This window comes from Lactuca serriola, chromosome 5 (genome assembly GCF_051521515.1).
Source record: "Lactuca serriola cultivar US96UC23 chromosome 5, Lser_US96UC23_V15, whole genome shotgun sequence".
NCBI classification, from domain to species: domain Eukaryota; kingdom Viridiplantae; phylum Streptophyta; class Magnoliopsida; order Asterales; family Asteraceae; genus Lactuca; species Lactuca serriola.
In genome coordinates, this window is record NC_136412.1 from 245666743 (window position 1) to 245738831 (window position 72089).

The 72089-nt window shown below is 37.2% G+C and overlaps 2 protein-coding genes and 1 non-coding gene across 3 annotated transcripts; all 3 read right to left on the minus strand.

Annotated features, from left to right (window-relative positions):
* Nucleotides 1-27529: 27529 nt before the first annotated feature.
* On the minus strand, nt 27530-30518 carry LOC145053907 (uncharacterized). The gene is made up of 2 exons (XM_079002025.1): nt 30377-30518; nt 27530-29812 (listed from the first exon to the last, which is right to left on the minus strand). The coding sequence occupies exon 2, from the start codon at nt 29621-29623 to the stop codon at nt 28058-28060; it is 1566 nt and encodes a 521-aa protein (XP_078858151.1). The 5' UTR covers nt 29624-29812; nt 30377-30518; the 3' UTR covers nt 27530-28057.
* Nucleotides 30519-38809: 8291 nt separating this feature from the next.
* LOC145055818 (U6 spliceosomal RNA) lies at nt 38810-38912 on the minus strand. Its single transcript, XR_013685370.1, has one exon. It is a non-coding gene; the product is annotated as a U6 spliceosomal RNA (small nuclear RNA).
* Nucleotides 38913-63127: 24215 nt separating this feature from the next.
* LOC145053908 (DEAD-box ATP-dependent RNA helicase 10-like) lies at nt 63128-67083 on the minus strand. Its single transcript, XM_079002026.1, has 12 exons — nt 66908-67083; nt 66668-66811; nt 66423-66567; nt 66271-66340; nt 65881-65943; nt 65686-65760; nt 65480-65599; nt 64421-64462; nt 64110-64331; nt 63886-64023; nt 63589-63789; nt 63128-63498 (listed from the first exon to the last, which is right to left on the minus strand). The coding sequence occupies exons 2-12, from the start codon at nt 66801-66803 to the stop codon at nt 63370-63372; spliced, it is 1341 nt and encodes a 446-aa protein (XP_078858152.1). The 5' UTR covers nt 66804-66811; nt 66908-67083; the 3' UTR covers nt 63128-63369.
* Nucleotides 67084-72089: the final 5006 nt, after the last annotated feature.

The following is a 72089-nucleotide window of genomic DNA, read 5'->3' on the forward strand; positions in this document are numbered from 1 at the left end:
GAAATCTGTTAAATGACAAACACAGTTATAAAATACATATATATGATTAAATAACATGTTTGTTTCTACTTGTATCCCCCCCCATTAAGCATTTAAAATCATTTAAAATATTGATTAGGGGTATGAACTCACCTGTAGTTGGGGATTGGGATGAACTGAACGGTATAGGATGGCTAGGTGTCAAGCGAGGACTTGTACACACACTACGATCCTAATGAACATATAATCACACATATAGGCACTCAATTAGACTCAAATCACTAAGTGATGATGTTAAGACATCCTAGACATAACAAACACTTTACATAAGTGTTTTAAGCCTTAAGGATTGCATCTAAGCTATTGTGGGACAAGGTATTTGTGTTTAGGGTTCCAAAGGACCCTATATGAGAGTTTACTCCCCACATACCATTACCCATGGAGTTTACGGTTGTAAACTCTTGAGTTTACGGCCGTAAACTCCCAACCATGGGGGTTTGGTGTGTTTTGAAGTCCCAAATGATTCCTAGAATTATTCTATCTTGGTGGTTAAATTCTTGAAAGGGTTTAAGGTCTAGAAACACTCCATTTAGGAGTTTACAGCCCTAAGGCCATTCCCCTTAGAGTTTACGGCCGTAAACTCTAAGTATGGTGTGTTTTTGATGCTTTTAAGTCTCTTGCACTTGTGGTATAGGTTCTAGACTTTTATTCCAAGCATATGAGGGCATTAGGCACACTTTGGTGCCCCTTTTAGGAGTTTACGGCCCAAGAACCATGTCTTGGCTGTAAACTCACTTTGTTAAGTGATTTTGATGTGGTTTGGTCCCTCCATTAAGTGGGTAACAATTTCTTGTAAAGGTCTAGGGTTTAGGTGTCATAAAAACACCCCTTTTGTCCATTTCAATGGAGTTTACGGCCTAAGATACATTTGGGCCGTAAACTCTCATTTGTTTGTGTTCTTTGATGTGTTTAATGCCCTAGATTTAATGGGAACAAGACTAGGTAATTGTCTAAGGCTTTAGGAGCCTTAAAAGTACCATTTAGTGTTTGAAATTGGAGTTTACGGCCTATGATAATATTGGGCCGTAAACTCCCAAACTTGGGTGGATTTTTGGTTGTTTTCTTGTCCCTAACATGCATACATACGAGTCTAAGGCTTTAGCATAACACAAGGGTCGGTTTTGGCTTCGTTTCGGGAGTTTACCGCCCAAGAACACCTTGGGGAGTAAACTCCTAGATCTAATGATTTAGCCATCTAAATCATGTTATAAGCATCTCTAAGCATTCTAACACTACTAGAAAGAGTTACTCACGTTTTGGTATAAAAACCCGAAGATCCGTCAGAGAGAAAATGGCTTTTCTCTAGTTGGAAATGTGAATAATGAATAATTTGGTTCAGAAATCTATTTATAGTCCTGAAATATTTTTGGCAGAAAAATATTTTTATTCCTGTAATGATCTCTAATATAATAGAGTGTCTGAATAATAGTGTTGCACAAAACCCTAGTGCACCCACTCTCCTGATATTTCCTGAAGTATAAACCCTGAATTACTCAAACTTACGCGAAAAGTCTAAAAATTAACTGTGACTGCTATAACTTCTATTGAAGTGATATAGTTTGTACATAATGGAAATTTCGGATTGTCACATCATCCCCCTGTTAAAGGGAATTTTGTCCCGAAATTTGAATTTAGGCAAGGAAGTATGTACGAATGATCGAGTCGTGAGGAGGAAAAACTTCCAAACCGATTGGTTCTAGCGCTCCTAAGTGAAATCGGGTTCTCGGTTGGTATCCCAACGAACCTTCACTAACGGGCGACGGCGTTGCTTCGTCCGCTTGACCACTCGGTCGAGGGTCACTACGGTTCTAATACGAAGGCAAGGATCTCATAAATCTCGATCTCGTCGAGAGGGATTACGAAAGTCCTAATTGAAGGATATTGTTTCAAGTTCGAGACGTGAAGGGGAAAATGTACGTTACTGAGTTCGCGGGGTAGGTCTAGTTTGTGAAATGCAGGACCGATTCTGGTAAGAATCTTAGAGGTCCTAACTATATCGGATTTTTAGCTTTCCACGCTTCACGAAGCGTATTAAGCCGTTCCCAGAGTGAGGTTTCCTAAAGAATTTGGTCTCTCACTTGGAATTCCAAATGTTCTTCCTCTCGTTTACTTCCCAATCAAGGGCCATCCCTTGTTGGGTCAAAGTCGAAAGGGTTCCTGAAGTTTACGGGGAGTTCCGAATGGACTATGATTGTAAGTCTGTAAGACCTAGAATTTGGCAAATTTTTCGTCGGTGACTATGGTGCCGACAAATTCCCAACGGTTTTGGATAATTTGACAGAATACTCAAGAATTCCCACAACACTAAAAGTGTGTCTCAGGAATTTTGACTCTAAATTCCAAAACTCTTGTTCAGAGAACTTTGTGGAAAGTATCTCCAAGGGTAACGTTTCTATGGGTTCTTTCTTACTACGAGGGTGGATAAGTAGTCATTATATGGAGAAATGACGAACTGATCCCAGTAAGAAGGCGTACTCCACTCATTTAGCTCATGAATACTATGGACGTATTGATCCTATCCGAGGGGTATCACTACGGACTCGAAGTGTCCGCATCGAGTTTGGAAGGTAGTCTTTAGGACATCCTTCCCTAACATTCGAACTGGTGATATTCGGATCTCAGGTCCATTTCTGAAGTAATTCTTTCCCTGTGGTTGTTCAATCAGTTCGTTTATACGAGGTAGAGACAACAATTCCTAACGGAAGTCTTAATGAAGTCTCCGGTCGTTGAGGTACATAAAATGCACTCCATCGACTTCTGGTAAGAATAAGACCAGAGCTCTCAAGGTTGAGAAGCCTGGTCTTCTAATTCTATTGTTGAGTAGTTCGTTGTGTTGTCTGGGCTGTTCTTGTATCTTCCGTAGGTGTTTAGACTGAGGGCGATCTTATAAGAGTCGTACTGGTTCTAAGTTTGTTCTCATGCCAAATGCAATTACTCGTAGTCTCGGGCAGTCTCCGTCCTGAAGTTCATACTAGAATTCATACCTGGTTCAATGATCACAATTTCGTGTATACGAGTCATATATAATTAAGACTGAAAAGGTAGTCGAATAACTGATTCTTCCTTAACCTCACGTCCCATCGAGGGAAAAGAAGTTAAAGTGGAATCATCAATTCTAAACCTGTAGAACATTGATTATATATCACTCCCATGTATACGTTCTTCAGTGATAGATCAACCGTATGAAGCCTGGAATTGAACTTGACGTACTGCATGAGCAATACTGTGGGGATTCCTTCGGGAAGGAAATGAACTAATAGGTACTTCATGCACGAGTACTTCAGAGTTCTGATATGACGGCTTCGCTAAAAGACGTTTACTGAGAAAGAGATGTACTTATGAAGCTGGTATTGCGAGGATCGAATGGAATCGAGTCATATCATAATGTCGAAATCATACAGAAACTTAAAGACATTAGATTTGAACATAAAACGTTTACAGACAAAACAACTGTGCAACCATGAACAGAGTTACAGTACTTTTAGATTTACTACAAGATTGTTGCTGCGAACAAGGTATACTACAAAAGACAAGTATACGCAGCACGAGCATCCCTAAACGGGCGGGATCTCACAAAAGATAAGACTCTAGTTGCACTAGTTTTGGATAGTTTATAAGTCTGTTACAACGAAACGCCTAAATTTACATTAACGTGGGTCCGGAGTAGACTCTCCTGCGGCGGTGGTTGGTAGTAGACTTTCGTATGGGCCAACAATTGCTGCCCCTGGGTAGTTCCTTTTGTAGTGACCTACTTTGCCACACCCGTAGCAAGCCTGGTTCCCACTGGTGTTCGGCACTTGAGCGTCTTGAGCTATTGGAGTCTTGCAGTAACGGGCTGTATGCCCCTTCCTGTTGCAGTGTGAGCACTGCATCTCCTTACAAGGTCCATAGTGGTGAAAACTGCATTTAATGCATTTTGGGAGAATTACAGCATAAATTTTGGCTGGTTTGGGGACCATTGGGACGCCCGAAGGGATGGTAGTTGGAGGTGCTGATGTCGTGGCTGTGAAGGTTGTTACTGGTGGTTGTTTCCTGTTCACCCTTCGAAGCGACTTGTTCTTCCTTTTGGCCAAAAACTTCTGGTTGTTACTCTTGGCCTCGGCACTCGGGGTACCGTGGTAGTTTGTTGGTCGTTGCGGGGCTAGATTGTTACTTGGATTGGAATGATTGATAGCGATCTTGCTAACACTTGCGTTGTTAGCGTTCAGGTGGGTTAGAATAGCTGACACGACAGCTGAGACTGCAGCTTGAAAGGTAGCTGCATCAATTTGAAGAGTTGGTGTTGGGTTGATGGGATGATCGTTTTTCTTGGGATTCATGATTCTGTTACACCGAAAGAAAAATGAATTTGTGAGCGAAAATGGTTGAATCTAAACGTAGTTCTATCGCTCATGTAAAGAATAGAAGTATGTTCTCTAAGGTTCGACCTACATCCCTATGATGCAGTCCTAGTATGGAATGGAAGTATGTTCACGAAGGTTTGACCTACATCCCTATGATGCAGTCCTAGCAAAGATCGAGAGTAAGTTCATGCAATGGTCTCAAGATGTTTGTCGTTCTAGCCGAGGTATCGGTGGTTGGCGAATAACGTGATCCAACCATTGAAAGAGACTTGGAGATGTCTCCGGAGTTAAATTGCTATAGTTCAATGACTTGACTATAGCATGTTTCAAATAGACTCTAATGAAAGTATGATAAGAGTATTCGAATAAAGAACGACACAGAAGTTAGCCGACTGTCAATATCTTTGATATTCATGACGTACAAGTTCGGGAAAATGACCTTATAAAAAGGTCTTACATCATATTCAGAGGAGATAGTCCCTGACAGTAAAAGACCTAACTAAAGTACTTATATTACAAGATAGTTTCATAGAAAATGCCACATCGGGCATAGACAGGAACACGATTCCTTTCTAACAACGAATATAACGTAACACGTCCACTACTGGCGACGGTCATCCCTCTGGTGAACTCTCAGTTCAGCCAGTTGGCGTTCCACATCAAGTAGGTGTCTTTCATACACCCTCTGGCGTACCCGAAGTTCCATGACTTCAGCTCGTGATTCAGCCAGTGCTTGCAGCAGGGTTTCATGGTCTCTCTCAGACCTCTCACGAGCATGCTCAAGGCGACTGGTGCGAAGCATATGCATTCCTCCATTTGTATCAACTTCTGTGATACGTTGTAGAGTTGTCCTGCCCTGAATTTCGTTTCGGGCAACTCTTCGGATCAGAATTGGCATGATCCTGTCTGCTGAGCCCCCATTGCTCAGGTCATAGAAGCTTCGGTCACCATTAAATGGCATGGGCTGATCTTGTCCTTGGCTCCATGTTTCCAAACATTCCACCCACTCAGGCGTCGGGCCATGAAAAGCCGGACGAGGGTTAGGAATCGGAAAGGGAGCTGCCTGGGGTAGGTTCTCAATCTCGGGTTCGGAGATGGCATCGTCTGAAAGGTCGTCAGCATGGTGATCATTCAGAGGGATTGGATGATCATCATCTGGTTCTTCTCCAAACCATCCAGCAATTACTTCGTTCGGAAGGAACAGGTTGTCGTGGGGATGGAATCCAGCCATGTTATCTACGCGAGAAAAGGGATGTAAGAAATAGCTAAAATAGACGAACTAACTTAGATAATTACAGTAAGACCAAATACCCATATGGTATTTCTTTATGGTGGTGTTGGTAAGTTTTTAGACTTGTTGCCATATCACAACCATTCTTAGGCATATGCTAATCACTCCTCGGACCAGCATAGTTGATCAGGCTATGCCATTCCCAAGACTGACTATATATCCCCAGGCTTACTTGTGATATTCAACAATCGTAATATTTTTGTTCTTGTCATTGTAACACTGATTTTAGTATGAATGCAGGCACGTATACTTACTTAAATATTTTATTATTTAGAAGTATAACTCTTAGACAGAGTGTTTTTAATCCCGATGTATTTATAGTTAGTATATCTTTTATGGGTTGATATACTATATTCACTATAAACAATGCTCTGATACCAATCTGTCGCACCCCAAAACCACGAACGGTCGAAACGTTCAGGGGTGGAGGACGTCATGTACAGTATCACAACAGTGTAATATAATAAACAAGCAACAACATCATCCATTGCATTATAAGTAAAGTTTCAATACATGTGTTCTTTCATTGTAGTAAGACACCAAAAATATACAATCAAAATAAAAGACGAAACTTGTCTGCTCCGTCTTCTCAAAACCTGGCCTCCGTACCTGTCTACTGATGACCTGAGAATACAAGTTATTTTGAAAGCGAGTATCAGCTTTAAAGCTGGTGAATTCATAAGTATATAAGTGTCATTGCCTTTATTTTGTGAAAATCTGTTATGAAGGCCATGTAAAACGTTAAATGAAAATGTTGATGTACGTATGAAAAACCCTAGAAAATCCCTTATTTTCTATCAGTTTGAGATGTAGTCTTCTACCAAGACCCGAATGTTTTGTTTGTAAAATGATAGTTTTTCCTTCTTTTGACTACTACATACAGTAACTAGTCTAACTCATCGCTTATGTGAATATATCACAAAATAAAGTAAATAGGAAAATATAACCATGAAAGTATTACTCTTGGGTTACCCGGGGATAACACAACATCACTGACGCGAAAGATATAACCTAATGAACATCCGAAGATTGTTCAATTTAACCTCTGTGGCGAACAGTAGATTCCAGGAATGGTTAGTCCCGTAACTAACTTTACATCGATGTAGTCGAAGTAAATAACCTAATGAACATCTAAAGATTGTTCAATTAACCTCTGTAGCGAACGGTAGGTTCCAGGAATGGTTAGTCCCATAACTGTCTCCTAATATATGTAATAACAACCCAATGAACATCCTAAGATTGTCCAATTAACCTCTGTGGCAAACAGTAGGTTCCAGGAATGGTTAGTCCCGTAACTGGCTCTACCTTGCTATAAGCGAAATAGATAACCTAATGAACATCCGAAGATTGTCCAATTAACCTCTGTAGCAAACAATAGGTTCCAGGAATGGTTAGTCCCGTAACTGTCTCCTAATATATGTAATAACAACCCAATGAACATCCTAAGATTGTCCAATTAACCTCTGTGGCGAACAGTAGGTTCCAGGAATGGTTAGTCCCGTAACTGACTCTACCTTGCTATAAGCGAAATAGATAACCTAATGAACATCCGAAGATTGTCCAATTAACCTCTGTAGCGAACAATAGGTTCCAGGAATGGTTAGTCCCGTAACTGTCTCCTAATATATGTAATAACAACCCAATGAACATCCTAAGATTGTCCAATTAACCTCTGTGGCGAACAGTAGGTTCCAGGAATGGTTAGTCCCGTAACTGACTCTACCTTGCTATAAGCGAAATAGATAACCTAATGAACATCCGAAGATTGTCCAATTAACCTCTGTAGCGAACAATAGGTTCCAGGAATGGTTAGTCCCGTAACTGGCTCCCGTTGAACTGGGATGGGCAGGACGATTTACTGAAGGTACTAATAATTCATCCTAATGAACCGAGGTTCAGATATTCATGTAAGTATACACAGGTCGATGTATCTACGTAAAGGTATTCATGTAATGTGTTCATGTAAGCGTGTTCATGTATCATGTAAGCATATGTAAAGGTACTCATGTATCAGGTAATGTACTAGTAAAGACTCATGAATGAACTGACTCTTGTGTGATTCCTTGTAATAGAAGTAATGTTTGATATCTTCAAATTATCCCTATGATAATTTACTATAATATAACTGATTGATCATGTAGGTTTGTACACTCTTACTACTCAAGGGTGTGGGAAATTAAATGAAAGATGTAAACTATAACATCAATACATATATAAGAATATAAGTGTATATGCATAGTTTAGTTCAAGAATGAAAAATGGTTTTTGTAAGACATCTTATGAGTTTTGAACAATAATTAACAATGACTTGATGTCATTTTAATAAACATTTGGTAACAATGTGCTTTTAAGATGTAAAACCCTTTCATGCATCACATTTTGTAGCATGTGAAATCTGTTAAATGACAAACACAGTTATAAAATACATATATGTGATTAAATAACATGTTTGTTTCTACTTGTATCCCCCCCCCCCAATTAAGCATTTAAAATCATTTAAAATATTGATTAGGGGTATGAACTCACCTGTAGTTGGGGATTGGGATGAACTGAACGGTATAGGATGGCTAGGTGTCAAGCGAGGACTTGTACACACACTACGATCCTAATGAACATATAATCACACATATAGGCACTCAATTAGACTCAAATCACTAAGTGATGATGTTAAGACATCCTAGACATAACAAACACTTTACATAAGTTTTTTAAGCCTTAAGGATTGCATCTAAGCTATTGTGGGACAAGGTATTTGTGTTTAGGGTTCCAAAGGACCCTATATGAGAGTTTACTCCCCACATACCATTACCCATGGAGTTTACGGTTGTAAACTCTTGAGTTTACGGCCGTAAACTCCCAACCATGGGGGTTTGGTGTGTTTTGAAGTCCCAAATGATTCCTAGAATTATTCTATCTTGGTGGTTAAATTCTTGAAAGGGTTTAAGGTCTAGAAACACTCCATTTAGGAGTTTACAGCCCTAAGGCCATTCCCCTTAGAGTTTACGGTCGTAAACTCTAAGTATGGTGTGTTTTTGATGCTTTTAAGTCTCTTGCACTTGTGGTATAGGTTCTAGACTTTTATTCCAAGCATATGAGGGCATTAGGCACACTTTGGTGCCCCTTTTAGGAGTTTACGGCCCAAGAACCATGTCTTGGCCGTAAACTCACTTTGTTAAGTGATTTTGATGTGGTTTGGTCCCTCCATTAAGTGGGTAACAATTTCTTGTAAAGGTCTAGGGTTTAGGTGTCATAAAAACACCCCTTTTGTCCATTTCAATGGAGTTTACGGCCTAAGATACATTTGGGCCGTAAACTCTCATTTGTTTGTGTTCTTTGATGTGTTTAATGCCCTAGATTTAATGGGAACAAGACTAGGTAATTGTCTAAGGCTTTAGGAGCCTTAAAAGTACCATTTAGTGTTTGAAATTGGAGTTTACGGCCTATGATAATCTTGGGCCGTAAACTCCCAAACTTGGGTGGATTTTTGGTTGTTTTCTTGTCCCTAACATGCATACATACGAGTCTAAGGCTTTAGCATAACACATGGGTCGGTTTTGGCTTCGTTTCGGGAGTTTACCGCCCAAGAACACCTTGGGGAGTAAACTCCTAGATCTAATGATTTAGCCATCTAAATCATGTTATAAGCATCTCTAAGCATTCTAACACTACTAGAAAGAGTTACTCACGTTTTGGTATAAAAACCCGAAGATCCGTCAGAGAGAAAATGACTTTTCTCTAGTTGGAAATGTGAATAATGAATAATTTGGTTCAGAAATCTATTTATAGTCCTGAAATATTTTTGGCAGAAAAATATTTTTATTCCTGTAATGATCTCTAATATAATAGAGTGTTGGAATAACAGTGTTGCACAAAACCCTAGTGCACCCACTCTCCTGATATTTCCTGAAGTGTAACCCCTGAATTACTCAAACTTACGCGAAAAGTCTGAAAATTAACTGTGACTGCTATAACTTCTATTGAAGTTATATAGTTTGTACATAATGGAAATTTCGGATTGTCACATCTATGTGTAAGCTGAAAGTAACTATGCACTCACCTGAAAGGTGGTGACTCAGTACTCGGACAGCGCTTTGATTCTCTCAAAACGATTTCCTTCGATAAAACCTAGTATCAATACCATTAGGGTTTAGTCTAACGATAACTGTGACAAATTAATAGCTTAGCTATTATTTTTATTATATAAGTGTTAAATAACACTCAATATAACTCATAAAAACTGCCCAAATAATTATTTTAAGGACCTAATAACATTCCTATAATTATTTGAAAGCTATATTAAAAATTGCGTAAGCGTAGCTCACTTATAGCGGATTTAACGAAAACTGGAACTTTATTTGGAGCAGCGTTTCGAAGCCGAAAGACTTTTTTTCTCAGGACTCCGGGAGCCTCAGGGCTACCATAGGGTGCTAGGGGTTTTTATCTAGGGCTTAGGGATGGTTTGGGGTCTTAGAGAGAGAAAGAGATTTGGTGTGAAAATGTGTGAAAAGCTCGGACCCTTCGCATGCCTTTTATAGGCGCCTGACTTCGGACTACGCTGGGCGTAGTCTTCGGTTACGCTGGGCGTAACTCCGGATAGGGTTGCCAGCTCGCACCAGCTGGCTCGCACTTCGGACTCGGATGGATAAGAACCGAGGTACGCGGGGCATACTGCGAAGGTGGCGTGTCACTCATCCGAAGCGGGTACCGAGTCAGCGATGGAGGGTCTAGATTGTGCCACGTCATCGCATCTAGCAACAGCTTCGCAAATTCAAGTTTAATCTTTAAAAATTCGTAACTTTCGCATACGAGCTCCGTTTTCGACGTTCTTTATATCCACGCGAAGGTGGGAACGTACTCTACAACTTTCGTTTAGACTTCGTCGGCTAATTTTGACTCGATTTTAAATTTTATATTATTAACAGGCCGGGACAGGATTGGTCCGTTAAATCCTCATATCTTCTTCATCCGACGTCCGTTTTTGCCCATCTTTTTCTCGTTACGCTACTCTTATCGAGATATTAGATTCTTGTTTAGGTCGTGTCGGCTAAAAATCACTCGATCTATCATTCGAATTTCGGGCTGTACACCGCTAATCTGAAACTTCGAAAATCATAACTTCTTCATACGAAGTCAGATTTGGGCGTTCTTTTTATCGATGTTCTTAGTTTAACATACTCTATGACTTTCGTTTAAATTGCTTAGGCTAAATCTTGCTCTATTGTAAATTCACTATTTACGGTTCCCGGTTCCGTCGCGAAACTTCGACGGGTCATAACTTCTTCGTTATAACTCGGATTTTGGCGTTCTTTATATGTACGGAAACCTTGTGACATATACTAAAACTTAGTTCAAATTATTTATTCTAAATAATATTTTGTCGAAAATTCGTTTTCGACACTTATTGCCTCTGAATTGACGAGCCCAGATCTACGGGCGTTACATTAGTGGCCCACGGAATGATCGAGGACGAGACCGAGGGAGATCAGGGGGGAGCACACGACGTTGGACCTGAAGTGGAACACGAAGAATATGTGATAATTGATTTTAAATATGATGAGTCTAACTACGAATTAGACGAAGAGAAGGGCGTAGAGGAGGCACGTAGTGAATCCCACCTGTCAAAAGCCTTGTCAGATTTCTGCACAGTTCAAAGGGTTGATACAAGCTGAGCTGGCTAAACTCCTTATACGTCAGCTCGACGATTGAGTGTCGTCGTCATCTCTTCCGATGGGACTTGCTCTACTACTTGCTATTATAGGATCTACAGTATGTAGAACCAGTCGTACCTCCTACTAGTATTGTGTTTCTAAGGATATTATGTCGTAATACTGTCGGATCTACAGTATGCAGAAATTCTATATGTTTTAATATCAGGTTTCGCTTATGTGCACAAACAAACATAAACACACCATAGGGATATAGATTGAAACATTGTGAACCATATGACAAAACGCGAAATTTACAGAGCACCACTGGAAATGGCCGTTGTTACTTACAGTCCTGCTTATCATCATGTAGTAGAAGATGCCATTCCATAGAAATAACGAGCACACCCGTGAAGCACCACTCTTGCAAATGGACCTTACTACATTCCAAGTTGCTGTCACTGCTGCCGTAACTGCTGCTATGGCACAACTCAATGCAAACAACACCAATAGAGGAGGAAATAGCTTCGACAACACCAGTCGAAGTAACGACCACGGAAACCAACAAGTGATCGCATATCAAGGCACTCCAAACCCCAAGCTTAAGAGCAGTAAGTGAGTGTCGGGGAATAACAGAAAAGGACAACCAACTCAAGGGCCCTCGAAGAAACAACATGTTATTACTGTCAATGCTGCCATGAAAACTACTACACCAACACTAGGGAGAACATATGTTGGAAGTCTTCCAAAATGCAACAAATGCAGTTTCCATCATCATGGCGAATGAAGGGAGATGCATTGTACCAGTTGCAATCGAAAGGGTCACACCGCAAAATATTGCAGGACCTATCCGCCCCAGAACCAGCAGCAAGGAAACAACAACAACAACAACCACAACAACAACAACAACAACAACACCAACAACAGCAACAACAATGCAGGACCAAGCCACACCTGTTATGGATGTGGAAAGACTGGGCATTTCCGTCGAAACTGCCCCAACAACAACAACCCTGGGAATGGAGGAACAAGAAGAGTGCTGACCATGGGTCAGGGAGAAGCAGTTCAAGATCCCGTTGTTGTCACCGGTATGTTTCTCCTAAACCACACTTATGCATGCATCCTATTTGATACTGGAGCAGAACGAAGCTTTGTGAGTAATAGGTTCAAACACTTGTTAAAACAACAACCCCAGAAGCTCAATGAAACCTTTACGGTGGAAATGGCTAATGGGAAAACAGAATCCACTGGGGAAATCTACATCGGATGTACCCTAACCTTGAACCAACACGTCTTTCAGATAAGCTTAATGCTTGTTTCCATTAGGAGTTTTGATGTGATTATCGACATGGACTGGTTAAGCCCCCACCATGCTGAAATTATGTGTCACGAGAAGGCCGTTTGCCTTCACCTCCCAAATCGCGAAACCCTAATTATATATGGAGAAAAACCTAGCAAGAACCTCCGTCTTATCTCGTGTATTAAGGCACAAAATTATCTATGAAAGAAGGACTTGACCTTTCTGGCTCATATTGTGGGTAAGTCCAAAGAAGAGGTCAATATTCGGGACATCCCAGTGGCTTGCGAGTTTCCGGATGTCTTTCCTGAAGTTCTTCCGTGGATACCCCCAGAAAGACAAGTCGAGTTCCGAATTGATCTTGTACCAGGAGCTACACCCATCGCCAAATCGCCTTACAGATTGGCTCCTGCAGAGATGCAAGAGTTGTCCAGCCAACTCAGCGAACTTCTGGACAAAGGATTCATCCGACCCAGCTTCTCACCTTGGGGAACTCCAGTTCTCTTTGTTAAAAAGAAAGACGGTTCCTTTAGGATGTGTATTGACTACAGGGAACTAAATAAGCTCACTATCAAAAATCGCTATCCACTTCCGCGAATCGACGATCTATTTGACCAACTCCAAGGTGCAAGCTACTTCTCTAAGATAGATCTGCGATCCGAATACCACCAACTCAAGGTCCGGGAAGAGGATATCCCCAAAACCGCTTTCCAAACTCGTTATGGACATTATGAATTTGTCGTAATGCCCTTCGATCTAACGAATGCCCCTGCCGCATTCATGGACCTAATGAATCAAAACTGCCGACCATTTCTTGACAACTTTGTCATCGTTTTCATCGACGACATTCTAGTTTATTCTCGAAGCGAAGAGGAGCATGGCCAACATCACCGGAAAATCTTGGAAACCCTGCGAACCGAAAAGCTATATGCAAAATTCTCTAAATGTGATTTCTGGCTCCGCAGTGTGAACTTCTTGGGTCATGTCGTTAGTCATGAAGGGATACATGTGGACCCTTCTAAGGTCAAAGCCATTGAAGGATGGGCGATCCCAACGACACCCACATAAATTCGTCAATTTCTACGTCTTGCAGGCTATTACAGGAGTTTCATTCAGAACTTCTCCAAAACAGCCAAGCCACTTACCTCGCTTACGCAAAAGGGTGCACCCTTTGAATGGACGGATAAGCAAGAAGTTGCATTCCGAAATCTGAAGCAAGCACTCTGCAGTGCACCGGTACTATCACTACCAGAGGGAACAGAGGACTTCGTAGTCTACTATGATGCGTTAAATCAAGGTTTAGGCTGTGTTCTTATGCAACATGGGAAGGTGATAGCTTATGCGTCCCGAAAACTAAAGACACATGAGGTGAATTATACAACCCATGATCTTGAATTGGGAGTTGTGGTCTTCGCCTTGAAGATTTGGAGGCACTACATTTATGGTACAAAGTGCACCATTTTCACTGACCACAAGAGTATCCAACACATTTTAAATCAAAAAGATTTGAACATGAGGCAACGAAGATGGGTTGAGCTGCTAAACGACTAAGAGTGCGAAATCAAGTACCACCCAGGTAAGGCTAACGTGGTAGTTGATGCCTTGAGTAGGAAAGAATACTCAAACCGTCGTGTGAAAACTCTCTCCATAACCATTCAATCCCACCTGACCTCGCAAATCAGAGCAGCCCAGTTCGATGCCATGAAGGCAGAAAACAAAACAAACGAAGCATTACGTGGAACGGAAAAGAATTTCGAAACGAAGGAAGACGGAACATATTATTTCATGAAACACATTTGGATCCCTAAACTTGAGGGATTCAGAGAAGTAGTCATGAATGAAGCCCACAAGACATGATACTCCATCCATCCAGGTTCTGATAAATTGTACTTGGATATCAAGCAACATAATTGGTGGCCTAACATGAAGGCGGAAATTGCCACTTACGCTAGCAAGTGCCTCACGTGTGCTAAAGTAAAGGTGGAATATCAGACGCCCTCGGGATTACTACAACAACCAATAATTCCCGAGTGGAAATGGGAAAGGATTACTATGGACTTTGTGACCAAATTACCCAAGTCAACAGATGGATTGGACACCATATGGGTAATAGTCGACATATTGACGAAATCCACCCATTTCCTGCCAATAAAAGAATCCTACAAGATGGAGAGGTTGACCAAGATATACATCAAAGAAGTGGTGAGACTTCATGGAGTGCCAATATCTATCATCTTCAACCGAGATAGTAGATTCACTTTGCATTTTTGGCAATCACTTCAAAAGGCTATGGGAACACATCTAGACATGAGCACTGCTTATCATCCACAAACCGATGGTCAAAGTGAGCGAACCATTCAAACCCTTGAAGACATGCTTCGCGCGTGTGTGATAGACTTTGGAATGTCATGGGATACCCACTTGCCTTAAATCAAATTCTTGTACAACAACAGTTATCACTCAAGCGTCAAAGTTGCTCTCTTCGAGGCGTTGTATGGGCGTAAATGTAGATCGTCGATATGTTGGGCTGAAATAGGACCAGCTAGCAAGAGGACAGACACCAGGCAATGCGTTAACGGGACCAGAAATCATACACGAAACGATCGAGAAGATAATTCAAATCATAGCCTGACTGCAAGCATCACGTGACCGACAGAAGAGCTACGCTGATAAACGGAGAAAGCCCTTGGAATTTCAAGTCGGGGATCAGGTGTTGTTAAAAGTCTCTCCCTAGAAAGGGGTGATTCCTTTTAGGAAACAGGGAAAACTAAACCCACGATACATTGGACCCTTCGAGATTCTTGCCCGAATCGGTCCAGTGGCTTATAGACTGCAGTTACCTGCCGAGCTCAGCAGTGTGCACCCCGAGTTCCATGTTTCCAATTTGAAAAAGTGTTTATCCGACGAAACCCTCGTCATTCCACTTGAAGAAATCGAAATCAACGAGAATCTCCTGTTCGTTGAAGAACCAGTCGAAATCATGGACAGGGAGGTGAAGCGTACTAAGCAAAGTCGCATTCCGATTGTGAAAGTCCGGTGGAACGCGAAGCCTGGACCAGAATTCACATGGGAACGCGAAGACCAGATGAAGCAAAAGTACCCTCACCTATTCTCGCATCCTTCAATCTAGCTTTAAAAATAATTTCAGGACGAAATTCCCTCTAACGGGGGGATGATGTCACGACTAGAAATTTTATGCTTTGTAACAACAACAATGATAACAATGTGAACAAAAACTATGAAAGCATGTATGATGCTTATTCAATAACAACCAAAGTTTCATCACATCCTCTATACAGACACTTCAAATAGCCAAATAAAGATTTGGAAACATTATAAATTCTGGTTTAAGTCCATTTAGGACTAGGATTTCCTTATTGGGCCTAATGGGCCAATATGTTTCCAATTTGACTATTTTGGGCTTAAAACTCTTATATAGGCTCTAATTGGACCCACTTTCATGAAACATAACATTTTGGGCCTTATAAGCCTAAAATAGACTAGTTTATCTCTAATGGGCCTTATTGGGCCATAACAAATTTAATTACCCCTAATAGGCCATAAAACTCATACTTTGATTTATATTAAGCCGTGAAACATCTCCAAGGACCAATTGGGCCGAAAATCATCAAAATGGGCCCATGTTATGGACTGAAGCACCAAAGGCCCAAATTCTTTTTCTTTCTCCCCGCTTCTCGGCCCAAGAGGAAAACAAATATATATATATATATATATACTAGAAATTCATGAAATAAGGAGGATTAGCCACCTCCTTATTACACCATGGACTTCCAAGCAACAACACATGTCTCCATGCAACCATCCTCTCACTCCTCTCTCTTCTCATTTCTTCTTCTTAATTCTCGTCCAAAGGAAAAACACACACACAATTCACTTAAGAATCTCTCAAGAGCTTACAACAACTTCTTCATTTCTCCATCAAAATTTTCGAGATCTAAGGCATTTCAAGGAGGTTATTCCACAAAAATCATCATCTTAGGTAAGTTGATGCTTGGATCCAAAATCTAGACTCTTTGTTTTATCAAAAATCTCTTCTTAACTCATATAAACTCATGATCATCATCCTAGAAACCTCTAAGATCGCTTGCTAGGGCCGAAAATAGCATCAAACTCTTCCATCTCTTCTTCAAATTGAAATAAACAAGCAAAGGTGAGTTCATACCCCTCTGTTTTCGGTTTTCATATGTTTTATGGGGGAGAATACAAGTCAAATGTGTAGATCTATGTGTATTTGTGTGTTATGTGTGTTTTCTTGTGTTTATGTGGTAAATATGTGCCAAAAATGAAAGATATTTTGAGATATATAGTTCATGAGGGTAAAATATGTGATCTAGGATGTATTACACATAACTAGTTAACAAAATCTACCATATAAGGGTTAAAATAAACAAGTTACAACATAAGACTAAAAGAGTCAAAACAGTAAAAATAAATGTTTTTATGAATATCATACTCTTTTAAGGGCTAGAAATGTAATTTGTAGCTTAATGGGCCAAATTTTGGGCTTTTCGGCCCAATGAGCCAAAACTTGCAAAAAATACAACTTTCAAGGGATTGAAATGGCAACTTCTCAAAATAGGGGGTAAAAGGGTGAATAAAACTAATTCAGGGGTTAAAATGATGTATTTTCCAAACAAGGATAAAAAATGTAAACTTTTTTGGATTTTGGGCCAAAATTGTAAAAATTGCGAAAAGTTTGGGCTTAAACTGAAAAACTCTTTACTGGAGGGGCTGAAACTTCCAAAGAGTAAATTTCGAACCAAAAACATCATTTAAACAAGTCTAGGGGTCAAAAATGTCAAGAAAATGGTTTAAGGGCCTAAAATGTCTTTTTTAAAATAAGGGACTAAAATTGTTATTTTTATTAAATAAGGGCTAAAAAGGGTCAAACCCAATATTTTGAACCAATTATTTTATTATTAAGATATTTGAGTAAAAAAATACCAAACTACAACTCATGAAAATGGAAAGATGAATATACGTATAATTCCAAATATCGTTATAAATAACCGACCGGCCTCGTATCGGTACGAAAATTAACAATCACTCAATCAAGCTTTTCAACAATTATACTATACCTAAAACAAGTAAACATTCAAATCTTTGGGCTGGAAAGTCTCAAAACATGCTTATTGGGCCTTCGTGACCCATTAACATAACTTTTGAGCCAACGATAAAAATATATGTTATTGGTCCTCCTGTGACCCAATTACATGTTTAAGGGACCCTCGATGGCTTTTAGGTGCTATTGGGACTCAGTGGCCCATTAGCATTGCTAGTAAGGTCCAAATAAATCATATGCAAGCTAGACCAACGCGTCCGTCGCATACTCGACAGCCTTAAATAACAAACGTGATTAGTAGGATCTCGTGGTCCTCTTCTTCTCGTCTGTTAGGCTTACCATAAATTCAAGTAAACAAATACAGGTCGATAATCAATAGTAATCAAATTCATTAGGATTTAGTGAGTAATAACGGGCGGCACCAATGTAACCCCCGTGTTTCTAGGCTAGGCATTAATATTGACATAATGGTCTAGGTTAACCTTTGTAACTCATTTAGAAGAAATGAAAAGGAATTATGTGAATTTTATGTGAATTATGTGTTTTATGCTTAATTATTAGGGTTTAATTAATTAAAAATAAAAATAAGCGTCAAAATTAAAGTGTGAGATAAGCCCGATATCTTTACATAAAGTTGTAGTGGTCGAAACAAGGATTTTAGGGATATAAAGAATGCCGAAATCCGAGTTATAACGAAGAAGTTATGACCTGTCGAAGTTTCGCGACAAAACCGACACGATGCCGAATGTCGTAAAAAGTGAGTTTTTGATAAACTACTTTTTAGCCTTAGTAATCTAAACGAAAGTCGTAGTGTTCGTTAAACCGAGAAGTTCGATAAAAAGAACGCCCAAATCTGACTTCGGATGAGGAAGTTATGATTTTTCGAAGTTTCAGCTTAGCAGTAGACAGCTAAAAACTCGAATTTTAGATCGAGCGATTTTAGCCGACACAACCTAAACGAGAATTGAAGGTCTCGTCATTAGTAGCACAACGGTAAAAAGTCTGACGAAAACGGACGTCGGATGAAGAAGTTATGAATTTTTAACGGATTTCCTGTCCCGGTCTGTTAAAAATAATAATATAAAAATTAAAGTCAAAATTAGCCAACGAAGTCTAAACGGAAGTTGTAGAGCGTAATTTTAGCTACGCGTGCAGATAAATAACGTCAAAAACGGAGCTTGTATGCGAAAGTTATGGATTTTAGAAGTTTTTGCACAAAAATCAAGAAAATTCGCATAGTCACGCTTTTGCCACGTGTCCTCGCCTCGCATATGCCACGTGGCGAAATCTGCTGAGTCACCCTCGCATGAATAGTAGCCACGTGATCCTCGCATGCAACCCACGTGATCTGACCCGCATGTCGTTTGCTGATTGGACCGAGGGTGCGGTCCAATGATCTTCCGATGCCTCGCTTCTGACTCATCATCTGAGCCTCGCTGGCCCAATCCGAAGGCGCTGGGTGCCCTTCGCGTGTCCGAAGCTCGCACCCGCCACCTGTCCTCGCTCCGCGGATGCCACCTGCCCTCGCTGACTCTTCCTTCTCGGCCGAACCCTCGCAGCTCTCCCCTATAAATAGTGGCCTTGCGAGATCTCCGGCTACTTTTGGAAAATGGCCATTTTTCACCCCTTTTTCAATATTTTAGCCATTTTCGCTTCCCCCAATGCCCCGAGATCATTTCCAACGCCCGGAACACGTTCCGGAGTGCCCGAAGGCCCGGAAAATTTATCTTTTCGGTTTTAAAGCCCGACCTTTCGTAGAGCCCAGTTTCTTAATAAAACTCTCGATTTTATTAAAAATCATCGTTTTAGGAAACGAATTGTTGCCCGATTATCATCAAATCAAGTGAGTGTATATTCACTTTCAATTTACACATAGATATGAAGTATTTACCTTAAAATACGTGTTACGTGTAAATATATTAATTGTTTATTTGAGGTGACTGTTGTGTTGATATTCTATACAAGTTTTAAACTGTATATATATATATATTTATATATATATATATATATATATATATATATATATATATATATATATATATATATATATTTATCTACAAATATGTTGGGTAGAATATGGGTAGATAGTTGGTGTGTGATAAAATAAAGTGATGAGAGGTATCGATGTTTAAGATGATCTAGTCATCTAACAGAGTATAGACAATGGCCACAGACTATTTTAGATAGTCCATTGGAACGTTAGTAGACTTGTAATCGGTACGTATGTTTGAACTATATGTTCATAAAGTGTTCTTGAACTATATGTTCCTTAGGTGTTTTTGAACTATGTGTTCATCCGTTAATTCTTCTTTTTGACACTATTACGTGTCGGGGTACGGGAGCGTACGGGAGTACTTTATTAGTATTTTCCCTATGCTTTTATTTTGAAGAGATTTGGAGTCTTCGTTTTTTTGTGAAGTGATCGGACGAGCTTCATGAGTCAGTGTTTTCCTTTCCGATGCCGGATAGGGGTGAGTCTGGGGGTTCAGACCACAGCCTAGGCATTAGTCAGTGTTTTCCTTTCCATTGCCGGATAGGGTGCGTCTGGGGGTTATATACCTCACGATATTCAGACCACAACCAAGGCAAAGTTCGATGCTGGATAGGGTGTGTCTGGGGGTTATATACCTCACGATATTCAGACCACAGCCTAGGCAAAGTTCGATGTTGGATAGGGTGCGTCTGGGGGTTATATACCCCACGATATTCAGACCACAGCCTAGGCATTGATAACTACCCCTGACTTAATTGTCTTGTGGTTCTTTCTTTTACGAACAAAGGTTCGTAGTTAAACTTAGTCCATTCATTCAATATCTTTATCGATCCTTGTTTGCTGCTAAAGGATTTCTAAAGTAGTTTCGTAGTTAGTTGTTCATATCGATCCTTTAGGCTAGATCTAGTAAGATCACTGTATAAAGTTAGTATGTGGGGATCAATGTTGTTAGTTCCTGTTAAGTAAACCTTGGTGATGATGTGACTTCGTTCCTATTAGGTAAACCCTAGCGACTATGAGACGTAGTGCCTATTGGATAAATCTTGGCGACGATGTGACTTCGTGCTTATTTGACATAAATTGTTGTAAGAAAACAATGTTGTCACCCCTAATGAAAATCCTTAGGCTAGGTCCCTTGTGATAGTTGTTTTAGGGACGTAAGTTGAGGATAACGGGAATGGGTAGTTGGGGTAATTTGGTTGACTGATTGATGTTTAAACATAATAAATTTATGTATTGTGGGTTGAAAACCCTATATGCTCACCAGGCTTCCAAGCCTGACCCACTCAGCTTTTTATGATTACAGGTAGTGGACCTCGAGCATAGTCGGATGATGATGATGAGTGATTTTGGATTATAGGCCATTAGTTATAAATAACTGTTGTAAGGCTTATAATGTCTTGTTTATGCTTTTGATCTGTATTGAAACATGACATCCCGAGGTTTTGTTATGAAATAAAAATATATATTTCTTAAAGCAAGGTTTTGATAAACTTTTATCATATTTTGTTTTGGGGACCAATTCCGCAACATCTTTTATAAAAATTTCTCTGATTTGATTTTAAAAAGCATAAATTAAATCGGTCTTTTCTGGCCGAGAAGTTAGGGGATGTCACAGCTGGTATCAAAGCATTAGTTTAAGCGAACTAAGAAATTGTAGGATTTCTAGACTTAAACTTAGAATGCTAAGTGATGATTGTGAGATGAGTGTCTACCATAATTTAGACATGAGCACTAGTTTATTTTAGGAAGGATGCCTAAAATGCTTCTATGTGCTAAATGTTTTGTGTTATAGCTATAATGATGCTATTATTTGTTCGGATCTATGGTCTGTTGCCGACCGGATCTAGAAACCTTATGTGTAGGATTCTAAGCGTACAACTACGATATTAGAACTAGCATATAAACGTTTCGGAGTGATAAGAAGATTTATATGTCTATCACAAATAAGGCTTTCTTATCTTAAATTCTCGTCTGGTACACCGAACGTCTGCTTGGGTGTACAAAACGTTATGGTGGAGACTCGTAGAGAATTGAGTAAATGGAGGAAATGAAAGGCTTATGATAGTGAATGACACCTATCAGAAGATATCGTAAGAGTGGTATCTTGACTTTAGAATATGTCTAATAAAATAACGAAACGTTTAGAGGGGTACGTTACGTCTGAAGTACACCTTCGATTGGCAGGATGATGGAACGATTGGTGTAATTCTTGAAGTTGTCCCATTGTCTGGAATTTCCATCACCAACGAAGTTGAAGTAGAACTGATGATTGAAGATACTCGTGGAAGAAGTCCTAGTAGAGTCTAGGAAAATTCTATGGTTAATTAGACACATTCGTATGTGTTAAATTGTTTTGTGATTTTAGAACTTGGGGACTGCGAGACAGTACTTGGGACGAGTATGAGTAGGTGTGAAAAGTGCCATCATCCGATAAGGGGCAAATCCATGAGTCTGGATCTGGAGATGGTCGGTGCTCACCAATGGCCTCGTACAGCATCTGAAAGCTATGAATCTGTTCATCAGTTATAGGGGTTGATAGCTAATAGCATAGGAACTATTGGAATAATTAATATCAGAAAAACTTATATTTGAAGCAATAAGTTTTGAATGAATACTAAAAGCAAATGTGAAGAGTTCTCCAGTTTCGATGATGGTAATCAAACAAAAGATTATTTATCGTTATTCCTTGTGAGCTTGTAATCTTGGCTATTTTGTTTGTACACTGAGACCTTATGAAGCAATATATGTAGACTTGTTTGTAAGTTGGTTCCAAGAAGTTGAACCAGATATAAAAGTTGCCATCATTTCCAAGAAGGCATATAAAGAGGCCGTTTCTCAAATTCCTACTTCTTCTGATAAGGATGAGGAGAAGAAAAATTTTAATGTTGAAATTACCCCTATCATTGAGGAGGCTAAACCAACTTCACTGTCGTCTCCAGAAACATCTGCTTCAAGTATAATATACTATTTTTTAATGGCAGTACCTGTATAGAAGCATTGTGAGTCCACACATAAAACTAATTTTCAAGTTTAACTTGGTGAAATATATTTCTTTCCACGGGTTCAATTTGGGAAGTTATACATGGGTAGATTATGAAAAGGAACTTGAGAATATTGAGCACGTCTAACTGTGTATCAACCTTTTATAGTTACTAACTTTGTATTCATGTTGTAACATTGATTTTTAAAACTTTATATTTATTTATTATAACAATCAACTTCTAAATCTTTCTGTTATGGCATTGTTTGACTATGAATGTCAAAGAGAAATCTTTAGTTTAAATAATAAAAATGGTGTTTTGACTAAACAACATATCGCTACTAATCCATGCCATTAACTTTCTTCTAAGCAATTAACATATAAAATTAATGTGTAAATGATTTTTTCAATTGGCAAAGTAGGCAAAGAAAAACTTAAATTATTTTGTTTTTAGTAATTTTTATATCTATTTGACATTGACATTAGTCCCCTTCCATTTATACAAGAGTTTTAAATTACCTTTTTTATTTAATAGGTTTTCATTTATACTATTATTAATAAGCTATATCAACTTATAATTCATTAGAAACATATAGATAAAATTTTGCTTAAATATGTTTATTGTCAGTGAGTTGCAAAGATACAAAGATACAAATAGGCATTATTTTGTTTAAATGAGAAAACGCCCAAATCACACGCTTAATTGGTTCGGTGCTCGCTTAATTGGTTTGGCGGGTTCACGTTATGCGGTTATATTTTGGTTTTCGATTTTGTTTTTAGGTTAAGTATTTTGTTAATTAATTTGTTGGGAAACTATGATTTCATTTAAGATAATTTTATTTTTAACTAAAACAAGTTATTTATATTTTTTACCACAAATATCAATTTGCTTATATTTTTAAATGAAAATAGAAAGGTATAATTATTTTGAATCCAAAACAGACAATACTTATAACATTGCAATTGATATTTAAATATTCGTAATTTATGTTATTTAGAATATCACATGTATCCGAAAGAAAATTAATCGTCGTAAAACTTCACCAAAATTAATATTCACTGTCCGCAATAAAGAAACGAATGGTCGAAGCGTGTTAATAAACAAATCACCACTATAAAACTAAAACTATTCGCCGAATGGTGTTTTTTTTTTTTTTTGAAGTATGACATGTTATCGAAATCAAAACCAATTTTTATATAAAACAAAATTTTTATCTACCTACCGAAAAGAAACAATCAAATTATCATTTTAACCATATTAAAATATGATTTGTTGTTATAACATGTTTACGAATGGAATTAATTGTTGAAAAAATCTATTCACCGCCGCCACATTGCGCGGGTAAACGACTAGTGTATATATATATATATATATATATATATATATATATATATATATATATATAGCTTTTTTTTCCTTGAATCTCATGCATTTGAAATTCCCATGACTTTTCAATTTCTTTCTAATAATAATTATAATTGGTTAATAAGGTTAAATAAAGATTAAATCTAAAGTGTAATCATATATAAACTAATTTCAATATTAAAATAATATTTTTTACTTCTACTTAGTGTTAATATATTGTTGGATATAAACCATTATCATTTTAAAGATACAATTTTAGAACAATTTATATAAAATACTTAAATTATAATTGTCCCGGTCTTTTGTAAAGTTCACATTTTTAATTTTTTAAAGACAGAAAAAGGAAGGTCATTGGCTGAAGCTCCAAGGTCAAGCATAACCGTTGAAAAAAATAAGATTCCCTAATTTACAAGGAACTGAGAAAATCCCTGGATCCTTGCACTTTGGAGGCAAATCTTTTTGCAAAATAGCAAAAATATTTTCGCCAACTTTGACAATTTCAACTTTTTCTTAGAAATAAATTTTTTTTTCAGAAACTTGGCATATCAAGGGATGTGTTTGATAACATCTAAAAGTAGAAGATTTACCTCAACATTGCGAAAAATTTCCACAATGTCCTCATCCTCTCTTTCGCGCTTCGTACTCTTCAGTCTTGATGGGAATGGAGATAAGGGCTTGCATACTTTCAGATTTGACTGGACTGGATTTGGAGTTTCTTTTTCTTTCAGCTCTTCAGATTCTTCTTTAACTGAAACCTCTTCATATTCTTCCTCAACTTTTTAGGCTCTTTAAAATCTTCTTCTTCCACCAGAACTTCTTCATATTCTTCTTCAGCTTATTTTTTGATTCGGATAAGCTTAGGCCTCCATAAATTTTCCCACTTCTCGATGAAATAGCTCTCACATTGTGCTTCGGATTGTTTTCTATCTGCCCCGCTAACTTTCCTTGAGATTCCAGACGACCCACAGAGTGGCAAGCTGAGATACTTGTTGTTCTAGATTCTTGATATTAGCTTTATTTTCTATATGGAATGCTTGGGTGGTCGTAGCAAGACTTCACAATATCTTCTAAGGCCATGTTGGAACTACTGGGTTGTTGATGTGAGTTCTAATTCTAAAAATCCAGACTCTGAAAATTCTGTTGATTCAGATTCTGAAAGTTGGGCTGGTAATTTGGTTGTTGTTGAAAACCCGGAGGATATTGAAATCATTGCCTTGGCTGAAAATTATTATTCTGATAAAAATTAGGAGGCTGATTAAAGTTTTTATGTTGCTGATATCCTCCGACAGCTTTAAATGGAGCAACATCCTCTTGCAGTATTGGACACATATATGTTGGATGTACAGTCTTCAAGCAGATTCCACATGGTTTCTTTGCAGCTATTTTTTCCTTTGTCAAGAGCAGAATAGCCTTTTCCAGTTTAGATATAGGAGACTCCAAATGAGCATTACTGACTTCCTTGACTCACCTTGTTTGATCCAAATATCACTCGTCTTTATTTTCAGAATGTTTTGACTCAATCGCCAACTTTTCGATCAGCTCTCGGATTTCGGTTGGTTTCATGTCTCCTAAGGAACCACCACTGGAATCATTTATTAGGTGTCTTTCCATGGGTGTCAGACCTTCACAAAAACAATTTTAGAGCTGATAATCGTTGATCCCATGTTGTGGACACCAAACTAGAAGCTTCTTGAATCTTTCCAAGAATGTAAAGCTTCTTTTTTTCCTTCTTTGATAGTAAGGATTTCTCTTTTGGGACTTGAAACTCGCGTTTCTGGAAAATATTTCTCTAAGAACAGCTTCGCAAGTTCTGTCCAAGTGGCAATTGAACCGGATGGGAGTTCATACAACCATTCCCTTGCTGAATCTTAGGGATGAGATTTAGAATCGAAAAACCGGACCAGAACCGGAACCGTTAGAACCGGAATATGTAAAACCGTTAGATGGTTTAAAATTTAATAATTGTTAAATTAAGCACAAAATTAATATAAGGGTTGTTTTAAGTGTTGAGGTAAAATACATGGGGTTTTTCTAGGGTTTTCCCTTTAAAAAAACAAAAAGATAGATTAACTGAATTTTTGAAACTTTTACTTATAAACAATATTGGCATTACGTAATCAAAATAGAGATTAGATTACAGTTCGAAAGCAATTTGGCCAGCGAGGAAAGGGCCCGACAATCATACCACCCCGCGGTCGAAAAAGCGTGTTCCCTTCAGATAAGACGCACCGAAGGCCATCCTCAGTCTTCTTCGTTTTCGATGAAAAATAAAGAAAATATCGATCTCCAAAAGCCTTTTTCATCCCCCGCCGCATCTCCTTCCCTTCGTCGAACCTTTCCTTTAATGGTTGGGGGAAGCATTCCCTTATCTGAACTTGGCGGGCATTCTTTTCAGCCCGATTCAAATACAAATAGGAGGTGGGTTTGTTTGGTTTGACCATAGGCTCAAACATTATTTAAAGGGTCCTAGCTACACCATGAGTTCAATAAAAAAATATGGAAAGGAAAGCAATAGGGATGACAAAAGGAGAGGCCTTTCCTACACTGACATAAAAGATAATCTATTTAGTTACTATGCTCGCAATTAAATGATTTTCTCATATCATTATAAGGGGTGGCAAATCGGGTCATCATGTCCCGTTTTTGTCTGATAAGACACGACACAACAAAATTTTATGTAACATGAACACGACACAACACGATGTCATGTTTTTTTAACTAACATGAAAACAAACCGAATAAAAAACGACAAACCACGACATGACATGACAAAAATAACATGAAATAACAATTCATTTATTTAATTAATATTTAATCATACTTAACACGAAAAACACAACAGGCAATTGTTAAATCGTGTCAATTTTGTGTCGAATTTTGAACATAAACACGACACGACGTCGTGTTTCAGTTTCGTCCCAATTTTATTTCATGTGGTTTAATTTTGTCGTATCGTGTCATCAGTTGTCATCCATAATCATTAATCATTACATATCAGATGTTACTTAAGATTTTTCGTTTGCTTCAAGTAAACCAAAATCTAGATAGGGTAAGTTCACTAAAGTTACATCTTCGAAAAGAAAAACAAAACTTATTCACAAAAGTTTTTTGAGGGTATAATAATAAACTAGGTGTGAGACTCATATATTACATGAGTTTATTTAAAATATATATATATATATATATATATATATATATATATATATATATATATGAAATTTTAACAATTTAAAAAGTTTGAATTTATAAGAAAAATGAGAAAAATTTTGAATTATTAAAATTAATGAGGCTTTAATGTATTGAATACATTACATATATAAAATTCAAAAAATCTATAAAATATCATGTGTCCAAATGAATAAGAAAATAACATGTGGCAAAAAGTTTTTTATTTATTAGAGAGAATAACATCAAATGTTTTAACTTAACTAGATGAGATTAGTGTTATAACCTAGCCAAGTTGACTCTTATACTACTTGAAATCTAACATCAAATTCAACTATTCGAAGGTGTTATATATTTTCCCTTTTTATAATACAAAATTATTTTTATACAGATTTTTATTTTGTGAACCAAAACAATTACAAAGGGAGAAATAATTAAAAGCAAGAAAAAGATAGACCAACAGATCATAAGCCCCGTTCAGTTAGTCACAAACGACCATGTGAATGACTGTAACTATTCGGCCAAATCAACTTCGGGCATTCAGAATCCATTAGGCTCCACACTTGTCTCAGCCCGTTTGAATCATTTCTGATACTAACCGGATTCAGTTCGCTCCGAAGCATAACCCGTTTCCGGATCCGCATCTCTGCGATAAAAGGCCCGGGGACTTTCCTGAACCCGAATCCAAATACTTGAATCCATGGCCCAATCACATCGTCTGTTGGTCTTTGATATTTGAAACTACATAAAACAAACTTATAAGCCGTTTAACAGCTTCCTCTTATTCCGATGTGGGAAATCAAAACTTTATACACAAAAAAAAAGAAGCCAAAACTGTAATAAAAATCAACTTCAATCAGACCCATCAATAACAGCGTCCTTCAAGCTCCCCCCAAGCAACGACAACAAACTACCACCATGGACCCTACCCTCAGGAACCATAACACCATTAGCATCACCTTCCTTATGGTTTGGAGTAAATGACGAAAACGCCCATGTCTTCATAGACGAAGGTACAAGCACTTGAGGCGGAATGAGTTGTCGTCTTTTCGCAGGCCTTTCTAACCAACCGATAGAACTGGATACAACACTGACACCCGACAATGAGTTATTGTCAGATGCAGATGCAGACTGGGCCACCACCCCATGAAAGAGTCGTGGCCCAATACCTCCCTCACTTTCTTGTACCATAGTCCCATGTGCCATACATAAACCACCTTTCCCTCTAGCAAACTTCTCACACTTCCCCTCTCCTCCTCCTCCTACCCACCCGCACCGCCTCCCTCCGCCATGGCCTTTACAGAAATCCGTGCTACCTTGGGCGCACTTGGTGCAATTTTCAAATTTGCACCGCTTCCCGCCGCCATGTGTCACACAACAATGAGTCCGGCCACGCGCACTCTTGGTGCACCCCACCACCACGCACCGCTTTCCACCACCGTGCATCACACAAAAATTGGTTCCTCCGTGCACGCTTTTAGGGCAAATCCCGCCGCCTTCATACAAACATCTTTTTCCTCCACCGTGGGATTTACAAAGTTGAGTACTACCTTCAGCACCGGTGGTACAACCGGAAAACACACACCGCTTCCCGCCGCCATGAGCTTTGCAGTAATTAGTGCTTCCCTGAGCTCCCTTGGTGCACCCTTGGAACCAACACCGCCTGCCGCCGCCATGTGAGATACACAACCCCGGTTGTAATTCGGCGCTCCGGGAACAACCTTCCACCACACACCTCTTTCCGCCACCATGTTTGATGCAGAAGTCCCACTTCCCCCTAGCGGCGTTGCTGCACCCCGTTGGGTGGCGGCACCGCCTCCGGCCGCCATGCGGTATGAAAGATTCTGTTTGACCTGATGCTGTTCCTGTTGAGTAGCCTGAGACAACCGATGATTCAGATGGACAACCATGATCGGATTTTTCTCCATGTTCAGAAAGTTCAAATCTTTGGAGTAAGGTTTTGCTTGTAGTACTACTTATTCTTGGAGCTAGAAGAAGCGATGGAATATAGCCACCTGACTTTTTTGCTGATGTGGCACCCTCGTCAAAAACGGAAATTCCGAAACCATTATTAGCTTCGAAAGATCCACTGTAATGATTAGAAAATCGATTCAGATGACTCTTTGAAGCATTAGAATTGTAAGAAAGAGAAAGTTCCAGAACTGAATCTTCATCGGCTTGTTTTTTGTTTCGGTTGATTCCAGAAGAACAAGTAGTTGGTGTAGGCCCTAATCCGAGGACCAATGTGGAGCCATGTTTGGGTGTACTCTTCGTATGTTGTTCTCTAGAGTTTACAAAGCTAATGTTACTTCTTGAAGCCAAACGTAAGGTGGTATCACCATAATCATAATTCTTACTTAAGTCATCATTACAAACAAAGGCTGCATTGAGATCGATCTTCAGGTTATTGTAAACCATTTTTCTGAAGGGAGTTTGGGTAAGTAGTAAGAAAATCGATTACTATTTACAACTATAAGCATCTATAGATCAAAATAAACAGAACATGATAACTTTCCACCAAACTAGTGAAGCTACATCCTCCACTCACAAAGCCAGATGTATCTCTCCTATCCATTTGTGTACAAGGAAGTTTGCTCTATCATTCACCTGGAAATAAAAGAAAAGATTCTTTAATATCAAGAAGAACAAGAATCAAAAGTCACAAGACATAGAATCTTCTGTACATGTTATGGATTTGAGCTGTTAGGGAATGATAATCCATGGAAAAAGGGGATGATTCATTTCCATTTACATGCAAATTAAGACCTGAAGTCTAGTGTCAAACTCACCACTGAATAGCATAAAAGTTTTAAACTAAAAAGAAACAGCAACTAAAGTTATAAAAGTATAAAAGATATATCGAACTGATTTTTTCCCCATTACAATCCAAAATCTAAGTTCCATTGCCCCAGATGATATATACGTAAGTTAAAATATATCTCGATCCCATTAACGATTAGAACAGCAACTAACTTCTAGAAATCGACTTCAAATGACAACATAATTATAGAAACAGTATAACAAAAGCATATGAAATCCTGTAAAAAGATGCAAAATCAAGAATCAAGTAATTGCGAAAGCAGCATGTCTTATATCATCGTCTATTGAACTTTTATTAGAAAGAGAGCAATAGAAAATTAGAAATTAACAATAGGTAGTCAAAGAATATACCTCAAATTTTGAGAAATATTAGTCAAGATTAGAACATCTGAGAAGTCATTAAGGAAAACAGAATCCACCGAAGAACGTCAATTGACAGGTATAGAGAGAGCTGATTAGCGATGGGGAAACGGGAAGATGAAGTTTCGAACAAGTGGAATCTTAAATAGGTACCGAAGGGGCGAAGGGTAGAAGTGGCGAACGGGAAAAAAGGAGAGGAATCTTTTTTATAAGGAAATTGTATTTTCGACCCTTGTACTTTCCAAAAAGTGTTAATATAGTCCTTGCAAACCTAAACAGAAGGTTGTACGATTCGGTTCATTCGGTTTGGGACCGAATAGTCGAATACGGATAATCTCGTTAGGTTAGGATTAGGTTAGCTTTCCGTTTATAGATTAATTGTTTTGCAACACAATTTTGTGTTTAATTTTCTTTTTATCTTTATTTTTTGGGTTCAACCACGAATCCAATATGACATTTACAACTTTAAAAAGGAGAAGTGGTCCAAAATAAATCTGACGAATAGACAGAATATAAATGCATATTTTAAAACATTATGAGATATATTTTTCGTACACCTCTTAAAATGTTATAAAATACAAGTAGTAATTTGTGAATGAAAAACATTTGCTCTACAACAATATATTTTAGTTTCCTACAAAATTTAATTTATAATACATTAACTCATTTGGTCTTAATCTTTAGATGGACTAAGGGCATGTTTGTTTACATCTTATTTTGGGCTCTTAATCTGAATTTTATCACTTACCGATTCAGATTTCTAATCCCATCTGAAATTAAAAAAGACGCCCTAATCCTTTTGTGTTCGGCTCCTTCAATCGCTTGGCTTCCATCGACATCTCCAGCCATCGATAGATCTTCCTCCCTATCGTCATCTCCTGCCGCCGTCTCAACCCACCCTACCGCCCCATCGCAGCCGTCTCAGCCTCGCCATTAACGACTCCAGCAGCAGCAACATCATCAGGTTCGTTTTATTCTCTTTTCTCCTCCTTTTTTCTCGTTTTTTTTTTATGTTGCTTCAAATCAGATGCGTTTTCTTCTCATTTTCTCGTTTTCTTCTTGCTTTTCTTCTATTCCCTCCCTATCGCCATCGTTTTTTTCTGATGTTTTTTTTCTCGTTTTTTCCCCTGTTGTTCTTCAAAATCTGCTATTGTCTTTTGTATGTGAAATTTATAATTGGAAATACCTTCATTGAATTCTAAAATTATGTTGATTGTTGAAATATGAGACTTGATTTCTAGTTGCTGAATTGTGATTTATTTGTGCTGTTATGTGAAATATGTAATGCTGAGATATGTTGTTCATTTGTTGAAAACTTGAAATATGTTGCTGATTTGTGATTGGTTTGTGCTGTTATGTGCTAATTATGTGTTGATTTTGGCTGTTTATGGGTAGATTTTTGCTGTTAGATGCTAATTATGTGCTAATTTTTGTTGATTATGCATTAATACTTGTTGTTAAGTGCTGAATTATATTGTTATATGCTGATTTGTACAATTATGTGCTGATTTGTATTGTTATATGATGATTTGTTATTGAAATGATACTAGACATGTCACAAAAGAAGCCTAGGATTAGTTGGAAGGTAGAAGCTATTGAAAAAGCTTTTTTGGAAGCATGTTTGGAAGAATTTACAGTTAATGGTAGGGAATGGGGTAGTTTGAAAGCACTCGCTTGGAGGATTGTAGCAGAAAAATTAGCAAAAGAACATAATTTCTTTGTGGACCAAAAGCAAATGAAGAATCGCTACGATTACTTAAAGTCAAAGTTTTCAGCTTGGTTGAAGTTAAAAAACAAAACCGAGAATGTTTATAATCCCGTAACCAACACCTTTAATCTTTCAGAAGAAGAATGGCAACTAGAAATGAAGGTATTTTGCATTTTTATAATAAAAAATTATTATTAGGCTTTAATAATCTAATATAATAATTTTCAAGCAGTCGAACAAACATGTTGAAAGTTTGAGAAGAGCGTCACTACCCTTCCCCGACCTTTGTAAACAATTGTTTGAAGGCGCGACTGCGACAGGCATTCATAGTTGGGGACCAACTTCTACCCTTCCCCGTCCTACTCAAGAGTCAAGCCACTATAGTTTGCATGACTTTGATGACATCGATTGCACTCAACAAGAAACTGTAGGTCTCAGTGACGAGTCATCCACTCAATCAAAAAAACAAAAGACTACAGATACGAAGAAAAATTCACTCATGTGTATAGATAAATATTACCTTTGCGATGCTGCATACACCAACACTCGTGGATTTATGACTCCTTACTGCAACACAAGGTATTGGTTAGCTGATTTTCGACGACGACATGCATTAACTAAGGAAGAAAAATTCAATAATGCACATGCGCAACTCATAAATGTTATTGAACGTGCTTATGGTGTTTTGAAGGCGAGATTCCCAATCCTAAAGCGAATGGCTCCTTTTCCTTTTTCCAGTGCAAAAAGATATAGTCATTGCTTGTTTTGCAGTCCACAATTTCATAAGGAAATGCGATATTCATGATGAGTTATTTATGGCATTCGAGGAGAACAATGGTCAAGCACAAGGGGGAGAGAATAATGGCCAAAACGTAGACGATATGGAATGGGGTTCACAAGACAATAAATACATGGATAATTTGCGTGACCAGATTGTGAATCAATTGGGATAAAATTTAAATTTGTAGGATTTTATTTTGATTTTAGTATGATTTTGTGGATTTAAAAATATTTATGTTTGATTTGGATTTGTGTTTAATTTTGATTTATGCTAAAAAAAATTTGGATTTTATATGGTGTTTATATTTTTTAATATGTATTTAAGAAATTTATTAGGTTATTTTCTAAACAAACACATGAATTCAATAAAAAATAAAACAGAATGGTAAAATGGTCATTTTAATAATTCAGCACAGCAATTCAGATGTCCCAACCAAACAGCATGTTAAACATTCAGCTCTTAAAATTTCAGACCCTCTTAGAAATTCAAACATCTTAAAAATCTAACTCTTAAAAATTCAGATCATTTCAAACAGCCCCTAAAACATTCACTTAAGAGTCTAGTTATCTTAGATTACCATGAATGAAATCATTCGGCCAAAATAAATGGTTCAAATGGAAAATATTTACCCATAACGTTTTAAGATTCAGATAATATCCGGAAAAAAAAATTAATAAGGCATTTCGAAAAATTATCTTTATCTTACTTTTCTACTTTGGAACTAAAACAACCGACTAAAACCGATGGATTTACTATGTAAGCCGAACCGAATAACATGAAACCGATTAAATTAAATTCTATTTAGTTTTGTTACAGTCAATATGAAATTATTAAAAAACAAAATAAATAGAAATCGATTAAAACAACCAAATAACACCCCTACTACTAGGGATGAGCGTAGGTGGATACATGCCCTAATTATCTGGAACCAAAATTGAAACCGACGGTTCCTAAAATATTGGAACCGGAAGTCCGGAACCGCAGGTAGCGGTTCCAACACCGGGTACCCGGTTCGTTAAATTTGTTGAATTTTTAAAACTTATAAAAGTATATATATTGTAAACTTACAAGAAAGTTATCAATGATATCACTAAGTAATAAACTCCATTGATTTCATGTATCTTAAATTCATCTTTCGATATAAAAAATTCAAACACTTAAAGTCCATAGCTAAACGAATATTTCTATGAGTTTGAATTTAACTTGAACTTAATAATACATTATGTCTACTATCTACAAATTTCATTTTGAACCTGGATAGTTTAAATTCAAAGTGAAAATTACACATGGACATTTAAAGGTTCAAAACAAATTACTCAAAATTCAAGATTTCATGATACTTGTATAAAGTATGTGATTATGATATATATATATATATATATATATATATGTGTGTGTGTGTGTGTGTTTGTGTGTGTATCGGTTCTGGTGGGTAACCAGCATGTAACAGTTCCATAAAAATGAGAACCGGAACTGAAACCGCTTTAAGCGATTCCGAGTCTAGAACTGACGGTTCGAGGCAGTTCCGATTCAGAAAACAGGTAATATGTTCTGTTGCTCATCCATATATGTTAGTAGTGCATAGGGGATTTATTTGTCTTTGTATTATATAAAAAGGGTATTGTCTCTAGTCTTACACTAAATATGAGAAGATAAATCTTAAAGTGTACATACTAAGAAGGTGTTGTCTATATTTGAGCCTCGGACCTCTCTTATATAATTTTGCATTCTTACCACCACTAGGACACTCATTTGATGACGTCTTTGTACTAAAATATGGGACTTATGATAGTTAAAGAGAATAAAAACAATGTTCTTTTGTATGTTAATCGAGTATACACATTTTCTTGAATATATATATATATATATATATATATATATATATATATATATATATATATATATATAGGAGTAGGATCAAATGAGAACACCTAAAAGGTTGAGAACGCGAGAACAGATCTAGACCATCTAAATATTCAAATCTAAGGCTATTATCAGACGGACCATTTATGTACATTCTGAAAATTATTGGTATTAAAGTGTAACTTTAAATGGTGAAAAGGGTATAATAGTAATTGAATGTTTATTTAATTTTTGTAACTTCTCACACATTGATATCTTTCCTTTTAATTTGTCGTCTCTCTCTCTATACCTAGGGCACGCTTCGTCGCCTCCCTCATCTATACACCACCAGAACATCTAAAAATGTGAAACAGATGAGAGAGTACACAAGGATTCAGAGTGAGATCAAGAAGGAGGAGGGGGAAGCAGCGGTGATGGAGTTATGTTGGCGGCGAACAGTGGCAGACCCCAGCGATGACTTTCGTTCTTTATCGTCTCGATGCAGGTATGTGAGCAAGAGAAAAAATGGCGAGACTCACTTCCTCTTCTTTTCTGATTCGAATCGCAACCCTTTTTCTTCAGAATCAAGTTTTTCTTTTTCATTCCCGTCTCTCACCCCGTCTTAATCTTGGTTGCAGGTAGAAATCGAAGAACAGGGAAAAGACAGGAAACTAGGAATTCTTCCTTTTCTCTGCGCGATTTACGTATTATAGTAGAGTGCTGGCTTGGTGGTGGTCGAAAGTGGCGTTTTACAAGTGTCTTAATCTTGGTTGCAGGTAGAAGTCCACCTCTTCTCTTGATTTGAGGCTTACAATGTTATATATTGTTCGAATATGTACATGTGCAGTCTTTTTTTCTTGCAAAATTAATGGGAAAACCAAATGTTATGTTGATTTGAACCTCTTCTGTTGTTTATTTTATTGTATGCACCAAAGCTTCGCAATTCTTTTGCTTGAAAATGTTTCTCAGGTATGGTACTTTACTCATTTAAATTGGCTAATAGGGGAAGAAGATAAGTTATGCACATAAGGTGCTCGATGAAATGCCCGAATTCAGAAAAATGGAACTTGAATGCTTGCAGTTGTAATCTTATATGAATATAATGTTAGATGTCTCATTTTGCAGTTAATCATCAATGAATACTCCATGACGCTGGTCCGACAGGAGCAAGGCAAGCAACCACAACCAGTATATTTATGTGTGAATTTATGTTTGAATGACTATATTTATTTATGAATAACAGGATATTCATTTGTGAATATCAGTGTATTTATGTGTGAATGACTATATAATTATACATAATTGTTTCATTAACATTTTTGCAGATACAATGAATAAACATGCATATAGTGGGAGGTGGAAGATTTACCAAATGAAACACCGACACCAATACCTCTTTTGGAAGGAGAAAAAAATGTGTTTTATTCATTTATGATTGTAATTGTAGCACTAGTTTTCGTGTCAAAAAAATATATATTGTAACTTATTCATTTACTATTATAATTATATTCTTATATGAATAGTAATGTGTTTTATTTATTTATATATGAGTACCATTTTAGTTGATTTTATAATCTTTTTTTCGGGTTTTATTCATTTATGATTTTACAAGTGTATTCATAAATACAACTAAGTTAATTCACTTATAATTTACAATTTTATTCATTTTTAAATGTAATGTATAAATCATTATTTATGAAGATATTTTTTTTTAAATAAATGAGGTAAACCGATAAATTATTCATTATCAAATGTTGTTAGTAAAAATAAAAATATAAAACAAATAAACGTTTTTTTAATTCATGTTAAATGATATTTTTATTAATTTATTAATTAAAAGGAAGATTTTAAGTATTCTTAATAAATGGGGAAAAAATTTCCCATGATTTTTGGAATTGATTAATTACTTTCCATTTATCCATATTTAATTAAATTGTAAAATGTCTCTAATACCCTTATAAAATAGTTGGTCCACAACTGTTATCGCGTTCTCAACCTATCAGGTGTTCTCATTTGATCATTTCCCTATATATATATATATATATATATATATATATATATATATATATATATATATATATATATATATATATATATATATATATATAAAGGTTTAGGTTCTATGGAAAACAAAAAAACATTAAAAATACATAAAAAAAATACGTAGAGATCACAAAACTTTTTTTTTTTATTTTTTTTATAAAAAATCGTAGGTTTTTAAACAAATTCGCTGATTTTTTTTTTGAAAAAAAAAATATTTTTTTAAATTGATTTTTTATTTTTTTCAGCAAATTTATTAAAAAACCTGCGATTTTTTTTATAAAAAAATTAAAAACAAAGTTTTTTAATCTCTAAGTATTTTTTTAAGCATTTTTATGATTTTTAGGGTTTTTTTGTTTTCCAAATAACCTTTCCATATATATATATATATATATATATATATATATATATATATATATATATATATATATATATATATATATATATATAATCTAGTTTACTTGTTTTTGCAAAAAAAATTGAACGGCCAGTATAATCCGCTGCTATGGTAACACCTAGTTTTATCTATTTTCCGGACGATAGTTAAACCATCAACCATAGAAAGACGTCAACATCCGATCCGATATCGTTGGGATAAGGGTTGCAATTTAGTTATATGGTTAACAAATCTTCCAACCGAAAAATCATCAATCAATATTTATAGTTTGGTTACTACTTTAGTTAATTAACCATTTTAATTGGAAAATACCAATAAGTTTTCATTAATTTTGCGAAGTTCCAAAATAAAGAAGTTTGGAAGAAAAGTTTAAAATAAATATAATGATATTTGAAATTTTATATTATTGTTTTAAAATTGATTTAATAAAAATAGACAACTAAATCCAAAAATGTTTGCTACTTCAATAATCTTCCAACTTTAAACCTTTTTATCGAGCTAATATTGCAAATTGATACGGGGTATCATTTATCATTAGTGGATTAGCCATTTAGTGTTGCTAGATGACATAACTAGTAAATTTAATTTTCTATCGATTTTCTAAACAATGTCATGAACCTTGGCCCGAAAATCAAGATGTATTTTTTGGTTTTGGATATTTTGAACGTCCTAAACAAACAAAGAAAATACAAATATTTTGTTAACAAGATTAAAACATAATTTTTTGAAGGGATAATGACTTAGGAGGGTAATAAGGTTTACAGTTTGTCCGTATTAGGTCACTAAGGTTTTTTTTTGTGCGTATTAGATCAATATGGTTGTTATTACCGTTTTGAAATAGTCATTTTACCGGTTTTAACCGGTAAAAGGACTATTTCTAAACGGTAATAACAACCATAGTGGTCTAATACGCACAAAAAAAACATTAGTGACCTAATACGGACAAATTGGAAACTTTATTACCCCCCTAAGTCATTCACCTTAATTATTTATAAAACATGCTTACTAATCAATGTGACTGATTTGTTTGACTGAAAATAGTTGCTTCCATTTAAATTTATCTCACAACCCTTCCAGAACTTCTAAGTCCAAAAACTCATATGATTGATGATCTTCATTACATAAATATGCAACATTTTATCAATAACTTCTTTTTTGTCATTTAAATGTTTACATGAACACATCCATGTGTACAAAAACAATCTCACTTTGATACCTCCCATCAATGTCTACATTTGATAACGAATGGAAATGTAAAACCAATGCATATGATGTCTATTATCAATTATTTATAAAAAGCAAAGTCACAACATGAACTAAGAAACTGAAGTTTCAAAATGAATAAAAAAAATCAGCACATAAACAAACACATACAGACTATATACAACACATAAACAGAAGTTTATAAAGCATGAAACTTAATGACAGGAAAAGTAAAAAAACTTAAAAGAGACTTTATAGAAAAAAAAAAAGATCACCCTTACTTGCCACAAATGGTTAAAGACATCAACAAGAAGATCAATCTGACCATAGAATCCACATGTTGTTTGATCATGACTTCAGTAGATGAACTACTGAAACGTAAGAGTTGCAATTAAATTCTATTAGCATTTGAAAAGGGAATTAGGGTTCCAGAGAAGGCGACGAAGGGTTAAAAAAATTTTTGGACCATTCTCGATTTGTGTGTGTCATCCTTGCGTAGGGGCCATGCTAATATTCTCTGTATCGTTCCAATTTTATCGGATGTCCCCAAAGCGACGACTATAGATGAAGAGCTTCGCCATATAGAGGAGTAGCAGGTTATATGGGACGACACGAGTTATAAACGAAGTAGTTTACTGTTGATGGTCATATATTCTCAATGTCTTTAAAATTAGGGTTAATGATTTAGGAGGGTAATAAGGTTTCCAGTTTGTCCGTATTAGGTCACTAAGGTTTTTTTTTTTTTTTTTTTTTTTTTTTGCATATTAGACCAATATAGTTGCTATTACCGTTTAGAAATAGTCATTTTTACCGGTTAAAACCGGTAAAAGGACTATTTCTAAAAGGTAATAGCAACCATATTGGTCTAATATGCACATAAAAAAAAAACCCTTAGTGACCTAATACGGACAAACTGAAAACCTTATTACCCTCCTAAGTCATTATCCCTTTTTTGAAACACATACTTGATTATACAATAGTTAAACCAATTAACATAGGTCATTTTTCTCATATATATTTATATTATTTGTTAAATTATATGTAGAACCCAGAACTTTACCCCTTCCATCCTATGAAGCTATTGCATTTGAAAATAAATAAATATGTCGACAAAGACATCTATTATAAAATATAATCTTCAACAAAAGTAAGAGGTAGAAGATAAAGATTCCTAAATCTAAGAGGACCAATTAAATATTTCAATTCCAACATTTAACTTTTTTGGGTGCGTGTGTTATGTGTGCATAACACACTACACTCAATGGTGTGTACGAACTACCTAAAATACCCATGACTTGTAGAGACAAAATCAATGTGTGGTCCTCTCTTTTTTTGACTTTGTAGTAAAGAGACATTTAAGAATTTTAATATGAAATTATAAATAATTGCAAGTGTCGCTATAAATTATAATCATTTTATGAAACTTCCGTCCGATTTATAAAATGTTAGAGTCGGCCATTTGTGCTACTGGACAAATAGATACGTTTCTTTTTTTAGATGCATAAATTTATAATTGGTAAAATGTCCAAATATTTAATATAAAACCATTTTGAGGATCAACACTCATGACTCAACAAACGAATCATATTGTTTGCTTTCCGAGCAATAAAATTTATAGGGGTAATATTGTTTTTTAATGAAAGATTTAACTTGTTTTTTTAATTTTTTATGAAGATGAGTGTGACAGGGATTGACGTGAAGGGAAAATCTGTGGAGCTGATAAGTCAATGACGTGGCAATTGTCACCTAACAGTTAAAGTTTTACATGTCCACGTCGGACATCTTGGTCGGTTTCAATCGCCCGATTGGCTCTTTGTGAGATGCGAGTACTCGTTTATGATACAAGTTACAACCTCTTGCCTCCTTCCATGGGGCTTTTAATATAAATAAAATAATCGGAGCAACTCGATTGTATTTAATTTATTTTAATCTACATTATAAGGTTTAAGGTTGCAAGTCTTTTATATAGATGCTGACGTGTTTGTTTTTAGCAATATCGATTGAAATTTTACATTTCAAAATAAAATCCCTAATAACTCTCAACTTGGTTATTTTCATTATTTATGAATTATGATATGATCGTTTAGTTTTATATTGGATAAAGGCCATTAACGAACGAGAATCATTCATAAGTATTTGGTTCCAAATAAAAGAATCATTTGTTCAAAAGTATTTGGTCCCAAATGAATTACAAGATGTATTTGTATATGACAACCTCTCCTTACTTCTAAAAATCTTTTATTATGAAAATTAATAAAGTTTTAAAAGATAGTAGACGTATGTATTCACATTTTGGACATAAAAAATTGTATATTAAAAACAATGACATATGTATGCTTCTTATAAATAGTTGATTTGGTATTTTAGTAATTTGTATCACTATTTCTAAATCATGTTTGAAATTTCCAGCAGCACCATCTTTCACTTATCGTGGGGACTTGTGACAATTGCAATGAATAAATTCTCATCATACAGTACTTTAACCAAGCTCTTTATGAGAATAAAAAAAAAAAATATCCATTATGTACACTATTCTATTCATCTATCGTATACACGATAATTAATATATAACCCATAATCTCCCGTTAAGATGTAAGGTAACGTGTTTGCAAATCTCTGTCACCATTATACTTGAATAAACTGATTAGATATTATCAGTTTTTATCTTATATGATATATGAGTGTCAACTAAATAAATTAATTAAGATTAACCAATATACCATTAAGATTAACATCAAATTTTAATTAACCAACTAAATATCATCGGTTAAAATGCCCATGTAAATATGTAATAATTAAAATATAAGTCGAAGAGTTGTGAATTTTGGAATGAATATAGTTCAAAATACATATTTTTCTTGAACCATATAATGTCGTTAAACCATATAATAACGATATGTCGACATCTATTAAAAGATATATAAAGATAAAAATAAAGATATAAAGATTGTTTTGAAGTTGAATAATGGTTTATTAATCTTTGTTCATGTTTGACCAAAAATTTCATAATATAAGAATATGAATCATATATCAGAACGCTATTGTATCAAAGTTAAAGTTCATTTATTCCATGTGCCAAAAAAAAAACAAAAAAAACATGGTTAAGATTTTCTCTCATGCCGTAATGGCTACTAGGGTTCATCGGCATGGGTAATAGAGGAGGGTTTAACAATCGATCTCAATGATTTCTTTGTTTTGATCACCTACGTGATTTATGTTGTTTTGGATTAACAAACATCATCCCTACTATTTCTTCATCATTTATTTTATTTAGTTTGTGATGGTTGTTATGACGGATGGTTCTTGAGGTGGGTAGCCCACCTATTAACAAGAAAAAAAAAAAGCAAGTGTTACCGGAACCAAAAGACTTAGGTGTTGTTTGTTTTTTCGAAGCGAAAATTCATGAAGTCTGCGGACCACCTCTGCAGTCATCTGTAGCAGAAGAGGTGGAACAAACGGCTACAGCCTATAATAAGAAGCATGTTTGTTTTTTAACATTTGCAAACTGCTGCAGTAAACTGAAATTTAAATAAACTAATTTTATAAACTGAAAATAGTTCTCAACACCGAAATTTAATAATTCTAGTTTTAAAACATTGAAATAATAATAAAAAGAACATGTAAAAAAAACAAAAATATAAAACTTTTTTTTAAAAAAAAAAACTTTAAAAAATGTAAAAGAAGCTAATAGTTTTATTCTAGAAAAAAAAACTAATTTTAAAAAACATTAAAAAAGAAAATAATAAAAAAATTAAGAAAGTATTGCAAACATTGTCTACAAAGTTCGTAAAAAATTACACACATTAAAAAAGATGCAACTGAAATTGAAATATTATTAATAAAACGGTAAAAAAAATTAAAAAAATCATGTTAAAAAATATCGTGGAAATTATAAAAATAAATTGTGTCACATCCGTAAATAAAAATTTAAGAAAATCAAAGTTTAAAAAAAAAAAAAAAAAAAAGTTATACAAAAATTCTTAAAAAAACACTTAGAAAAAATGAAAGCTAAAGAGGTTAGAAGAGCCAAGTCAAGTGCTGCGCCACGCAGCACACGCGCATAGGTTTTGTAGTCTGAAGTCTTCCAAAAAACAAACTGCGAGAGGGAAAATGTTGTGCGTGTGCTGCGCCGCGCAGCAATAAGTGGTTTGAAGAGGTTTTTATAGAAAAACGAACAGTACCTTAATGTTAGGAAATCTAATTTGATGTACTCACTCGTAACTCGACTTCTGCATCACAAAACTTCCCACCAATATTTGCGACGCGTGTCAAACCCCCAAACCAGAACAGCGGAAACGTTCGGGGGCGGATGACGTCATGTAAGTAGATAAACAACCATTGCATTAATAAGTATATGTTTTACATAAGTGTTTAAACATTACATATTCAAACATCAAAGTAGATACGGCAGAAGACAAAAGATGCAGCACGGTACTAGGTTGTCTTCTCAAAAGCTCTGGGAGTGTACCTGTCTACTGGATTCCTGAGAATACAAGTTATTTCAAAATAGTAGATCAGCATTTAAGCTGGTGAGTTCATAAGTATTTTAGTTATATAAAGTATACTCCAAGCTCTTGGAAAAGTTCGCATGTTCCTCTAGAAAATTTTATATTTTATGATATGATAAAAATGATAATCACAATAGTTTTTTCTGCAATTACTTAGTTTATACTAATTATATATAACCTAATATCGAACGGACAGTTAAATGTGTGAATCTGCCCTAAGCCCACAACCAAACAAGGAACAGGAAGTAAGACGGAAGTCACACATTTCACTGCCTATAAGATATTATTTATATATAACTCTGACGTATAAACTAAGGAATTATAGAATTAACCACTAAAGGTCTTTTATGTTATATTAGTTTTAAAAGAGTGAATGACTACGTTCCATAAAATCCTATATTTTCTGCTTTACAACGGATAAGTAGTTTTAAATCCTCATAAAACCGTTCTGATAAGTAGTTTTAAATCCCCATAAAACCGTTCTGATAAGTAGTTTTAAATCCACATAAAACTGTTCTTATAAGTAATTTTAAATCCTCATAAAATCGTTCTGTTTTGTTTGTGGAAAGCGATTAATACAATAGTATTTCTTAAAAATAAACTACCGATGAATAACTACCCTAATATTAACCTGGTTAATTAGGGTTAAAATGTGATAAAGTTGTAACCATGTTGGAATAGAATGAACACGACGACCTACTGTTCTCGAAACTGAATATGTGACATTTGTCACCCCATGGCTGGTCTGTCGGACTGTAGCTAGCAGTCGGTATGTGGTATTGTCAGTTCCTTATAGATCTATACACACAATGTAACATCCCAAAAATCATGAAAAAAAATTTCTTTTAAAAACATTACTAAGCCATAGCATTAAATCATTTCAAACATACTAAAAAGGGTTATATGACAAATCAGAGTATTTTTCCCAAAACACTTATTCATTTTATCAGACTAAACATCCCAGGCTAAACTTCTTGGTGTGTGTCATGCGATCATCCCGAGCTCTTCCCTTCGCTACCGGAAGTACCTGAAACCAAAACTGAAAATTGTAAGCACGAAGCTTAGTGAATTCCCCAACCTAACACATACCATACATATTTATTGATCCATACATGCCATACATAACCCTAAGCACATAACAACATATTGGGCCCCTGCTCGCTGCATTGGGCCTCGCCTGCCATCAGACCCCATCCGTCATCAGGCCCCGCCTGGCATCAGGTCCCACCTGGCATCGAGCCCAGCTTGGTATACAGATCTGTTTCCCTTAGGCCCCGCCTGTCTCTGGGCCTCGCCCACCACTACACGTACATACTATCAAATAACACACTAGAGCATACAAACATATCTAAATGTACCTTGTTCTAAGGCCTCACTTGACTTGGGCCCCACCCCTGGTTTGCTACTGAAGTAGTGGAACCCCGTCCATACTCCTACTAGTAGTGAGATACGGGCCCTGCCCACACTCACGTTCTTCCTGCCTCGGGCCTTGTAACGCCTGTGTTTCTGGGCTTGTCATTAATGTTGATATAATAGTCTAGGTTAACCTTTGTAACCCGTTTTGAAATAATAGAAGTGTATTATTTGAGTATTATGTGTTTTGTGCTTAATTGCTTAATTATGTGGTTGGATTAATTAAGATTAAAAATAAGCGTCAAAATTAAAGTGTAAAATAAACTTGATATCTTTGGATAATGTTGTAGTAGTGGAAACGAGATTTCCGAATATATAAAGAACACCCAAATCTGACTTCGTATGAGGAAGTTACGATTTTCTGAAGTTTCGACTTAGACGTATGCAGCCTGAAATACTCGATTTGAGATCGAGTGGTTTTTAGCCGAAGCAATCTAAACGAGGATCGAAGGTCTCGTTGTTGGTATCGAAGCGATAAAAAGTTAGGCGAGAACGGACGTCAAACGAAGAAGTTATGAATTTATAACGAAGTTTTTCTGTCCCGGCCTACTAAAAATAAATAATAAAAATAAAGTCAAAATTAGCCGACGGAGTCTAAACGAAAGTTGTAGAGCGTAGTCTCACCTACGCGTGGATATAAAGAACGTCGAAAACGGAGTTCGTATGAAGAAGATATGAATTTTCGAAGTTTATTAAATAATTAATAATTAAATTTAATTATTAAATCCGACATTATCCGAAGAGGAGTCATCGGACTCATCTGAAGTACGCCCAGCGTACTAGCGTACGCCTCGCACTCGAGTTCTTCGGATACGTAAGCAATGACGATTCTGAGGCAGTACGCCCCGCGTAACGCAGTACGCCCCGCGTACTCCGAGGCTCCAGCCTCCTATAGATAGGATGCGAGGGCAGCCGACTCCTTTGCTATTTTTCTCTCTTCTCTCTCCCGTTTTGCATCGATTTGCATGCCAGAAGTACCCCGAAGCCCCAGTAATATTCACGAGTCCCGAAGCAAGATCCGAAGCCCCGAGAATCCCGAAGAGCGTGATTCCCGAGCTGAAACTCTGCCCGCGAGAAGTTCGATTTTTGTGAAGATCTTCCAGATCTGCTGAAGAATACTACTTCTACAAGCCGTAGTGCTGTCTGATCGTCTTCTGATCAAGTGAGTGTGTAGTTACTTTCTTCTAACGCATAATTATGAAGTATTTTATACGAAATACGTGTTATATGTATAATTTTGTTGTTATAGGTGTGAATGTATATTCATTCTCTTCTATCTCATAGATCTGATTTATTTTCTATGAAATACATGTTATGTGGGTGTGCCTCATATGTTATGTGGAATATGTATTGAATGAAAATGCTATACAGGTTTTAAACTATGTATGAAAATATATATTTATATCTACTAATATGTTGGGTAGAACGTGGGTAGATAGTTGGTGTGTAATAAACAGATGAGAGGCCTCGATGTTGCTGTTGTTGATCTAGTTATTCAGTGGAGTATGGATAACGACCACAGACTCTTTCTAGACAGTCCAGTGGAACGCTAGCAGGTTCATAACCTGTAGGTGTTGTGAACGATGTGTTCACCGGTGTACTCTATCCCCCTCATGGTTGCCTTTAGGATATCTATTGTTGAGGAAACCCCTTAGCAGTAATGTCCGTCCCGATGAAAAATCCTAGATTAGGTCCCTTGAGATAGATGTTATTTTAGGGACGTAAAGTGAGGATAACGGGAATGGGTAATCGGGATAGTGATTGGTTGGTGAAATTAAATATAATTTATTTATTATGGGTTGAAAACCCTATATGCTCACCAGGCTCCCAAGCCTGACCCACTCAGTTTTATTTGTATTATAGGAAGTGGCGCAAGGGCGTAAGATGGATGAATCATCGAGTTGTTTTGTTTACAAGTCTGTATATGTATATATTTGTTGAATGACTTGTAATGTTATTGTTTATGCTTTATGGTCTGTATCGGAACATGACATCCCGAGTTTTGACTATATAATGAAAATGCATCTCTTGATGAAATGCTTTGATAAATATTATTTTATCATGTTTTGTTTTGGGAACAAATTCCGCAACACTTTTAAATCAAAAGGATTTACTCTGAAATTATTTTAAAAAGCATAAATGAACTCGGTCTTTTCTGGCCGAGATTTTGGGGATGTCACAGGCCTCTCCCCTACTCTGCTAATATCGATATATGGAACCCCATCCATACTCAGCTAGTGATGAGATACGGGACCTCATCCACACTCACCTCCCTACCAGGCACATACAAGCATCACGAAGACAACAAGTATAATCTAACATACTACATAAGGATCTTCCTCGGGATTACCCCGGCATCGGACCTCCGGCTCAGAGACATACTATTGTCTAACGTACTTCGGGCTTACCACGACATCGGACCCTCATTCCGGAACCTATCATACCGAAACATGCTAGAATCACAAGACCTCTAGCATCCGAACATTCCTTGGGATTCACCCGGCATCAAGTCGTAACCCGGAACATATATCAATAAGTGCCTAGGGCTAACCCTCGGGTCTTCCTTCCATACATAAACATAAACATGAACATAATCATAATGGGTCGGCATTGTGGCTGTAGACCCATGCACACATTGAAGTGACTCACCTCGCACTGCAGAAAACTCGTTGAACACTTCTGACTGCTAACCGGCAACTTCTAAACCGCTGACCCTTCGGCTTCCGAACTATCAATACCCAAAGTACCATTTAGACCACAGTATTCCCAAAAGTCAACCTAGGTCAACTTGGTCAAAGTCAACTTCCAGTTAACTTGACTCGTTGAGTTGATCTACCAACTCGTCGAGTCCATACTCCTCCAACCCCATACAACCCCGACTCCACTCGTCGATTCTAGCGAGAACTCGACGAGTTTTCCTTCAGCCAAACAATTGGGACCAACTTCATCCGACTTGTCGAGTTCAACCTTGAACTCGTCGAGTTCATCATCCACATAAGAATGTGTCTAGGCTGTGGCTCGCCGAGTTGTATGAACAACTCGTCGAGTCCATCTTCATAAACTAAGGAGATTGCCTGTGACTCGCCAAGTTCTTCCTTGAACTCGTCGAGTACGATGAACTTCATGACTACTATGGACTTAGATTGGCTAAGTCCCTAACCACTCAACTCATACCCTTTAACAAAATGGTTTTGGGTCAATAACTAGCCTGACTCGCCGATTCCCACAAGTGACTCGCTGAGTCTCTCTATGTCCAACTCTATTCAGATGATTTCAGACAAGCTCAAGGCATCCAAGACCCAGATCTAGTGTAACATCCCAAAAATACGGCCCAAAAATTTCGATTTTTAATTAAGTGATTTGCAAAACCTTTGTAACAAAATATCATACGATAATAACCTTTAATCAAACATGTCTCGTGACCGTGAACCAAAACAAAAATATAATAGTGTCAGAGTACAAATCCCAGAATGACTCATAGTGCGGAATACAAAGAGCGTGTGTGTGATGAGTCGCTACCACGCCAGCTCCTTCCCCTTGACGGAAAAGGTACCTGAAACAACAACTGAAAACCGTAAGCACGAAGCTTAGTGAGTTCCCCCACCGTACCACATACCATATAACCACATAACATACATATATTGCCAGGCATATCTTGGTGCCCGACCTACCCCTTTGGTCCTCTTGACCGGGTACTGACTAGCATATCTAGGTGTTGGCCTCCCCTTCGGTCCTCTCGACCGGATACTGACTAGCATATCTGGGTGCTGGTCTCCCCTTCGGTCCTCTCGACCAGATGTTGGGGACTATTTCACCCCTACTACTACCACATAAAACATATCACACAATTTATCCAGCATGGTTGGGCATGACCGCCCCTTCGGCCCTATCGACCGGTAATCTGTGGACTATCTCCCCTACTGTCACTAGCACATGGCATCATATCATACTAGCACATAACATATCACAGGTAGTAGCAACCCTAGATGAATATCATAGAGACAATCATCTAACATATAACTCCTACTGGTGGGCCGGCATTGTGGCCGTAGACCCACCACTACTGGAAGGTAACTCACCTCGGAGTAGCTGCTGATTTGAGCGGGAACTGCCTGTCTACTGCTGTTGTTGTTGTTCCGGAAGTCCTCCGGCTATAATTCCCACAAAATGTTCAGTCAAACACTGCTAGATGTACTTAGGGTAAAATGACACCCTTGACCAGGTCAAAGTCCAAGTCAAAGTCAACTTCCAGTTGACCCGACTCGCCGAGTTGGCTTGCCAACTCGTCGAGTCCTGTCCCATTCGATTGTCCTTAATCCCGACTCTACTCGTTGAGCTACGCATTGAATCGATGAGTTCTCCTTCTAAACTGATGACCAAAAGTCCTTCATCCTACTCGCCGAGTTGTATGAACAACTCGTCGAGTTTATCTTCATCCGATGAACACTCTATGCTGAGACTCACCGAGTTGTATGAACAACTCGCCGATTCTGTTCTTGAGGTAAGAAGATTGCCTTGGAATTGCCGAGTCAGGGCATTGACTCGCCGAGTCCCTTCATGTGTGAGTCTGGCTTCCGATTCACTGAGTCCTCCCATGACTCACAACTCCACTCAGCAAACACGAAAAGGGGGAAAACTCGGGGACTCGCGACTCGACTCGCCGAGTCCGATGAACGATTCGCCGAGTCGTTCACATGCAATTACTACATACTCGATTTTGCTTGAATCCAGCTCATGTCATACATAGATCTGGGCTCTTAGGGTAGATTTTACACGTAAAGTTTCCAACTTTACGTGTATACATGCATAGGATGGGGATTTAAGGCTTAATAAAGGCTAAAATGGTAGATCTAGGACATTCAAGCAATTTACTTCCATAAAGGCCATGGATCTGAGCTTTTGGAGCTCAAACATGCCTAGATCTAGAGGTTAATCAACTCATTACCATCCCTAATCCATAAACAAGCTTGGAAATGGCTCAAGAAGGACTTTAATGGTGCTCTAAGGGACTCTTAGCATAAAAACAGAAGGAAACTGAGTTATACCTCAAGGAATCTCTGAAATAACACCAAGATATATGGCCTCCTTCTTCTCCTCTTGATCTACCCTCCTTCTTCTCTCAAAATCTTTAAGAAATCACACCAAAACACTTCAATCTCACAAGAAACGGGGTTAGGACGATATAGGGAGCTCTGAGGGTGAAGGACGGGCTTGGGGCACATAAGGTCGGTTTAAATAGGGTGCAAACCCTTGAAATTAGGGTTTTATCCAGACAGTGAGGACTCGCCGAGTCCAGAATATGGACTCGCCGAATTGCCAACTTAAACATGCTCAAATATCCCGGCTCTACTTGGCGAGTCGGGCCTACAACTCGCCGAGTCCAAGGCTAAAAATGTAAATTACTTAGATAGGTCATACGTACCAGGAACCAGGTGCTACATCTAGCCTCCTAGGGTTAGGATATCACACGAAGCCACTACCTTTGCACCCATACATGGCCCTTTTTGCTCAAAAGGCCAAAACAACTCCTTAAACATGGCATGGGGAGTTCTAATGGCATAAAGCTTCCACCTTTATGCTTTTACTACTCAAGACACTCCTAGATCTAAAAGGATCTGGCTTGGGGACATCCAAATCCCTCAAGAAATCACCCTTGGTCCATAAACTTCATAAAAAGGGACATAAAGAGATCTAACAAACTAGAATTCAAGGAAGGAACTTGATTACCAAAATGAGCAGCAAATGGAGTGAATCTTCTAGATCTACTCCTTCCTCCTTGAACCTCCAACCTTCTTCTTGTTCCTCCAAGCTTCAAGAATGCTCCAAAACTCTCAAAATGACTCACGACTCAAGGGAGGCTCTAGGGTTTTCGTTCTAGACTTGAGAGAGTATCAAGGGGGCTGATGAAGGCTATAATGTTCCTTAAATAGGGTGCAAGGCCTGTATTTAGGGTTTTCCCCAAACCTAGCCAACTTGCCAAGTCAGTCTTTTGACTCGTCGAGTAGGTCAGTAAACCCGCGACCAAATCGCGCTCCTACTCGTCGAGTTACCCATCTACTCGACGAGTCACTTCCTCATTTGAGGTTTTCCTCTCTTTTCCGGCTTCTGAATTCACGGTGTTACAACTCTCCCCCACTTAAACTAGACTTCGTCCTCGAAGTCCGTCATGGTCAACTACCTTACCATCCGGTTACCACTTTACCACTAGTTACACACTCCGCCCATTTGATCCAATCCTTGAAAACGTCACCCTCAGAATAATCTGATCACTACTACCTTCGAGTACAATACTTTTACCCAACCGGTAACCTTACCAATACTCCTATTACACTTACCCTTGATACACAAGGGGTTTACCCTTTTACCCTGCACTGTCACTAGCCTTTCCAAGGCACTTTCCACAAGAAACAAACCTTTCCAATCTCCTTCGAGGACCAATCCCCTGTTGGAACCGCAATCCCGGCCACTCCCAGTGTCGGCCATCATACCAATACTCACGGAATAATCCCACATACAATGCTCCAATACTGAAAACTCCACCCAGCATGAGAATTCAGACAATCCTTCGAGTAATAGATCCCTTTCTGCTACACTTAAGGCTAAGACGAGAACGGCATCACCAAGCCAAATCATTTACTCTGAGATCGTTTGATTCCGCGGTGAGCAACTTAGCATCATCCGGTCAGCTCACGGCTTGTTGCACCAAATCCCTTACCATCATTCCTACCTAAAGTCCTACTGACTCCCATCTGCCTACCGGATGAACCGAGACCACCCTGGTCCCAACTGATCTACCATTACCCGAAACACCGTTCCCCCACCAGTTACCGAACGCAAGAACATTCCCTCAGTCGTTCTGTCACACCCCAAAACCGGAACGGCAGAAACATTCAGGGGAGGAGGACGTCATGTTTAGTATCACAAGACATGCATCATAGTAATCAAAGTAATAAACAACCATTTCATTAGAAAGAAAGTGTTTACAAAGTATGTGTTCACAAAACATATAGTACTTAAGTTAATAACAAAACAAGACTCGAAGCTATACAGCTCCACCTTCTGAATTCCCAGCGCGTACTTGTCTACTAGTTTCCTGAGAATACAAGTTATTTTGAAAGAGTTGATCAGCAATTAAGCTGGTGAGTTCATAAGATTTTAGTGATATGATTAAGTTGTAGAAAGCTTAGTAAGTTGAATTAAATTGTAAGTTTTGTTTAGAAAAGTTCGTCTATTCCTCCAGAAAATCCTATATTTCCTGCTTTGATGAAAGATAAGTAAAAATGACTCTACAATCCTTTTTATGAGTACTAAATGGATACAAGTTAAATAAAACTCAGAGTAAACAAACAATCGATTGTGTGTATCTGCCCTAAGCCCACAACCAAACAAGGAATAGGAAATAAAGCGGATGACACACATCCCATTGGTTGTTTAATCATTGTTGTATATAACCCTGGTGTATTTACTTGGTACTCACGGAGTTAATTGCAATAGTCCTTTATATTTGATGAATATATTCTTTTAAGAAAACCCTTAATTCTTATAATGAAATAGTAACCACAGTGATTTCTCCTATAATCTCTTAGGTTATACTAGCTATATATAACCTAATAACGAATAGATAGTTAATTGTATGAATCTGCCCTAAGCCCACAACCAAACAAGGAACAGGAATTGAGGCGGAAAAGACACATCTAACTATCTATCGGGTATTAATTATATATAACTTTGATGTATAAAATAAGGTATTATAGAATTAATCACCTAAGGTCCTTTAAGTTATACTGGTTTAATAAAATGGATTAAACCCTTTACTGGTAAGTTTCTAGTTTTGTACACCAAATGTTCTATTTGAAAAGTATGTTTGGACGACTACTAGAGGTAATGAAACTTTGTACTTTGACGCCTTAGTCGGTACTGATGTGAGTTTTGTATATTTTTACGTTTTATTTATTACTGTCAGATACTTATAAGTGTGCTTTGTATAAATAATTTCGTTTCAATATATTACTATCACCTCGTGCCTGCTAATCCAGGTACGTGTAACCGTGCTAAGGTTAACGCAAACCCGGAAAGATATATTATTATATTTCATCACCTCGTGCCTGCTAACCCAAGTACGTGTAATCGTACTAGTGTCAACGCAAACCCAGAAAGATATATTATTATATTTTATCGCCTCGTGCCTACTAACCCAAGTACGTGTAATCGTACTAGTGTCAACGCAAACCCGGAAATATATATTATTATATTTTATCACCTCGTGCCTGCTAACCCAAGTACATGTAATCGTACTAGTGTCAACGCAAACCAGGAAAGATATATTATTATATTTTATCACCTCGTTCCTGCTGACCCAAGTACGTGTAATCGTATTAGTGTCAACGCAAACCCGGAAAGATATATTAATACCCTAATTTGTAACAAACAATGAGCTAAGGATACAATGTCTTCCTAGAATACTAGGGACATCGTATAAGTGTGTAATACTTGATTTGTTTGTCTGTTATTGTTATAGTATATTCCTCCGTGTACTTGTTATAGTATGTTCCTCCCTGTACTTGTTATAGTATGTTCCTCCCTGTACTTGTTATAGTATGAACTAAACCCCTAAACTATACCTATTATAGTTTACTAGTATGTTCACTTGAACTGATACTGACTTGAAGGAAAGAGTCATTTTACTACTAAGTTATGCTTGTACTTTTAAAATGGAGTTTTCTTAACTATAAGGTAACCCAACTTTAAAAGAGTTTTTGAAATGTTTTGATCATTTATAAAAGACATAAGCCATCTTTTGAAAGATGTTTATAACAAACATTTACACAATTATCATTATGTTCAACTTGTATCCCCCCACCTTTTAAAAGCATTTAAAAGAGTTTAAAAGATTGATTACGGGTTATGAACTCACCTGTAGTGAGTGATACTGGAGTATGGTTGAAAGATGATTGCAGAGTGTCAGGTGTAACCTTGAGCACACAAAGATCCTAATAACATATAACGACATGAATGTGTATGTAATTAGTGTCTAAACAACTAATTAAGAAGGGTAACACCCTTATAGACTAGGAAACTCTAAGATTTAAGGGATACAATCACATATGATTGCATGACTAGGGTGTATGGCCACCCTATTGAGTTTACGGTCCATGTGGCATGACCATAAGAGTTTACAGTCAGAGTGGTTCACGGTCCTATGTGTTTACGGTTCCATGGGTTCATGGTCCCATGTGTTTACAGTCATAGGGTTTACGGTCTAGTGAGTTTACCACCGTAAACTCGCATCCTTTTGTGCATAGGATGATTTCCAAGCATTTCGAAGGGTTCTAAGTTCCATCCTAGGCTTTAGGAGGGTTTAAGGTCTCCAATGCACCTTTAATTAGGGTTTACAGTCTAAGGAGATACACTTAGACCGTAAACACATTTGTTCTTGGATAAACTGACGACTTCAAGTCCATAAACAAGAATCCTAACTAGATACAAGTATGGGAGAGAGTACTTACGGTATAGAGGCTTGAAATGGTGATTAAGATCCAAGAACACTAGTGTGTGCTCTTGGTGTTTCTTGAAGATCTAAGAAGAGACGATTTCCATGGATGAAATCATGAGATGATACTAGATTAAGAGATGTATCAATAAATCAAAGGAAGAACACTTACGATTTTGATGATCTAAGATGAAGAACTCGATGATACTTGAGAGAAAAATCAGAATTCTAGGCTTGAAATGGAAGAAATGATCAAAAATGATCATGAACTATATATATAGGGAGGAGTTTACGGTCACCCTGACCGTAAACTCATGGTCTCGATTGTAAACTCCTTTTTAAGGAGGTTTATGGTTTGTTGGATGGCTTAGAACTTCCGCTGATACTTCCAAACACTTATTCCATGAATGTACTAGGCTAAAAATCCTTAGAATGTCCTTTAACAATGCTAGAACTCATTTAGCAATGAGTTTGACACTCAGTTGAGTTGACTGATTGAGCGTTCAAAGCAAAAAAAAATCGGGTTGTCATACGCTCTCAGCGACTTATGAAGATACAACGACTACCTGAACTGTTCTACCAACCTAGCCACTTTGGCTATAGAATATCTAGGATCCTCGATCCCCTACCTTACCCTAAGGTCTCTACCAGGTCCCAATGGTTGCTAAAAGAACACGGGCCTCGCCCATGGGTCTCACCCAACTATACTTCGGAGCGGCCTCTCCCATAGGTCTCACCTATCTAGGGCTATGCAGGCCCAGTCCTCCTCTAATCTCAACTTGCTAAACTTTCCTGATTCTCATCTAACTCGGAGATACGGGCCCCCTCCCACACTCCGCTAACTAAGTTGCTAATGAACGTTGCGGCTTACCCGCAGTCTTACATCACTTCCATCACTGACTCGCTGCTGGGGAATGCTGCGACTACCCCGCAACCTTATATCCCGACTAAACTCGCACCTGCTGAAGGCTCTCCGACCTGGTTTCCCCGAACCAGCCATCATCTATTCGCGAAGACACGAACTCGAGGTTGGAAAGTTTCCCCAACTTCCTAACTGCTCCTCAATCCAAACAGCCACTTGAGCTGCTTCCTTCCTCACCAAGACTGTGGAACCACCCCAGTCTTGCACTTACTTCTGTCTCTGGCCCCTACAAGTGGCTCTCCCCCACTTCGATTCGTCTAGCTCCTCACAGCTCACAACTTAGGAGAATTACCAATTCTCCCTACCATCCTCTGGCCACTCTGCTGAAAACCCGAGACTACCACAGCTGGGAATCTAACCGAGCTATCCCCTAAGAACACCTTCCTAAAACTAGCGAGACACTACCGAGTCCCACACATGCATGCTACAGTTACTACATCCAAAGTAACACGCTCCAAAGGAGGCGACCTCCTGCTATCATTCTAACATCCAAGGCATGCAGATGGCATATAACTCAATCACAAGCAAGCCACAAAATTCCGAAATATTATTATCACTACTGATGCAGAACCCTAACAATAAGATCATAACATAAGCTGAATAAGAATGAAAGATACGTACTTGACGCATCGGGTTGCTCACACCTCATCTGAAACCAACTAATACGCCATACTCCTTGCCGCAGGCATCTCTGCCCGGCCCTGACGGCCGTCGGTGATCCTCAAGGTTGCAGGGGCAGGTGCTATCACCTGTCCTACTGAATGCAAACTCGGACATTGGGCCTTCTTGTGGCCCCTCTGACTGCAATGGAAACATATCATGTTTGATCCCTGGGTGGTGGTAGCAGTACAATCCCTGCTAAAATGACCAATCCGACCGCACTTGAAGCAGCCAGAATCACCACCGCTTCCACTCCTACACGCACCCTTGTGCGTCCTGCCGCACTTGCCACAACGGCCCCAGTCCTGAGGACCTCTCAATCTAGAATCTGATGTCTTGGGCCTCTTGCTCGATCCCATGGATATCTGAACCTCTGCCAAATTTCTCTTCCTTTCGATCTCAAGATCAATCTCTCTTTCTCTGGCTCGAGCAATCATGTCTTCCAGTGTCTTGAAGCTGGACCGACTAACAAACTGGCTGATATCACTCCTCAACATCTCGTGGTACCGAGCCTTCCTCATCTCCTCGTCCGCCATATACTACGGAACCAGAAGGGCTCTCTCCCTGAACTTGGCGGTGATCTCCACCACTGACTCTGTAGTCTGTCTCAAATCCTGAAACGCCCGGGCTAACTGTTGCACCTCAATCACCGGTGCAAACTCGACCTTGAACCCGGCTGAGAAATCGCTCCATGTCATCGCGTCCAACGCGGAATCATCCCCTATAGCATGACCAACCTCCTCCCACCAATCCCGCGCTCTGTCCTTTAAAAGACAGGAGGTGAGGCGAACCTTTTCCCCCTTAGAACATCGGCTAGAACGAAAAGCGTTGGCGACATCAGCCAACCATCTACCGTTAGCAATGGGGTCCCTATCCCCATGGTAATTTGGAGCCACACAAGCCCTGAACTCCTTAAATGTCAATGTATGCGCTCCCATCATTGCCATCGTCTCAGTGCGGAAGGCTCCAAGCCTCTCATCCAAAATCTCCGGTATGCCCTCCTTGACCGTGCCAAAGATCATAGGAGTCTGGTCTAGAATATTGCGCGTAATCTCAACTGATATAAACTCCCTCATCCGCTCCTTGAGCTGCTCAGTCCCTGAACCTGAGCATGATCCCTCTCCGACACCTGATCCATCCACTGGTCTATCTTGCATCGCCTCCATACTGAAAACATGCCATAACCAACATGAAAATACACATCACTGCTGAGGGATCACACACACACACACACTACAAGTTCCCTGGTTTTATCTCAGCGCCTCTTGAATCGAGTATAGATCCTCTACTTTCAGTAGTACGGGCCCATACTACCTTTCAAATCTATATGTACTTTCCTCAAGAGTTACCTCAACTCCACCAAGTCCCTTTCACTACCACCACTGCTCCCAGCACTAAACTCATCCTAGGCCTACCCTAGGGAAATCTCTGACCCAAACCAGTCCTCAGCTGCTGAAGGTCTCTTCGTAATGCCAATTAGCCATCACCTAAATACCATCACATGTAACGAGGCTCATATAATCCTTCGAGTAAAGGACTCTTCCCTATAACGGTTGAACTCAAACAAGAGCTGCGCAATAGGGCCAAATCCAGCACTCTGATATTATTCAACCTTGGTCACATGTGACTTGACGCATTCACCTAATGGATAACTCTCATCACTCAAAGTCCCATAAAGCACAAAGCAAGCAACATTCAGAACACAAGAAAATCTAACCATATCATAAACAAGCAATCATATTCACATAATAGGAATCTGCACTAGCATGCGATATAAGCTCATATAATCAGGCATAACCTAAATAGGCTATCCTACCACTGTCTAACCAATACTAGCATATAGCTCAATAAGCGCATATAACAGACACATAAGGCATCCTCCTAGATCCTTAGCCCTAAATCTAGCATGTTGATCACATAATCATAACATAACATAAACTTGTATGGGTAATTTGGGAGAACTTACTTGAGCTCGGTTGATTACATGCACCACACCCTTTTCTTCTTTTACACTTCTTATTCATTTTTTCAAAATCCTTTTTCTTTTCAAAGTTCTTTTTTATAAAAACGGTTTTCCTTTGAAAAATTTCCTTACCAAGCCCTCAGTTTGAGTTCAGTCACACCCGAGAGTGTGCCGGAATCTGTCAAACCAACGCTCTGATACCAACTTGTAACATCCCAAAAATCATGACCAAAAATTACTTTTAAAAACATTACTAATCCATAACATTAAATCATTTCAAACATACTAAAAAGGGTTATATGACAAATCAGAGTAGTTTTCCCAAAACACTTATTCATTTTATCAGAGTAAACATCCCAGACTGAACTTCTTGGTGTGTGCCATGCGATCATCCCGAGCTCTTCCATCCGCTACCGGAAGTACTTGAAACCAAAACTGAAAACTGTAAGCACGAAGCTTAGTAAGTTCCCCAATCTACCACATACCATACATATCTACTGATCCATACATACCATACATAACCCTGAGCACATAACAATGTATTGGGCCCCCGCACGCTACATTAGGCCTCGCCCACCATCGGACCCCGTCCATCATTAGGCCCCACCTGGCATCAGGTCCCACCTGGCATTGAGCCTCGCTTGGTATACAGATATGTTTCCCTTAGGTTGTGCCTGTCTCTGGACCTCGCCCGCCACTACACATACATACTATTAAATAACACACTAGAGCATAAAACAAATCTAATTGTACCCTGTTCTAAGGCCTCGCCTGATTTGGGCCCCGCCCCTGGTTTGCTAGTGAAGTAGTGGAATCCCATCCATACTCCTACTAGTAGTGAGATATGGTCCCTGCCCACGCTCACGTCCTTCCTGCCTCGGGCCTCGCCCCTACTATGCTAATATCGAGATATGGAACCCCATCCACAATCAGCTAGTGATGAGATATGGGACCTCGCCCACACTCACCTCCCTACCAGGCACATACAAGCCTCACGAAGACAACAAGTATAATATAACATACTACATAAGGATCTTCCTCGGGATAACCCCGACATCGAACCCCTGGCCTGGAGACATACTATTGTCTAACGTACTTTGAAGCCCAACATCGGACCCTCTGTTCGACACCTATCATACCAACACATGCAATAATCACAAGACCTCTAGCATCCTAACATCCCTTGGGCCTCGCCCGACATCAGGTCGTAACCCGGAACATATATCAATAAGTGTCTAGGGCTAACCCCCGGGTCTTCCTTCCATACATAAACATAAACATGAACATAATCATAATGGGTCGGCATTGTGGCCATACACCCATGCACACAGTGAGGAGACCCACCTCGCACTGCAGAAAACTCGCTGAACACTTTTGACTGCTAACTGACAACTTCTGAACTGCTGACCCTTCGGCTTCCCGAACTATCAATACCAAAAGTAACATTTAGACTACAATATTCCTAAAAGTCAACCCATGTCAACTTGGTCAAAGTAAACTTCCAGTTGACTTGACACGCCAAGTTGATCTACCAACTCGTCGAGTCCACACTCCTCCAACCCCATACAACCCCGACTCCGCTCGTCGAGTCTAGCGAGAACTCAATGGATTTTCCTTCAACCATACAATCGGGACCAACTTTATCCGATTCGCCGAGTTCGACCTTGAACTCGTCGAGTTCATCATCCACATAAGAATGTCTCTAGGTTGTGACTCACAGAGTTGTATGAACAACTCGTCGAGTCCATCTTCATAAACTAAGGAGATTGCCTGCGAATCGTCGAATACGATGAACTTCATGAGTACTATGGACTCAGAATGGCTGAGTCCCTAACCACTCAACGCATATCCTTTAACAGAAGGGTTTTGGGGCAATAACTAGCCTGACTCGTCGAGTCCCATAAGTGATTCGCCGAGTCTCTCTATGCCCAACTCTATTCAGACGATTTCAGACAAGCTCAAGGCATCCAAGACCCAGATCTAGCCTCCTAGGGTCAAGATATCACACGAAGCCACTACCTTTGCACCCATACATGGCCCTTTTTGCTCATAAGGCCAAAACAACTCCTTAAACTTGGCATGGGGAGTTATAATGGCATAAATCTTCCACCTTTATGCTTTTACTACTCAAGACACTCCCAGATCTGAAAGGATGTGGCTTGGGGACGTCCAAATCCCACAAGAAATCACCCTTGGTCCATAAACTTCATAAAAAAGGACATAAAGAGATGTAACAAACTAGAAGTCAAGGAAGTAACTTGATTACCAAAATGAGCAGCAAATGGAGTGAATCTTCTAGATCTACTCCTTCTTCTTGTTCCTCCAAGCTTCAAGAATGCTCCAAAACTCTCAAAATGACTCACAACTCAAGGGAGGCTCTATGGTTTTCGTTCTAGACTTGAGAGAGTATCAAGGGGGCTGATGAAGACTATAATGTTCCTTAAATAGGTTGCAAGGCCCGCATTTAGGGTTTTCCCCAATCCTGGCCAACTCGTTGAGTCAGTCTTCTAACTCGTCGAGTAGGTCACTAAACCTGCGACCAAATCACGCTCCTACTCATCGAGTCACCCATCTACTTGACGTGTCACTTCCTCATTTGAGGTTTTCCTCTCTTTTTGGGCCTTCTAAATTCAGGGTGTTACACACAATGCCCGCTCTCCTTCTTGGAGACTCTGGTTACAAGAATGTAACATAGCAAGTATTGCTATGTCCTGAATACGTACCATCACATTTTAGTTTATGTAAAGATCGAATTATACCATTTTCTTGACAAAGTAATTTAGACCTCGTATACTTATCTAGAAAATAGATTTCTCGTTGGTTTCATAATAATTTATACGTTCTATCTGATTAGCATGATTTCTCATGAGTGTACCCCTTTGCTCAACATGATACAAAGGTAATGACACCGATTGAAGTAACCTTTTATATTCCCATATGTGTAATGCATATAATTAATAAGGAAACGACCTTCGGACAAATAACCCCGCCTTAAAGGAAATAAGGCAACTCATTAGTCCTAAGCCCTTTAAGTCTTATTTATATACTTATACATATATGAACATGAATTTGACAGTTAATAAGTTTAACGAATTGTAAAAACATTTAAAAGAGTTTAACGGTATTCTGAAAAGAGTTTATGTGACTTTTAAAAGAGTTTACATGACTTTAAGTCGTTATGGAAATATTTGGTAATCCTTAAAAGCATGAGGAAATCTTTTATGTGATTTATACCACATACAATTATTAACACAATTAAATTGTGTTCAACTTGTATCCCCCCCCCCCTAAAATGCATTTAAAATCATTTAAAAGGTAGATTATAGGGGTATGAACTCATGTGATGTTGGAGATTTGATTGAAGATATGATATAAGATGTTTGGTTGGCCAAGTGAAGTCCCGAGCACAAATGGACCCTAATTGACATATATAGGCATATAATTAGTGTTTATAACTACTAATATGTAAGGGAAACGACTCTAGGAAGTAGGAAACACTTTCAATAAAGTGTTAGAACCGCAAATGGGAGGTTTGAATGATGATCACGTCCACATAAGAGGAGTTCACGGCCCAAGAACACATGAGTGTTCATGGCCCAACATGAAGGGTTCACGGCCCTATGAAGGGTTCACGGCCATGAACTCTTGAAGATCATGAAGATCATGAAAAGAAGTGTTGTGTCTAGGCTAGAATCAAGTGTTTCAAAGGGACTACAAGAAGAGGAATGAGATACTTACGTTTTTGGAGTGAAAAGAGGGCTTTCACTTGATGATACTTGAGAGAGAATAGGGTGGTTCACGGCTGGAAAATGTGAAAATGAGGGGAAAAATGGCTAACACTCTATTATATATACGAGGGTTCACGGTCCAAAGGGTTCACGGTCGTGAACCTCATTTACGGTCTGAAGGCGGTGCTGGCCGAGAACATGATTACGGCTGCGAGGGTTCACGGTCGTGAACCTTTTGCGGCCCGAAGTGTATGGTCCGAAGTTTACTTGTTCTCGGTTGCGAGGTTGGTGTCTGAAAGGAAAGAAAGAATGGATCTCGGACTTCAAGTTTTCACCTCTTAAACATATAACACCTTGAATACGAGGTGTACACATTTATAAAACATTAATCCAATCCATTTATAATAGAATAAGATTTAAGTTGATTTTTGTTGACCCAAATTTGACTTTGATTGACTAGGGTTGACTTTTCAAGTAGAAAATAACGGGTTGTCACAACGCGCTTGAAAAACATAGCATTGGATAATGTTTATATTGCCCAACGTTCAAGGAAATTGGGTAAATTGTTCAATTTTACAAGATTTATTCATTTGGAAAATATGGAAGCTCTTCTTTTAACATGTGTAATATTTGGATTGGGACCATAATATCTATGTTACATCGTTTTTATTTTATTGTAATGAATTTAAAAAAGGCGTCTCTTATGACAAGAAAACGAATGACAATATATTGACAACTTTAATGTATCTATGATCATTTATGTTGTCACTAGCTAGTATGACTTGGTAATTAAACTTTTTTCATCTTATCAACTTTTATCTTTAATCTCTAAACATCAATTTGTGATCAACTTCCGACTTACAAAGACATAGTATTATAGTTATGAGCAAGATTAACCACATACAATACAAAATCTTAGAGAAAACACACTATGTCCAAAAAAATAGATGACACGAAATTTGATAATCTTTTAGATTTCGTAAGACCGACATAATGCATATGATCAGTTTTTAGTTTTACACTATGACATATTATTACAAATGTGGTCATCAAATTTAATTTAGATTTTGGGACTAACAATAATATTTTATAATGTCAACGTCAATATGGATAAACATTGATTTAACTTTTTACAAGTATTTGTTTCTGAATTTACGTGATATCCAGGTGTAACTTATTAAGTCCATACATGTTGATTTTCAGCACATGATTAACAGATTAAACTCGAATTGGGTGAGACTTCTTTTACAAAAAAATTGTATCATCATAACATAAAAGTATATCATCTAATGAATAAACGTGAAGTAAAGTAGTAACCCTCTTATTTTATAAGATTCTATATAAGATGATCCAATAATTTACATGACCTATAATTGATGACGCATGTCTTCTAGTTTTTGTTTTTATTAACATAATAAAGAATCTAATTATTGATAGTTGACTTCGTTAAAAAATTGAATAATCTTCCAAATCTTAATATATATATATATATATATATATATATATATATATATATATATATATATATATATATATATATATATATATATATATATATAGCTTGACTTTGATTATTTTTTAATTGTAAACATCTAAGAAACTAAAAATGGATAGGAATGCACTTCCTATAAAATTAAGAAAAAGGAAATCATCATTATGATAAGTAAATACATAAACCTTGATCAGGTCTTCTAGGAACTTGTACAATTTAAGTTTTCATAGACAATATTAAAAAATGTCACAATTATATTGATTGTTGAGTAATAATATTGACCTTTGACTTGACGGGTGAGTTATGTATATTTTCAGGTGACATTTCCAGAAGAGAGAAGCTTACAACTTAGAAGAGTTTTACGCCAATTCAACTCCCATACACTTGCCTCTTAAAACACAATCAACTTAAAATAATAATAATAATAATAATAATAATAATAATAATCAAGCTATAGATTAGAGGGGTATTTCATACTTTCAATAGTTATAAAAGTTTTGCGAAGATAGGTAACTTAGATGGTATTTCATAATTTCAAATCCCATTAAACATTACTGATTACACACAGCATAAAACCTGATTTAATAACAAAAGCGACCAAAGAAAAGATTATCATATTGTCTCATCAAGTTCTTTGTTTATAGAAAAACCAAACGAAACCAAACCAAAAGTCAGAATCACATAAAATCCCTAAACAAAAGTTAAAAGCCCTTACACTAAAACCTTCAACGAAATTTACAAATTCCCTCCACATCCGCTTTGAATAATATAAAGTTCGAAATTAAAGAAGCCTCCTCAATTCTCATAACAAAATTGTGAAATTACACTAATTCAAACCTATCTACGTTTAGACTTCTTGTTGTTTGACGACTTGTTATTCCTATTCTTCCCATGGAACTTGTCAACCTCATCCTCCTCGTCTTCACCTCCCCTCCTCCTCTTATGCCCTCCCGCTTCCTTAATTTTCTATAATAAAACCAAAACCAAAACCAAATTAACAATTTAACAAATTAAACAAAAAAAATCAAATTTCAATTAAAAGAAAAATAATAATACCATGAGGGATAAGCGTTTAGCCTCAGTGACACGTTCCAAGAATAACAAAACCTCCTCTTCTTGTGCTTCAAACTCAGGTAGCTTCTTACCAATAAGCTTCTCTATTTGAATATACCACTCAAGCTCATACTGATTCACCAATGAAATAGCAACCCCAGACCTCCCAGCACGTGCTGTTCTTCCCACTCGATGAATATAATCCTAAAATACATCATTTATATAATTACATTGCTATTCTAGATTAAAACATAGGACTTTGCTTTTTTTTTTTAAAAAAAAAAAGATATATATACTTACTTTTGAGTTTGTGGGAATATCATAATTTATAACCATATCAACAGAAGGAATATCTAGTCCTCTACTCGCCACATCAGTGCATATAAGAATATTACACTCCCCAGCCTTGAACTTATTCAACGCCCCTAGCCTTTTTGCCTGATTTAATAAAACATACATTATACATAGTTACATACTATTCAATTTATAAAATAAAAAAAAAAGGCAAAAAAATTGATTGATACCTGAGTCATTTGACCAGAAATTGGGATTGCACGAAAACTAAGGTTGCGAAGCATTAAAGCCAAAAGACGTGTTGCTTCACATGTACGTGTGAACACCATTGATGTACTCCCTGATTTTTCATTTAAAATATATGTAAGATAACAGTCCTTATGCTTAGCTGGCACAAAACGAAACTGTTGCTTCAATGTGTCAACTGTAGAATATTTAGATGCCGCCTCAATCTGAATAAAACAAAATATACAAAATGCTTATTCTCAGAAATTAATAAGATATAAAATTTGTATATAAGATGGCTGTTATTGTTTGTTACCTTTACAGGGTTTCTTAGACAAGCTCTTTGCAGCTTTTGCACCTGAAATGTTAGTCAGGTAACAGTGTTATAAGTTGCAAGAAACAACAAAAACTACTTTATGCTTTTCACCGATATAGGCAACTTAATTTAATTTTTACCAATAATACCAATGTATTAACACTTTTTTTACCTATTAAATAGCAACACATTAACATTTTTTACCTGACAATATCAGTGTTTACCCATAATAGGAACATACTTGCACTTTCTTTTTAAAGAATAGTATAATTTTTACCCATAATATTAAGCTACTTCCATTTTTTATCAATATTTAATCCATAATAATAACAACACACTCTCATATTTTACTAATAATAACGATATTTAACCCACAATAGCAACATACTTACATTTTCTTTATAAAAAAAAAATAGAGTAAATTACACGAATGGTACCTATGGTTTAGGGTAATTTGCGTGTTTACTCCCTAACTTATTTTTTTAACTCAGAAGGTCACTACTGTTTGTTTTTGTTACACGCGGTCTTACCTAAAAAAACTATTTTGCCCTTGATTTTTAAAAATATTTAAATAAACACACCCCAACCCCACTCACCTTACCTTACCTTACCTATCCCATAATTTTTTCCTATTTAAATAAGTCTTTTAAGTAAGATAGGGACATAACAAAAACAAACAGTAAGTATTTTCCGAGTTAAAAAGATAAGTTAGGGACCAAGCGCGCAAACTACCCCAAACCATAGGGACCATTCGTGTAATTTACTCAAAAAAATACCAATGTACTTCGATTTTTCACCCATAATAGCAATGTATTTAAATTTTTATTTACCAATAATATCGATTTATAAAAAATGAAGTATATTGCCCAAAATGATAGCAAAAGGTAAGTATGTTAATACTATGGGTTACATATTGCTAGTATTGGAAAAAAAAATAGAAGATGTTATCATGGGTAAAAAATAAATTGGTAAAATGGTTACATTGCTACTCTCAGCAATTTTGTTATCTTATTTTGTAGAATTGATTTTGATTATAGAATAACTGACAACGATTCGTACCTTCTTAGTCATGGTAGCAGAGAATAAGTATGTTCTCCTTTCACGAGGAATGGCATTTAAGATTTCATCAAGTGATTTTTCAAAATCTTCATTTAGCAATCTGTCTGCTTCATCCAAAACCTGTCATACATGTGTGTGTGAAATATATAAAAGGTTTCTTTTTTGAAAATAAATTCACAGAAAGAAGGGATTATTTGTGTTCTTACCAAGTACTTTATTGTGCGAAGGGAAAACCCTTTAGTGTTAGATAAATGGTCCACAAGACGTCCAGGTGTCGCAACCTGAAGCAACAGGAATGCATAAAAGGTAAAACAAGTGATCAGAAATATTCATGTTTTTTGCAAGTAAATGAAACTAAAGCACATAGTGAAAAAAGAAAATTCATAAACAAGAAAGCTTACAACAATATGTGGTCGTTTCCCAAGGGCAATGCTTTGTTGTACATGGTCGACCCCTCCAACAAGCTGGCAAAATTGAAGTCAGATAGATGATTACCAAAAGTTCATAAAGCTTAAATCATGACGATATTCATTGGTTTAATGTAGAAACGATAAGTACACGCACAATAATCCAACATATCAACAACAATAGAGTATTTACTGAAATATTCTTCGACTATGTTGGCAGATAGCAAGCTGACTAATCATGAACCAAATCCTAAAATGAATGAATAAAGTTGTAACTTAATTGATGAAAATGTAAAACAACTATATATCTGTCATGTTATATGTGCAATTTAAATCAATCTACCTGACAATTATATGACCTAAAAACAACTTAAAAAAACTCACCACTGCAGTCTTTAGGCTAATGCTTGACCCCAAGGCCTCAAATTGTTCAGCAATTTGAATTGCAAGTTCCCTAGAAAGAATTCAATAGCAGTGAAGAAAAATAAGTGTAAAATCAATGGAGTTTCCAAACAAAATACCAAAGCCAGACAAACCTTGTGGGAGAAAGCACGCAGGCAAAGAAGGCGTGTTGAACAGGTGGAACCGCCGCCGCGGCGGCCAACAGGGCTTGAAGAATCGGTAGAGCAAAAGCTCCAGTTTTACCAGAACCAGTTTGTGCTAGCCCAATTAAGTCCTTCCCTAGATATTAGATACAATCAGACAACATCAGCAACACTATGGGGTACAAACATGCCGATATGAATCACTTGGAGTTGAAACAATAGAGAAGAGGCTGAACCTTCAAGCGCATGAGGAATGGCCTCAGCCTGTATCTTGGAAGGATTTTTCCAGCCTAAACTATCACAAGCCTCGACTAATTGTTCAACTAATCCTAATTCTTTGAATGATTTCACTTCTTCTTTGTCGTCTTCCATGTTTTAATCTGCAAAAAGTCGGATAAAGTAAGGTCCTAAATCCTGATAATATGTATTATTTTTCATTGAACCAAAAGCATACAAATCTAATATTGTTTACTAACAATTGGAATAGAGCAGGGCAACAATGAAGACGATGAAGGGAGGGCAAAGCTGCAGCGGTATCGGCGACGGAGAAGGTTAGATTATGTGTGGCAATTTTAGGGTTTTTACGTCTGTGTGTGTAGTAGAAGACGGAAACGTTCGTGTTACGTGTGGTTTTGCCGTTTAGGATACCGAGTAGAAGTAACACCGAGTAACATACTATAGTCATCTATGGGCTTAATCATTTTCAAATAATGGCCCAATTCTCTTAAATTTTAGACAAAATTTCAATTGTGATCATTTTCATTTTTTTAGATTTAGAAAAATAATTTTATTTGATAATCGTTTTTAGCATTTTTTTTTATCTTAAGTTTGTATACATAAATCTTCTCTTCTAATAAAAGGCTCTTAAACTTGTCATTTTTCGTCTTTTTAAACACCCAACCTGACACATGTCATTCTTTTGGACCCTTTGCATTATGTTTTCCTGCTCATATATTTTCTTTTTCAATCAGATGTTCCAAAATCAAAAAAAAATCAGGAATTTATTTTCAAATTTTTCAATCATATCTTGCCCCAAATATCTCCTTAAATTTCGATCCCTTGAATCTCTCTACATTTTAATTTCAAAATCATTACCTTCATCCGGTTGTAAAATCTATAAAACCAACCTTCTCACAGTCTCCATTTAGGTTGTTGCAATATTTGATGTGAACCATACAACCAGTTGCATAAGGTTGTCCTTCATTTCAGGTACGCTTCATGTTCAATGGCCCTATGTTACCATATACGACCCTTCTTCATCCTTCATGATTTCTTTGAGATGAATCCGATATTGAAATTCTAAATTTGAAACACTCTCATCTTTTCTCTCTTTCAGAATCCGATCCATATTTTTATTCTTGGGTGCATCAATTGATACTGTATTTCATTCGCAATATCAGTAGAGGTAGATTTTTGAATATATATATATATATATATATATATATATATATATATATATATATATATATATATATATATATATATAAGTTATGTAACATCCCAAAATTTATGACCAAAAATTTCATTTTTAATTTAAACATTCATAAAACAGATTACTAAAAATGTCATCAATGTTATCTCATATCATGAAAAATCATAAGTCAACTATCTCAAAAACATATCATAGGAAAATAATGTCAGAGTACAAATCCCAAGAATCTCATGTGCGGAAAATCATGTGTGTGATGCGTTACTATCATGCCGGCTCCTTTCCCTTCGAAGAAGAAGGACCTGAAACAAAAACTAAAAACCGTAAGCACCAAGCTTAGTGAGTTCCCCCATTATACCACATAAACACATATTGTCAGGCATATCTGGGTGCCCGGCCTACCTGTCAGGCATATATGGGTGCCCGACCGACCCTGTCAAGCATATTTGGGTGCTCGACCTACCCTGCCAGGCATATCTAGGTGTCCGACCTACCCTCCGGTGTATTTCAACCGGTTACGTGGACTATTTCACCCCTACCACTACTACATAATAACATAGCAATAAACACATAAATCATAATAGGCAATGACATACCAGACAATTATCACGAAGACAATTGTCCCTACCATAAACAACTACTAGCAAGCCGGTATTGGTGCCTTCACCCCACTCCTACAGGAAGGTAACTCACCTCGTAAAGTTGAGGGTCGAATATCACGGAAAGGAATCTCTAACAGCTGCTCCGATGACTCCCCTGATGGGTTTTGAGCAATACATCAATCCTATGGTGTACATGCAAACCCTAATAGCTTTAGATCTAGTTTGTCTAATGAACATGCAATTGATAATCCAAAGCCATGAACCCTAGATCTAATAAACTATAACTGAAATTAGGGTTTAGATCTTACCTTTGATTGTTATATAGCAATAACAATCAATTCTTGGCTTCTGAAAGCTTAGTGCCTCAAGTGTTGCACCTCTAATGGAGTCACAAACACCACTAAGCAACTTGGATGAAAAGGGAGAAGAGAGGAGGCACCAAAAACGGCTGGAAACCCTAAAGGAAGTATTCACCACGTTTTTGGGGCCATAAGGGTTCCTTATATATGCAAGCTATTAGGGTTTACAACTAGGAAACCCTAATCTGACTGCTTAAGCCCTAAGCAGCCCATGGACTCCCTCTTTAGAAGCCTTGGATGATTTCTAATGGGTTTCCCCATAGAATTCGTCCACTCCAACTTCTATAGAGTCCATTAGACCATCTATGTAATTATCTTATAATTACACAATAAGTCCCTTAGGTTTAATTAATCTCTTTTAGCCACAAAATTAATTCTTTATTAATTCTTGACTAATATTAATTAAACAATATGATTTATCCTTTAATATATTATTCTCATAATATATTAATAAATCATAATTAAACTTTTCTCTCCTTAATTCATCCTATATATCGCTATGGTGAAGGCAACCCAAACGGACCATGCTTATAATCGGGTCAAGTACATACCAAAATAGTTATGGAATTAGACACTAATCCAAAAGTCTCCCACTTGGATAAGTCTAATACCTATTTTGCATAACTTCATAACATGATCAGCAATCGTAGCTTTCAAAAGCCGTTGTCAACTCTGATCTTATCAGATGGCGTGTCTTTTGAATAATGGATCATATATTCCTCCATTCTCAAGATATCGTATAGAAACAAAACATGAATTTTGATCATTCTCTCTATATTATTTCCCGACTTCCAATTTATGACGACTGACAACATACTACAATTGAACACATCAACTTAGTCTCGGCTTGGCCAAGCGCTTAGGGTGTCATCATTAAATCATCGAGGGGCCCACAGATATCGTTTTTATCCCACTTTGGGTCAAAGTAATGGATAAACTTTGACTCAGATGCTCGCTTGCACCTACTGATCGAATCACACACAACAATAAGTTTTATAACACCAAGTTACTGGTGCGTTTACTTATCATCAATGTGCAACCACCCAGCAAATAACAACTCACACGTCTCGGTTTCAAGAATATACAATATTATCATCTCACAATCACTCGTGATAAAATCCATGAAGTGATTTAGGTGAGCATGCATTTAATCCAATACTCTAATCTTATTAAAGCATTCATGAACTCTGCAGCAAACTTGTGCTTTGTCTAAACACTTTAGACAATCTACAGACATTTCATGACAATCTTCCTTCATACATACTTCCAACGTATGACCGACTGTGGATGTTTGAATAACCTAGTTATTCTGGAAGTCAAAACATGCAAAGTGAAACAAAATAACAATACTTAATCCTATATGGCCCCAAAACTTTTGAGCGTAAATAAAACACTTTTATTTAAACACCATATTGATTACTCATTATTCATTGTTTACTATTTCAGAAAATCAACTTATTACTTGAATTACAACAATAGTTGTCCCATGCTCTGAGCATGCACGCTATGTTTCCTATGGTCCATGCTTTGTGAAATATATCAATTGAAAACTTTTCCAATGATGCTCATTTCACAATTCCTAATCCTCAACGATAGTGTAAGAATACAAGGTTCTTGCCACTACTAGAATATGTTAGATTCTAACATTTTATGCAACAATCCTTTCGTAAAGTCATAGCACAAAGTCACCAAGACTTGGCCAATGAAAAATACAAGGCTCTCTATCAGAATTTGTTACAAAACATTTCTATAGATGTGATGTCTCTCACTCAAAATACATTCCTTTGAACATCCTTTTTGCATAAAATTTTCTAATATAGACATAAATTCTTAACTTCCAACTCCCAATATGGAAACATTTCCATATTTGCCATACAACAACTTATTCTTAATAGAATCTTATCTATTCATAATAATGTCGATATGGTCCATCCAACACTATACTTCCAACTACTCACAAGCAACAAATCCTTAGCGAACCTCAGATCGTCCTTTGACAGTTGTTTAATTATTTTAATCAAAAACCGTTCTAGTCCCTTTTCCCTCTTAATGCGCTAAGCATTTGGAAAATTTTAGAATGCTCAAACATTATAGCATAGGCAATCGATCCTATACCTGAAGCGTATGGGACACGATTCATAATGTCTTACAAAAAGACATGATACTTTACCAGTCTTTTGCTATAGTATTTCTAACTGCCATGTTCTCAAAATTTTGATTATGAAAAGGCATGCCGTAATCATAACCAAATTTTAAGAATGCAATTATCCTTTCCATAAATAGAATTTCCTCATGTTGAACCATTCCAACACAACATTCATATATATTTGACTAAATTTGATTAAAATTCCACAATCTAAGCCTTTAGATTTGAAATGAAGTATAATATTCTCTCCCTTAATTATAGCAAAACAACTTTTCAACCCCTACAACTCTGCAAAGTGAATCTTTGTTTTCTATAATTAATATTGCTAATTTGCAATACTTGAAATAATAATCATGCTCCCACTAACACGATGATTATTACCATATAAGCATAACACTTATGCTCCCACTAGCTTTGACAAATATCTAGAAAACATCTGAACTTTCAAAAAACAATGCTTATTGAATTCCGTAAGTTCATATTTCTAAATACTTGATGATTTGATACACCTTTGTCTTAGAAAGCTCACATGTGTGTCTAAACAACTTCAGAGCTTATGTTACTAAGTCCCAAATGTTCAGACTAATTGCCAAATCTCACAATTCGAACTATGAAGAGGGATGTCGAAATCATAATCTAATTTGAGAATACAATTTTCATGATTGCAATCTTCTTAAAATCTCTCTTAGTGAAAGCATTTCCCTACAATCATTTTCATGAAGGAGGGAAACCTTATGACACTTAGATTTTAAAGTACATGTGCTCCTATCCATGTAAATTTGTCATAACAACAATCATAAGACAATGCTTGTGACAAATCCAACTCATATGGACTGAACTTGTTCAATCTTGATTTCTCGCCTTATGGCAGCATGAATGCCCACCATTGCTTCCAGGTTGTTAAGCAGCTCACCCTTACCTTATCAATGTACTTTCCATTGATCAGGGTGCCTTGCCTTTATGCAATCCAATTGAGAACTTATATTGCATAGTTGACTTAATCTGGAATGGCACAGAAACAAAATTATGTCAACACGATAGGTCGTCAACCTCAAGTCGTGTGCTAGTGATTAACTATTGGTTTATTCTTGATTAGCTCTTGAACTTTTCAAGACAATTGAG

What these genes read in the sequence shown, in the direction of transcription:
- LOC145053907 (XM_079002025.1), bottom strand. Translation starts at nt 29,623, where the DNA reads ATGGTTTACAATAACCTGAAGATCGATCTCAATGCAGCCTTTGTTTGT.
- LOC145053908 (XM_079002026.1), bottom strand. Translation starts at nt 66,803, where the DNA reads ATGGAAGACGACAAAGAAGAAGTGAAATCATTCAAAGAATTAGGATTA. An exon ending in TTCGCACAATAAAGTACTTG is followed by an intron (nt 65,600 to 65,685) that starts GTAAGAACACAA and finishes CATGTATGACAG; the next exon opens with GTTTTGGATGAAGCAGACAG. An exon ending in CTGCTACCATGACTAAGAAG is followed by an intron (nt 64,463 to 65,479) that starts GTACGAATCGTT and finishes CTAACATTTCAG; the next exon opens with GTGCAAAAGCTGCAAAGAGC.